The sequence below is a fragment of the Ceratotherium simum genome, chromosome 6 (assembly GCF_057802395.1).
Source record: "Ceratotherium simum simum isolate JZ-2026a chromosome 6, ASM5780239v1, whole genome shotgun sequence".
Lineage (NCBI taxonomy): Eukaryota > Metazoa > Chordata > Mammalia > Perissodactyla > Rhinocerotidae > Ceratotherium > Ceratotherium simum.
The window spans coordinates 10,288,255-10,360,053 of NC_141905.1; positions in this window are offsets into that span (position 1 = coordinate 10,288,255).

Genomic DNA, 71,799 nt, shown 5'->3' on the forward strand with positions numbered 1-71,799 from the left:
TACTCATCCCAAAGCCAATGTATGACTCTCTCCCCTAAGTGGCCCTCCCAGACTGCCCAGCCCTCAAAGACTCTGCATCACTGTGGTCCCTCCGCTCGGGGGGTATGCAACCTGCAGTCAGTGCTGTCCCCAGTGCTCCCGCTCCAGCCCCCAACGCACACAGCAGCCAAGTCTACACAAGATGCTGCGGCTCCTCAACTGACCCTGCCTCCTCTGGCGGAGCTCACACGAAGGTCCGGCACCCGGAGCAGGCAGGCCCAGCGAGACCGGGGCACAGCCTGGGGCAGGCTGGGCCCAGGCCTGGGCTGTCCTGAGCCAGCAGGGGCAGGTGTAGGCAGTGTGGCCAGGAGGTAGCAAGGGGCCCGCAGGACCGAGCAAGCCGGAGCTCCAAATTAGCACTCCAGGCCAGACCTCTCCCCGAACTCCACACTGCCCACCCCACGGCCAGGCCACATTCCCCTGGGGCTGTTGAACTGCCCCCGCCTCCTGCCTGCCCCCACCTGCTCCACCTGCATCCCTTCCTGCCTCCTCGAGCACAACGCCCTCCCTCTGGAGTGGGCCTGCCTCCCCCCCATCTCCTGCATCACATCCCTGCCACCAGCAAGGCCTCTTGCTTTACCTTCAGAGCGCGTCCAAATGGGCCCTTCTCTCCTCCTCCACTGCTACCTCCCTGGTCTGAGCCCCTGGGCCACTGCGCTGGCCCCACTGACCTCTCACCCTTGCCTGCTCTGCTCCTAACACTCGGCCTCCGGTCTGGCCCCTGACCCACAGGTGGCTTCCCCTTCAAAGCCCTGCCCGGCCTTCTCCGGGTGTGTCCCTCTGCTCCCACTGTCACTTATCTCCCTCGCTCCCCTCCAACAGGTCCTCACGCAAGTGTCACACATGGTGAGGCCTCCCTTGACCGCCCTACCCAAGGTACAAACAGCAGCCCCACACCAGTGGTCAGTATGATGGGCACCAAATGTGTCACACTCCTGCTTGCCAGGATTGTCATTACCGGTCCTAGTGAGATTGGGTGGAGCCATGTGACTCATCTGGCTCAAGAGCAGTGAGAAGTGACATGTGGCACTGAGCTGGGGCACTAAAATGCTAGTGCAGGAGGCTCTCTCCCCCGCTGCCATGGGGCCTGTCAGCCTTGAGTGAGGAAGGCGTGGAGCAGGGCCCAGCCAACGGACGACAGACACACACGTGAGTGAAAATTCCAATCTGTTGTTAGAAGCCACTGGATTGGGGGCTGTTTTGTTACTGCAGATAACCTAACCCCTCCTGACTGTGCACCTGGGATATGCTCTATTCCTCTTTCCTGCTTCACTTTTTCTCTTTAGCACTTATCACATAGCCCATATTTCATTTATTCATTGGGCTTTTTCTCCTGTCTCCCTCGCTAGAAGGTGAGCTCTGTGACATGTGCTGTACAAATACATGACATGTATTTGGATCCCTGCCGAATCCACAGGGCTTGCACACAGCAGGTGCTCAATAAATGTGTGCTGAACATGTGAACAAATGAAGGAATAAATAAGTCCTGCTTCTTCAGTGCAGCCAGGGCTGGCTGGCCTGGTTGAGGACTCTTTTGCACCCCCATCTGCCCTGGGCCTGAGGTCCCAGGTCTGTGCTGGTCAGCTACATGCTAAGTGGGCAAGGAACAGCGGCCGCCCCTGAATCACACTGCCAGGCCCATCTCAGAGGGACACATGGAACAAACAGCCATGGGAATGCGACACTGCCTCCCAGCCTCCCCTCCTGCAGAAAGGAAGCTGCCTCTCACCTTGGAGCCCACACTCCTTGTAGCCCCACTCGGAGCTCACTCTCCTCAAATACACAAGCATTTGCAGGCCCACGCAGGCACAATCCTGCCCCCACACACCTCTCCTGCTCTCACTCACACACACACCGTATATAAACACGCCCGCATTCTCACATACTCTCACTCTCGCCCACACATCGCACATACACACATACACACCTCCCACGTGCGGCTGCATCGCAGACCTCCCACTCTCCGGACCTGCCCACCTCCTCCAGGGCACACAGTGGTTCTCGGCCCCTCGAGTCTGGGGAAGGATCCAGGGTCGTCTCGGCTCTTACAAGACTGACTGTGTCAGTTCCAGGGCAGCCACTCTCCCGCCGGCCAGCTGCTGAAGCTGCTGTCTCCTGCTACCGGGCACCGTTCAGCCGGCAGAGGTCCCTATCAGGTCTGCAGGTGCCACTCAGCCATAGACGATCACTGGCGTCGGCAGGCCATGCCAGGAGGGGCAGTGGCAGCCCGGGCAGCCCACCCGTTCTGAGCCCCGGGCGCCGCCCACCTGGCAACAGGTGCCCCAGGGGGGCAGGCAGAGGGAGTGGCTCCCAAGCAAATGTTCCCCCCCGGCCAAGGCCAGAGATGTTCCGGATGGTCGCATTCCTCGCCGGGAGGGCAGCACCCTTTCCCGAGCTCGGCGGCGCAGGAACCCCCGCGCCCCGCGGTCCTGCTGCAACCACGGGGTTGCCCTGCGAGAGCACCTACGTCGCCGCCTCTGCGACCCGCCGCCCCACACCTGCCACGCGCCGCAGCCCTACCTGGGGCTCCAGAAACATCCTGGCTGCCGGCTCCCCGCGCCGTCTCCTGCGCCGCCGGCGTCCCGCAGGCGGCCGCTCCCCTCCGGGCGAGGAAGCTCCCGCCCCCCGGCCCCGCCCGCCCACTTCGCCACGCCCGCCCCCCTCCGCTCGCAGCCTCCGGCGGGGCGGGGCGGGGCCGGGGGCGGGGCCGGGGGCGGGGCCCGGAGCACACGGGGTCTGAGGGGGGGGCCGAGGAACAGCGGGGGACCAGGTGGTGCCAAGAGACAGCGAGGTCCGGCCAGGAACCGGGCCGGGCCTGGGCCGGGGGCGGGGCGGGCGGGGCGGGGGTCTGCCGCAAGGGCCGGGCGCGCTGGCCCGGCTCTGGGTTTGGGGGCGCCAGGAGAACGGGGGCGCGGGCCGTGGTGTCAGTCGGGCGGCGGTGCCGGGGTGTCGGTGCTGCGTGCGCCGGGCGGGCTGTGCCACTAGGAGAAGGGGCGCCGTGTTGGTCGGGGCTCAGCGCGCGACGGGAGCGGTTGTGTTGGTAAGATCCCGCTCACGGAGAGCCCCCTGCGCCCCCGTGTCTCCCCTCGAGCCTCTCTTCCCCCTCTGCGACCTCACCTCATTGTAGGTGTCCACTACAGAGCCACGGCAGGTGCTTGGCCAGCGTTTGGCCTGAATGCTTCCCCTGACGGGGCGCTTACTACATATAGCTCTGGCATCGAGCGTCACACGGAACTCTCTGTCCTTCCTCTTCCTTGAGTGAACACGAGGGACACGGCAGCTGATTTTTTGAGACAACTAATCTGAGACACGGCGTGGGGCGGGCCTGGCACATGGCACAGTGAGGCCTCATTCCGCCCCCAGGAGCCCCAGCACTCAGAAGGAATCCTGTTAGGTGACAGGTCTCCCCCTCCGCCGTGTTCCTGCAGTGGCCCCCAACCCAGGCTCTGAGAATTTAGATGGAAAAGATGGACTGACTGCAGAGCGCCCTCTCTGGGAGATCTGGCACTAGAGGGCCCAGAGGCTGAGTTGGAAGATGGAGCTGGGGGGCATTCTGGAGGTGTTACCACTAGAGGGGCGCAGGGACATTCTCAGCTTGCAGGTTACAGGGAGGAGCAAGGGATGCCCAGAGAGGGGCTGAGACCAGCCCAGCTGAGCTCATGAGCAAGCCCCAGGGCCTGGATGGGCAGAGGTGACCCTGTCAGTGTCCCAGGCTGCTGCTCCCCCACCCCCACCGCCCTGTGCCCAACAGCCTTGTGAGACAACCATCTCTCCTCCCAGCGACCCCTTCTCATTCGCCTGCTCTCTTACCAGTAGCAAGATGGGCCACTAGGCTGTGTCTTGGTGGACAGTCATTTCTGTCTTGAAGAATTAGGGGCTGTGCTGAGTCCATTCACCAGCCTCCCCCAAGAGGATGCCGGAGTTTGGAGACAGGTGTCCTTCTCTTGGACTCTGCCCACCCTCCACCCTCACTTTCACTACTGGACTAGAACCCAGCTCTCACAGCTCTAGTGCCTGCACTATTAACTACGGCCTTCTACAGCTCCTGTGGGTGGGCAGTGGGGGACAGGGGACACCAGGCAGAAATAGCCAGAGCTGCAGGCTCCAGCACATCAGCCCCCCAAGCTTTCACACTGTCTTTCTCCCCCTGCTGCTTCTGCATCTCATCTCAGGCCAGCCAGAGGATGCAAAGCTCACAGTGGCCTCTGCGGGTAACTTGCGGCACCAGGACCAGCCTGGGCCCTTGGGTCCTGGGCCTACCTGGCCACCCCACCCCTTCAAACAGCTCCAGAGCACCAAGATGGGTAAGGCCTGGGGTCTTGCCCTGGAGAGGTACCAGGCATGTACCCCTGCGGTTCTCAGCCCTATCCCACAGCTCTGCAAGACATCTGGGCCCTAAGGTGGCCCCAGTATTTCTCAGGCGGTCACCCGTGCTGGTACCTGCACCCAGAGCAAGCCTTCCCCCTGGCCTCTCTAGACATTACAGCCCAGAGGAGGTGCTGAGCTCTCGTGTAGCCCCACAGTGCCTTCCTATATGGTCACGTTTGCCATGCGTGCTCACCCACAGATTTCACCAGCATCCCCTAGGACCTCAATAAGGTAGATGCTTCCCCAGGAGGAAGGAGGGCCCCTCTGCCCATTGTCTCTGCCCTAGGAACATCCTCACAGATATGGATGGTGCTCTCTCCTTGGCTCACAGGTGTGACTTCAGCATTCACGTGTGTACCTAGACTACATCTACGTCCTTCCTCGTGCCAAGGTGGCAGGGAGATGGGCGTGCCAGGGCTGACCCCTGCCCAGGTGTTCTCCTGCTTGAAGCTGCTGGTGGGGCTGGGCACAGGGAGCCAGGTCCTGCAGGTGGGGCTTGTGGGGACCGACAGAGGAACCCCATTACCTTGCCAGAGTCAGCTTTAGAAAGTGGAGAATAAGCAGGTGTGGTGTGGCCAGTGGACATCTACTGGGAAAGATGAGGCACATAGGAAGAGACACCCCAGATGACAGGGGCTGGATGTGAGGCCAGGAACAGTGCATCCACTGTGACCATTAGAGGACGCTCCAAGGATGGCAGAGCAGGGACGCCTGATTCTGGGATGACAGTGACTCTGGACATCCTCATGAGTGCAGACATGTGGGACAGACAGGAAACTGGGACAAGAGGTGGACCTACTGCCACACGCTCCTAATTAGTGTCCCTGCTTCCACCTGCTCTGCCTCAACGCGGCAGCCTCAGGGGCCCTATTAAAACCTGAGTCAGGTTGTGTCCCTCCTCTGCCCAGAGCCCCCAGTGGAATGAAAGCCAGATCCTAGTGGCCCCCAAACTCTGCTGACCTGACCTCATCTGAGACCTCCCACCCCACTCACCCCCTGCTCACTCTGCGCCAGCCCCCGCAGCAGGCCCTGCCACCCTCCCTCTGCCCATGCTCTTCCCCAGGCATCTGGTGGCTCTCCCCCTTACGTCTTTACTGACATGTCACCTTCTCGCTGACATATTTACAGTGTTACCCTCTGCTCCCACACTTCCTCTCCTACTAAACTTTCCTCCGCACAGTTACTGCAGTCCGACATAGTTTTTCTACTTTCTTATTTATTGGTCTCCTTTCGGGAGAATCTGAGTTCCATGAGGACAGGACCTTTGTTCTGTTCACTGCCGTGCCCCAGTGACTGTGACATGTCCACACATGGGGGCTCTCGACACCTATCTGTTGAATAAATGTGTGTGTGTGTGTGTGTGTGTCTGTGTAGATATGAGCAGATAGAGAGACAGATGTGTATATCCAGCACAGGACTCATGTGCAAAATATATAAAGAACTCATACAAATAAAAAAAGTCAGATGACTCAATTTCTTAAAAAATGGGCAAAAGACTTGAAGAGGTACTTCACAAAAAAGGATATCCGAAAGGGTGATAAACATAAGAAAAAGCATTGAACCTCATTAGTCATCGGGGAAGGGAAACTAAACCACAGTGTGACACTGCCACACACCCACCGGAATGGCTAAAATGAAAAGACAGAAAATGCCACGTGCTGGCGAGGATGTGGCGCAGCGGAAACTCCCAGCGGCTGGTGGTGGGAGTGTGAACTGGTAAAGCCACGTGGGAAGATAGTGCCTATGAAAGCCGAGTAAATGCAGGCCCAGAAATTCCTCCCTGGGTGCCAGAAATGCTTACATACTCACACCAAAAGACACCTCCAGGAGTGTTTACAGCAGCACTATTCACAATGGCTCCAAACGGACCCCCCCAGCCGCCCTCCACAGCGAGCTGTGGTGTATTCACTCAGTGGGGTGCCACTGGGATGGGAATGGACGAAGACGACCACCCACAAGGACCAGTCTCACCACCATCACGTAGAGCAAAGGAAAGCAGGCATGAAAGAACATCTACTCAAGGCCCCATGCACGGCACACTCCAAGGGGGCGCTGCTGGGGCTGGGTGCCCGTTACACATGTATTCACCCCATGAAAAATCACTGCAACACTTAACACCTCATGCATTTTTCTGTATGTACATTACACTTCAAACCAATTTATGTTAAAAAAAATAGTTGAGAGAGAAAAAAATAAGAAATAACATCCCAGGCAGGGCAGGCCAAGCTGTCTGAGCCCCAGGGCCCTTCCAAGTCTGCTGTGGGCCACACCTCTGAGAAGCTGACTTGGGGGAAGGAGCAGTTTAGGGACACTGGGGGTCTCGACCTCCCTCTACTCATCCCCCCAAGACCAAAGACCCTCTGGTGAAAACGCCTGCTCCCTGCTTTAAAAAGGTACAGCCTGCAGGGTTTGGGTTTTGAAGATGAAGGGGGCCTGAGGTGGGCTGACTGACTTTGCAGAACAGAGGACGCAGGAACCCAAGTGCCCCCACAGGGGGTGTTGACAAGGATCACGACAAAGGGCCCACAGAGGCCAAGACCTCAGAAGCTAGGGTTCCTGGGTGAGGGGAGGTCGGGTGGCCAGCAGGCACCGGTGCAAGTCAGTATGGCACCCATGGGACCATGCAGGAGTGGGCACCGAGGGCGAGGGAGCAGACGACGGTCCCGCTCTGCCTCCTGCACTGACTCCCCTCCCCACACTGCCCAGCTGGGCACCCCCCCAACCCCCCCCCCCCGCCGCTTCACCACCAGGGCAGCCGTTGAGGCAGAGCTTCCGCTCTCACCTGAGTGTGATGGGCGAGACGTGCGCCTCTCTGAGTTATCGTTTCCCGGGTAGGGAGCTGAGTTCATGACGCCCAACTCACAGGGTGGTTGGCCAAACACGAAGCAAAATGGATTAAGCACTAGGTGAGCTTTAGAAACGTCACAGTGTCTAGTTCCGGGGGCCTGAGCTGTCCAGAAGCTCCCTGCTGCCCTGGGTGATGGCCCGGGCTGCCTGCACTCGGCGATGGTCTACTGAAGGCCCTTGCTAAGAGTGCTCAACAGGAACCCGTGGGACAGTGTGGCCTGGGGGCCAGTCAGCGCTCTTGGAGGGGTCATTGGTCGCCCTGTGGTGCCCACACCTGAGCACACCTGTGAGCTTCATGGGAGCTGTGCTTGACGCCCGGGAGGGGCGGGAGCCGATTCTCTCAGCTGCTGACCTGTCCCCCAGTGCCAAGGGACCTGGACAGTTGGGCACTACTTGATGTCCACTGGGGAACCCATACAGGCCTCTGCATTTTCCTAACAGTGTCCCATTAATAATTCCTTTTGGAGGATAATATTCTAAGCAAAGGAATCACTAATGGTTTTAGGCACCACCAGAGCAAAAGGTGGAAGGGGCAAAAGGGGAGGGACAGCTGACCCTTCTGATGCCCCCCTCATATCACAGAGGCTACTGCTCTGCCTAAATAAATGGTCCCTCCCCACAGCCGCTGCTTGCCTTTGACTGTGGCCCTCCCCTTCATCCTGATCGATCACAGATCAGGAGAGAGCCACCCGCCTGCCCCATGTGTAACTAACCACATGTGTACAACTGGGTGTGTAACTAACCGTAACTAACCGCACAGACGCTCAGGATGGTGCCACTCACTGCATCCAGGCCCTGTCACCACTCTCCTGTCAACAGGCTGGGAGCCAAGCAGGCGGAGACGGAACCTCAGCTGACCACAGGGTTGTCGCAGTACCTGCAACACGGCTCCCCTCCCCTCAGCCCAGCCCTCTGCATGCCCGCCCCACCCTGCTGGGCACAGGGACCAGTGGGTGGCAGGAGTAGGGAGGGGCAAGGTGGGCTGGGTGGGGCCCCAATGGCAGGGGCGAGCACGGCAATGGGGCTAATGAGAGAGAGGCACACCTGTGAGCCGCCAGCTTGCAGGAGCCCATGGCATGGAGCACCTCGTCCCACTGAGCTGGGCAGAGACTTCAGCCCCTCCCCAAAGACACATGTGGCAGGGCCTGGCAGGGAGCAGCCCTCTCTCCAGTCTGGATGCAGCCCGCACGCCCTGGTCACAGACAGGGCTCCCTCAGGCCCAGTGCTGGGGTGCCAGGGGCCACTTCCCCTCTGTGCCTCAGCACCCACCTTGGGAAAACAGGACGTTTACCTGTAAGGGCCTGTAGAGCCCTGGGCCACTGAAATGCCCCCATGGACCAGAGGCCCCTAAGCACCCACTCACCCTCCCTGTCCACTCTACAGGTGTCCTAGGTCTGCATTCAGAGGGCACAATTCCCCAGGGGGCCTGGCCAGACCCAGAGGGTCCTGGGGGCTGGAGAAGGGCCTGGGTGGCCCTGGTGGGCAAGGCTGGGAGGACACAGAGATCCTGGTGCTCAGGAGGGGGACCCTGCTCCCACAAATGGTGCCAGGAGGTGCTGGACTGTCAGAGAACGTGCTTTTTGGAAAGAGAGCTGGGGGTGTGTCAGGAGAGCAATCCCTCCTTCCTGTGCGTGTGGCCTGGCTTCTGCTGCCTGAGGGGGAGGAAACGCAGGGGGGAGGAGGGTCCTTGCTCCATCCAGGTGAGGCCGCGGAGGGAGGGAGGAATGGAGGCAGGCCTGGGTGTGAGCACCTCTGGGTGCTGTCCTCCCAGGGAAGGGGTGGGGGCCACTTCCTAGCAGTGCCCTTCCTTGGGTGTGCCCCCCAGGGTCCTACTGCCCCTTCATACTGAGTCCCCACCAGTCCTGCCTGGCAGAGGCGGGCAGAGCGTGGACCAGAGTCCACTATCGGAGGAGATCACCAGGCAGAGGTGGAGCAACCTGCCCAGGGCGGTCTGCAGGGGCCTGTGGGCTGACGCCCTGGTGCCCGCTGGTGGGTGGGCCGGCCCACTCTGGCCCAGTGAGGGGGGTGGGAAGTACCACCACGACTGCTGAGGCCACACTCCAGCCTTTTGCACGGCCCCACCCAAAGGCCCCAGAGAGGCCACATTCAGGCTCCTGCTTGCAAAGAAATAAATAAATTTCTCACAAGTGTTGCCCTTTGGGCAACACTCCCCTCGCCAGGCCAACTTCTGAAGTGAGGTTGTCTTCTCATCTGTGTGTGCGACCAGCAGCCAGCATTTATCTTCTGATAGCAGAGAGGAAAGAGAAGGCTCTCCCAGGAGAAGGTGGGAAGAGAAATCCCCGAAGGAAGCCCAGACTTGCCTCTCTGGCAAGTGCCAGAGACTGGAAACTGCAGAGGAAACTGGCTGCTCGCCAAGGTCAGATTCCTGCCAGACTGGAGCAGCAAGGCACCCCCTGCTGGCTGCACCCCAAAAGCTTCCGTTCCTCTGACACAGATGTTTGGCCCTGCCAAAAAGCTGCCCTAACACTGAGGGGCCTGTTTCCATAATCAGCGCTGGTCGTTCTCAGGGAACATTCCCTTTGTGAAGGAGATATGGCCTCCAGGTTTGGAAACCCCTGAGCTGGGAAGCTGACCCTGGAGTGTCACACAGAGGTCAGGTCTGAGGTGAGAATTCTAGGTCCTGCAGAGTCCGAGGGCTTGGGGGACAGAGATCCTGAGGCTGGGCCCTCTGAAGGCCCCTAGCCTCAGGCAGGGCAGTCCTCTGGCCTTGGGGGACAGCAGGACACTCTGTCCAGGAGAGTTTGTCTCTGGACGGTGGTGAAGTAGGAAGTGCACGGGACTCACGGCCAGCTGTCCTGGACTGTAACGTCATAGCAGACGACCCTTGCCGGGTCACAGCTTCTGTGAGCCTCAGTCCCCCACTGGAAAACAGGACTCATGACACTCTTTCTCACAAGATGGTGCTGAGAACCAAACAGGATTTGGGTGGATGCTGGTTCTCATGCAGCTTTTTGGCAGAGGGGGCCGTAAGGCGCCCCCAGGAGGACGGCGAGGGCTGAGGAAAGTATCCAGGATGTGCAGATGGCACAATTGTCCCTGGAACCAAATCAGGGACAACATGAGGGGGGGCACGAGGGTGGAGAGAGGGACCACCTGGACCAGCACCTCCACTTTCTCCATTGTACAGGGAGGGAGACTGAGGCCCCGAGGCCCTTGTTCCCAGGCGCACAGCCATCCAGGAGCTGAGAAGCCAGCTGTCAACATCCGAAGGCCAGAGAGAAGACGAGCGCAGCCGGCCCCGACTGTCTTTCTGCTTCATCGCAGGCCGTCACTCCCTGTAGGTGCCCCCAGCCCAGCTCACTCTCTCCTTCACACCTGCCCCATCCCCCTCGGTCACCATGACGACGAGCACTGAGCAGAGCACCCCATGGTGGAGCTGCTGTCTGGGTTTGCACCAACCCATAAACCGACACAGTTCCAGCCCGACCTCCACACGTCTCACAGGTGAGGAGGCGGAGGCCCAGAGCAGAGCTAGGACCTGCCCAAGGCCACATTCCCTGTGTCCTGGGAATCTTGTGACCTTGGGCCAGTGCTCCCCAAGGGTGCCCTGGTCCCCAGGGCTGCAGGAGAGCAGGATTCTGGGATCAATCTGGGTGAGCACTGGGCTTTCTACCCAGGGCTTCTCAGCGTCTTGTAGAGCCGAGCAGGGCTGGAAATGCTTCAAGTCCTTACTGGGCCTTCGTGAGAATTAGAAAAAAGCACCCCTTGCCTCCGCAGGGCGTGTTGACAAGCAGAAAGTGAGCAGGCCCTCAGCCCAGTTGCCCCCCAGCCTGGAACCCTTGCGTGTGGCAGGTGCCTTCTGGAAGGAGCACCAGACAGAGCATTTCTCGGAGGTGTTTGACCACAGAGCTGCTTTCTCCCAAGCGCTCCAGGACACGCTGCAGTGGCTGAGGAAGGCCCTTCTAATATCCCTCATGTTGGCTGGCCACTCTGGTCTGTCTGCCCACCCATCCCGGTCCAGCTGTGGGTCCACAGCACTGGCCCTGCGCCTGTCTTTGCCCCACCCAAGTCCAGCCTCTGAGTCAGGGCTGCTCTGGAGGAGGCCCCTGCCAGGTAGGAAGCCAGCGTGGAGGCAGCCTTGCTTCCAGGCGCTCCTGGGGCACAAACCCAGCAGCCAGAACTGTAAATGTGCATTTCTCCTCAATCATCCGAGAACCAAAGTCTCCATGTGCACAAATGTGCTCCTTTGGGAGATGTGGTGGCTGCCACAGAGGATTCGTAATATCTGTTCACATGAGGTTTCCGTGAGTCTGTCCATCCGCTTCCACCTCCTGGAGGCCCAGAGGACGTGGGTGTCTCCTGAAGCTCTTCCTGGGGTCATGTCCTGGGCCCACTCTGTGCTGCCTCCGCAGGCCAGGGGTCCATGGCCCGCCCGCCCATCCAGGACTCAGCTGCACAGTGAAGCTGTCACAGACCCAGGAGTGGGAGAAAAGTCGGGAACGCTGGGCTGGGAGGCTTTCTCCAGACAGGGGCTCTCAAATCTGACCAAATCCCGCTGGAACTTGCTAAAAAGGCAATGCCCAGGCCCTGTCCTCAGAGAACCTGCCTCCACAGGTGTGTAGGGACTCGTTGCTCCAGGAGACGGCGTCAGAACTCAGATTGGAGCCAAGGGTCCACAGGAGCCACAGGACCGCGGGTCAGCCTGTGCAGACTCACAGAGGGGACAGTGAGGAGCCACTCAAAGAAAGGATGGCAGGGACACAGGGCAGTGGGACCCAGTGAGGCTCAGGGCAGCTGTGGGGGCTGAGGGACGGAGCTGGAGGTGGGAGGTCTGGGAGGAGGCTGCTGGGCCACCCAGGCAGGCAGGGGCGGGGCAGGTCACTTCCCCCGATGAAGTCAGTCATGATGTAAACCAGGCACCCATAAAGAGCCTGATGAAAGTATCCATGGGAGCCGCGAAGACAGGCGACATAAAAGGAGGGACAGAGGGAGACCTTTCCCCACACAAAACTCTCAGCACCCACCCCGTCACCTGAGCGGAGAACTGCCTTGAGAACAGGCCAGCACAAAGTGGGACAAGGACGAGGCGTGAATGTCCTTGCGCACCCTGCAGAGCCTGCAGCTCAGAGCCCCGGAAAGAGGAGGAGGTGCACGCACATCAAGAGCAGGGAAGGCCTGTCAACAAGGAGCAAATTGCTTCATGGCAACAAAAAGCCCGAGTCATCAATTTTCACCTGTGAAATCTGCAAAAATAACGTTAAACGTAATACAGAGTGTTAGCGCACGTGTCAGGGGAAGGCCAAGGTCAATGGTAGAAAAAGGAGAGGAATGGATGACAGAGATGGGCTCCCACAGGAGAACAGCCCCTCCTTGGCAGCACGCCTGGTTTAAAGCACAGTGCATCTACGTGTGTGCATATGTGCCCTTGTGCATGTGCACGTTTGTGTGTCCCCGTGAGCATCTATGTGCACGTGTGTGTGCTTAGTGCACGAGTGGCATGTGTATTGTGCAAGCACGCATGTCTGCATGTATGTGTGCATGCATTATGTGTGTGAGCATGCATGTGCCTGTGTGCATCCATATGCACGCGTGTCTGTGTGTGCCTATAAAACAGACAAGCACATACACACCGAAAGGTTACCCAGTGGCTGTGCCCCACTGACCTCTTCTCTCTCATGCCCTCTTGTGCTCCTCTTCGTTTATCCTTCTCGAGTGTTTCCCAGATTTTCTCCAATGAACATGAATGGCTCTGTCATCAGCATACCACAATGCATGTTCTTTTTCTAAAACCAGGACTTGAGGCCTCAGTGCTCCTCTCAAGGATGCCTGGTGGGAGGCAGGGCTAGATCAGCAAGGCTACCAGGGGACCCACCGTCAAGGTCCCTCACAGGCTCCTGGAGAAGGGAGACTTGCTCCCGCCAGCCGGAGTGTAACCAAGGCAGGGAGGGTGCCCAGGGCAGGCGGGGTGGCGTGGAGGGTCAGAGAAGCCTGAGGAGCCTCCTGGTTGGGCATCAGGAAAGGCTGCATCAGGCAGCACAGCTGCATGGGTGCAGCACCCTCCAGACACCTGGGTCCTCAAAGGATCAGTCTCTCCACTCTTTGTCATAAAGAACCTGGATGAGTCCCCACGCTGTCACCCACTGGGAATGTGTTCTGGTGTATGTTCTCAGCAGCGCTCATCATTTCTCCTCCTCTCCTGACATCCTGCTAGCTTCTCCCTCCAGCTGGCAGACCAGAGGCTCTGCTTGGTGCCAGGCAGGGAGAAGCTGTGGAAGCTGGTTGGGGGCTGGCAAATGGGCCCTCTGAGCTAGCCTGACAGGCATCCTCCTCTCCACACAGGCTGGTTTTTGTTGTCTTGAGGGCGTGTCCATTGGATTCTTACCTCCAAGGCTTATATTATTACCCACCTCCAAACTGTCCTTCCTCTTCCCCCTCTGCCCCCAATGCCTTTCAGGCCCACCCTGTCACCTCCTCCAGGAAGCCTTCCTGACTCTTGGAGCATCCTCAAGGGCCTTGCCCTTGGACTGCCAGCCCGCTCACGACATGCACTTTACACCCTAGTCCTCCTCCCACCACCTCTCAAGAAGAACGAGTGGCTCCCTGGAGGGCCTTGCTGTGAGGATCGGAGCTCCTGTCTGGGCTCCATGGAATCGAACGTTCTGTGTTAGATTAGTGATGTCTGCTTCAGGTGACGGTGTGAAGGAAGGAGGCACAGGAGGGTCCTGGATCTGCATCCCTCCTCTAGCTCCTAATTGGTGGGTTCTTCAACAATTGGCTGGTAATTTGCACTCCTAACTACACTATTCACTTATTCATTTTTCAAAAGTTAAGGAACATTACTATGTGCCAAGTTCTCAGAGACACAGTCCCTGCTCCGAGAGTTCACTCTCGGGGTGTGGGAGGGGGGAATGGTAAGCAAGTAAACAAATAAACAAAACACAGCTGGTGATGGATGAGAAAGGCGATGGCAGAGAGCCTGTGGGTCAGAGGAGGCCTCCCTGGGGAGGTGAGCTTAGAGTGGGGATTGCCCTGCTGGGTTGGAGCCATCCTGTAAAGTTACCAGGAAGGGCCTGCAAAGGCCGCAAGGCCAGAAGGAGCTCAGTGCATTCATGGCACAGAAAGGCCAATGGGGGGTCTGTAGTGAGAGATGCCTGGACACTTATGGCTGTCCTGGGAATTCTCCAGAAGCTCAGCAGAGTGGCTGAGTTGGGGCTTGGGTGGATGGAGGGGTGGGAGACACATGGTACCTGGGAATCTCTCACACCTGTTATGGAAAGCCTCGCAGGGTTCTGACACGGCCTCCCCCCACCCCCCACCTACCCCCAACCCAAGCCCTGAGAAGTCCCAGCGTGGCTTTAACTCCTTCGGGGCTGACCTAGCAGTAACTATTTCCCAACTGGATGGAAGCATGTCACTATTTTACACCAAGTCTAGCCACGTGAGCAACATAAGGGCTGCGTCCTGGGGCCATCCACCCCCCTGCTGCCCCTCCTCCAGGGAGGAGACCCGGCCCAGCATCTGCCCTCCTCCAGGGGGCATGAGGATCCCCTGCAGTGGAGGGCTGACTTTGCAGATCATGGCTTTTTTTCCATTTTAAAAGGGAGAAAGGGGGCTGAGGCCTTTAGGGTGGGGTGTGAATTAGGGGTGGGAACCCTCACTTCTTCCCCACCTCTCGAAATCCACAGCCACCCAGGGGAGGCCTGGGAATCCATATTCCCTCTTTCTCTTGGAATCAAGGGACCCACTGTCTTCCCATGTCTGTATCATCCCCCACTCCCAGGAAGATGTCCCAAGACCACCCAGGATCCCTGCCTCTCTCCTCCAGACCCCAAGCTAGGGCCTGCCCATCCCCTGAATCCTTCCCTGCACCCATAGGGACTGGCATCTGGACCACTGGCATTTTCTTCTTGGGCAGAGTCCAAATGCACGCAGTATGCTTTTGGAAATGCAAGCATGGCTTGTGTGGACGTTGGTTATCTCAATATTTCAAAAATGCTTCTGAAGAAGAATAAACAGACGCCAGATCCATAAATAGTTCCTCCTGGCACAAGATGAAGGGACTCAGAGCCAGCCCAGTGACTGTGGAATAGGCCCGGCACAGGCCACTGCATGGCACAGGGATCTGTGTTCAGGCAGTGGACTGGCCCTCACTAGACTGGGGGCATAAGCCTTGTTGTGGAGCCCTGAGCAAGCCCTGCCCCTCTGTGGGCCTCAGTTTCCCCAACCAGACTGATAATCTCTAAAGACCCTGCAGCTGGCCACCTCTGATTCTGCAGAGTGAAGTTCTGAGGCTGCTGGGCAGGCAGATCGGATAAACCTGGCAGGGGGGCTGAGATGCTTGGGGGCCAGCCCACACCCACCGCTACCCTCCCCGTGCCGGAGCCTCCCAGAGGACAGCACACCCCCGTTGCGCGCTTGTGGTCTGCATGTAGGAAGGACTCAGCTGTGCTGTTGCTACTGCCCCCTCCACCACCTAATCCTTGGTCATTAGGGCCATGGGTCCCCAGTGGGGGCAGAACATGCCTGGGCCCATGCGGGATGGTGGGGCCTGCCCTCTCGCATCTCCGTACCCCCCACCTCTGGCTCCGAAGGGGCAGCACTCATGGATCCCAGGTGGAATCCCTCTTTCCTGCCTGCTGGATGCCCACAGTGCCCCTACTAGTGTCCACTGCTGCCCCCACTGTTAGGATGGCTGGCCGGGGCCCTCCAAGGGGAGGCGATGGTGCTACCTTCACTTCCTGTGCCCTCTCTGTCCTCAGTTTCCCTGCCTGGGCTGGGAGCTGGGCCAGGTGGAGGCTGAGATCGCCTGCCCTCTGGGCACCCTCAAGTCAGCCAGGTAAGGGGTGGGGGCCGCCCTGAGCATCAATCCTGGAGAGGCCAGAGTTACTGTGAGACCCTGGGCCCTGCGCCCTCCCTGCTCTGTGGGGAGGGCCCAGGAAGCCTGACAGCAGCTGGACAATTGTAAAGTGCTGTGCCCTGTCACAAACATGTCTAGGTCACTTCTCATCTGGTTGTTTCAGGAACAGGGAAAACTCCGGGAGATCTGCTACATCCTGGGGATGCCCAGAGAAGGTGTAGTGGGGCCGGGTCAGTGACTGCCCTGCCCTCTCCTCTCCACAAGGTCACCTGGCTGCTGCCCACAGTTCTCAGAGGAGACTCTGCCAGAGAATGCACATGTTAGATCCCCTGGTGAACATGTGTGTGGTGGGGATGGTCTGGCTTGGGAGGAGGGTGTCCAGACCAGCCTGGCCTGGGAAGGAGGGTGTCAGGACCAGCCCGGCCTGGGGAGGAGGGTGTCAGGACCAGCCTGGCCTGGGGAGGAGGGGGTCAGGACCAGCCTGGCCTGGGGAGGAGGGGGTCAGGACCAGCCTGGCCTGGGGAGGAGGGTGTTAGGATCAGCCTGGCCTGGGGAGGAGGGGGTCAGGACCAGCCTGGCCTGGGAGGAGGGAGTCAGGACCAGCCTGGCCTGGGGAGGAAGGGGTCAGGACCAGCCTGGCCTGGGAGGAGGGGGTCAGGACCAGCCTGGGGAGGGGGGGGAAGTGCGGTTGGGAGCTCAGGACAAGTCTGGCTTGTGGGATTTGGAGCTGCCAGCAAATGAGTAGAGGGACTTCTGTGTCACAGGGCTCTTAGTTTTCCCTTGTCCTTGGCCAGCTCCCAAAATCCTTCCCAAACCCCCCGATGCTCCTGGAGCTCCTCCCAGCTCCTGGTCCCGGGGGCTCCTAGTCTGCTCTCCCACTTCATCCTCCCCTTTGGATGGAGCCCCCAGCCACTGTGTGGGCCAGTCCTTGGAGCTCTCCCGGCTCGTGCTCATACCCCTTGTTCATCTCACTCTCTCTCCCTGCTTCTCTCCTTCAGCCTCTCTCTGTCTCCATTTCCTCTCAGCCTCTGCACTTCTGAAGACCTATAAACACAGCCTCCCGGACCCATGCCCCTCTTTAGCTGCCTTCCAACCTCTTCTCATCCTCATTTCTAGAAAGAGCAGCCTGCATCCGCCACTCTGATTTCTTCTGGTTCTGCACACACTCCCCAGCCCAGGCCTCCTCACCTTCTTTGACCTCTGGAACAGTCTTCCTGGCTCCTCTCTCACTGTCCCCACCTGACCCATCCTGGGGCCCCTGGCTAACCCAGGCCCTCAATTTCAACAAGACATAACTGCTCACGGCCGAGAGTCAACCTGGGCCCAAGCCAGGGAGCACTCGATACCAGGGAGCTCTGTGGCTGCTCCACTCCAGGATGCCCAGCTGGCCTGGGCTCTCCTCCTCCCGAGCTGCTCCTCCACAGGGGCCCCAGCCCCACCAGCTCCACAGGAGTCCTCAGGGACCCCCTCACACGCACAGCCCCCAGCCACCAAGACGTTTCTCTGTGCACACGTGTCCCAGGACTGCCACAAACCGCCCTCTTCATGGGAGAGAACAGAGGCTTGTCCCGCGATCGCTCGGGCAAAGGCACCAGGAGACCCACCCCTTGTACACCATGGGTCCAGTCTAGGCCCAGCGCAGCCCCTCACCGGCAGGGGAGCAGGGGCCCAGCAGGCAGAGGTATGCGGGGTCGGAAGCAGGTTCGTTTGGATTCCACCTTCAGGAAAAGGTTTTAACGGTAGCAGAACATATGGTCTCCTATTCTTGAGTTTCTTAATTTACTTCACTGAATTCAAATATTTTGGATAATTACATTACATTTTTTGACAGTTTACTTATATTTTATTCTAGGTCTTGGGGAGAATCTGGGTCCCTCCCCCGACTTCCTTATTCACTGTCCCATCCCCATTCCTACATACAGTCCTGGAAACGTCCTGCAACCCTGAAAAGGTGCCAGGCCCACTGTGAGGGTCCCGTGGGCTCCCCCAGCCCTCTCTTTCTCTCTCTCAACAGGGAGAAGCTGTTTGTGACACACTGGGAAGCCCTGACAGCCACCTGGGCATCTGAGCAAGAGAGGGGCATTGGGGGACCCTAAAGGAGTGTCCAGAGGGGAGGCTGGTCAGGCTGACGGTGGTGAGCAGTGGGCCTCTGGGACTTGTGCCCTCCTCTCCGGGGAGGGCTGTGGCTGCCTGCCCATGAGTGTCTGCACACAGCCAGAGCCTGTCTTGAGCTGGAGAGAACAATGTTCCAGGCTGGTGGAAAGGGATTAGATGCCAACCAGCCATGAGCTGACCTATGTATGCATGTGCCTATGTGTGCTTCTGTGCAGATGCCTATACGTAGAGCAGACAAACAATCCTGGCAGGGTTCTTTCACAGTCATTCCCAGAATCACAGGCTCTTGAAGGATGCCACTGTCCCCTTTCCTCTTGCTCTAGACAGCTGAGGGCCCCTGGACAGCGCGCCTAGTTCTTGGCCCTCACTATCTAAGTGGCGGCCCAGGGCCAGGGCTGGACAGGGTTGTCCTGAGGATAGCAGGTGAAGTCACAGAGCTGAGACCAGAACGTGTGCCCTTTCCCCTCTGGGGTCCCACCCCTCTCTGGGGGGCACCTGCAGGAGGGAGAGTTGTGGGCATGGCCTGTAGAGAAGTGTTCGTCATTTTCCCAGCCAGAACCAGTGCTCCAGGGAAGGGAGGAGACCAGAGCCCACCCACGCAGGGCCTAATCCACGCAGTCGCACATTTATTTGCCTAGTTCACTTGCTTATTTTACACATTTTAAAATTGAATATGCAATATATGCTCATGAGAAAATACTCAACAGCACAAGAGATTATACAAAGAAAAGTAGGCCCCCTCCCACTCCAGGCTCCAGCTCCTCCCCAGAGACATCAACTATTAACAGTTTCTTGTGTGCAACCTTTCAGAATTTTTCTGTGTTCATGACATTATTTATGTGTGCATACAAGGTTCTTTTTCTGAACTGAAGGGCTCACACTTCACACACTGCTTTTAACTTGCTCTTTCCTCTGGGCAACTCCTCACGCTCTGTAATAGCTGCAGGACATTCTGCTGGGTGGCTGGGCTGTCACATGCGTGATAGGCTCCCTGGCAACAGGCACTCAGGTGTGGTGTGGTAACCACAAACACTGCTCAATGAGCAGCCTTGACCAAGGGTCTTTACTCAAACATGTGACCATATCTGAAGGGTAAACTCCTAAAATTGGATGCGTTGGATCAAAGATTACGTGCATTATAAGTTTAAAGAGACATCACAGAAGTGCTCTCAAAAGAGGATGGCCAGATGTCAGCGAAATGGTACAGTAAGAATCTCCAAAACCCCTTGCCCCATAAAAGCAACAAGAAAGCTAGAAAAAATGATCAGAATCAACTTCTTTAGAACTTTGAAAATTAACCATGGCTTAGAGCAAACCAGGGAGCATTTATTCACAAAAAAAAAAACCTGAATCTCAGTAAGAATCGTAAGCTTTGTGGTGTTTTAACTTGCCCTAGTCCCATCCCCCACTCAATTAGCTCCTAGTGCCTTGAGAAACAAGACCCTACATTTGTCATGAAAACCAATAGCCTGGAAGCCATGGAGGGAACAGAATAGGGCTGAAACTTTCAAAGACTCATTCCCAGAAAATTGTCATTATTTGACCTGTCCGGTAGTTCCGTGGAAGTTCCCATTTGCAAGGATATCTGTATTTGGCCTAAATCAGGCCACCCAGTACAAGAGTCTATTCCCTGGGATTGATTGTCAAAACCAATTACAGACATCTAAATACACAGCTGCCTGGGGCAGAGGATAAACAACAGACTGACCACAAGGCTTAAAAGGAACAGCTCAGTAACAAGATGTCCATAGGGGATTTAAAAAGTTGCAATGTATTCCTGGGAATCCAGAAGGCCATGTGCATGCTCAGGGATGTGCACATGCTTAGCTAAGCCCTGAGAAGGCCCTCAGCTCTCATCTCTGGCTGACTTTGAGGCTCTGTGCAAACAAGAGGTGAAGGCTAAGGCAAAGTTGTCAACTGCTCAGCTGAGAGTTGAAGGTGTGCCCCAACATGCATGCAGAGCTCCTGGGCAGACTGGGAGACATTGTTTTGAGGCATTTAAGGAAATCTCTGTCTAATCATTAAAAGACACCTAAGATAACCAAGCAGAAACTTCAGTGGCCACACACAACAAAAGAATACAGACTTTGCAGAATTAATTCAGAAAAGTCACTAATCAATCAAAGAACAATGACTTCAACAAACATCATCAACAACAACAAACCCTGAAGAGTGAGAATCTGACTTTCAGAGTTGCCACATTAAATTATTTAAAATGCCTAGTTTTCAACAAAAAATTACAAGACATGCAAAACCAACAAGAAAATATGGCCCATACACAAGTAAAAAAGCAATCAATAAGAACTGTCCCCAAGGAAGCCCAGACATTGGACTTCCTAACAAAAACTTTAAATCAGCTATTTTAAATATATTCAAAGAAATTAAGAAAACTATGTCTAAAGAATTAAAGAAAAGTACAAAAACAATGCTTCACCAAATAGAGAATATGAATAAAGGGGTACAAATTATTTTTAAAAAAACAAATAGAAATTCTGGTGTTGAAAACTACAATAACTGAAATAAAAAAATAAACTAGAGGGGTTCAAGAGCAGATCTGAACAGGTACAAGAAAGAATCAATGAAATTGAAGACAGGTCAATTGATATTATCCAGTCTGAGGAACAGAAACTAAAAAGAATGAATAAAAATAAATAGAGCTTCAGACACCATCATGAGTACCAGCACATATCTAATGAGAGTCCCAGAAAGAGAAGAAAGGGGCAGTAAGAATATTCGAACCAATGATGGCTGAAACTTCCCAAATTTGATGAAAAACATTAATCTACACATCTAAGAAGCTCAACAAACTCCAAGCAGATTTTCCATCAGAAATCATGGGGGAGGGCTGGCTCCGTGGCTTGGTGGTTGGGTGCGCACGCTCCGCTGCTGGCGGCCCGGGTTCGGATCCCAGGCGGGCACCGAGGCACCGCTTCTCCAGCCATGCTGAGGCCACATCCCACATGCAGCGGCTAGAAGGATGTGCAGCTGTGACATGCAACTGTCTACTGGGGCTTCGGGAGAAAAAATAAATAAAGTTAAAAAAAATTAAAAAAAAAAGAAATCATGGGGGACAGAAAAGCAGTGGGATAACATATACAAAGTATTGAAAGAAAAAAGATGTCAACCAACAATTTTTTATACAGCAAAACTATCCTTCAAAAATAAAGGAGAAATTGCCCAGATAAATAAAAACAGATAACGCATCACTAGCAGATCTATCCTACAATAACTACTAAAGAGAGTCCTTCAGGCTGAAATGAAAAGCACTAGCCCCAGTAACTCAAATCCACATGAAGAAATAAAGAGTACCAGTAAGGATAACTATATAGGTAAATATAAAAGACAGTAAATATATATTTATTTATATATTATATATATATATTTTTACCTATATATAATAATATAGGTAAATATAAAATACATAAGTGTATTTTATGTTTGTAACTCTTTTTTTCCTCCTATCTGAATTAAAAGACAACTGCATAAAGCAATAATTATAAATATTGATAATTGATAATTACACAACAAAATTTTTTGATAACAAACTCATAAAGGAGAGGGAAGGCAACAGAGGAGCAAAGTTTTTGTATGCTACTAAAATTAAGTTGGTATTAATCTGAACTAGATTGTTATAAGATGTTAATTATAATCTTTCAAGCAACTACTAACGAAATAACTCAAAAATATATAGTAAAAGAAATGAAAAGGGAATTAAAATGGCACTACAAAATATCTATTCAATATAAAAGAAGGCAATAATGGAGGAATAGAACAAAAATGACATAACATATAAACAACAAACAGCAAATCCTATTTTATCTGTAATTACATTGAAGGTAAATGGCTTAAACACTCCAATAAAAAGTCAGAGATTGGGGCTGGCCCCGTGGCTTAGCAGTTAAGTGCGCCCACTCCGCTGCTGGCGGCCCAGGTTCGGATCCCAGGTGTGCACCGACTCACCGCTTGTCGGGCCATGCTGAGGCGGCGTCCCACATACAGCAACTAGCAGGATGTGCAACTATAACATACAACTATCTACCAGGGCTTTGGGGACAAAAAGGGAAAAAAAAAAAAAAAAGGAGGAGGATTGGCAATAGATGTTAGCTCAGGGCTGGTCTTCCTCAGCAAAAAGAGGAGGATTGGCATGGATGTTAGCTCAGGGCTGATCTTCCTCACACAAAAAAAAAAAAGTCAGAGATTGGCAAAATGGATTAAAAAACATGATCCAACTATGTGTTTCTACAAGAGACACACTTTAGATTCAAAGACACAAATAGGTTGAAAGTGAAAGGATGGAAAAAATATTCCATGTACAGTAACCAAAGAGAACTAGAATGGCTATATGACAAAATAAACTTTAATATCAGACAAAACACACTTTTATAAAATTGTTACTAGAGACAAAGGAGGACATTTTATAATGATAAAAGGGTCAATCCGGGGCCGGCCTGGTGGCGCAAGCGGTTAGGTGCGCATGTTCCGCTGTGGCGGCCCGGGGTTCGCCGGTTCGGATCCCGGGTGCGCACCGATGCACCGCTTGTTGAGCCATGCTGTGGCGGCGGCCCATATAAAAAATAGAGGAAGATGGGCATGGATGTTAGCCCAGGGCCAGTCTTCCTCAGCAAAAAAGAGGAGGATCGGCATTGGATGTTAGCTCAGGGCTGGTCCTCCTCACAAAAAAAAAAAAAAAAAAAAAAAAAAAGGGTCAATCCATCAGGAGGATATAAAAATTATAAATATATGCACCTAACAACAGAACCCTAAAATTTAAGAAGCAAAAGCTGATAGATTTGAGGGGGGAAATAGACAATTCAACAAAAATAGTTGGAGACTTCAATATCCCACTTTCAATAATGGATAAAACAACTAGACAGTAGATTAGTAAGGAAACAGAAGACCTGAACAACACTATAAACCAACTAGACCTAACAGACATGTATAAAACACTTAACAACAGCAGAATACATATTCTCCTCAAGTGCACATGGAACGTTCTCCAAGACAGACCACATGGTAGGCTATAAAACAAGTCTTAATAAATTTAAAACAACTGAAACCATACAAGGTATGTTCCATGACCACAATGGAATAGCAGAAGTCAATAACAGAAAGAAATTTGGGAACTCACAAATACATAGAAATTACACAACACACTCCTAAATAACCACAGGGAAATGAACAAATCACAAGGGAAATTTAAAAATGCTTTGAGATAAATGGAAATGAAGACATAACATATCAAAACTTATAAAATGCAGCTAAAACAGTGCTTAGACGGAAATTTACAGCTGTAAACAACTGTACATAAAAAGAAGAAGATAACTTCTATTCAACATTGTACTGGAAGTTCTAACCAGGGTAATTAGGCAAGACATAAGATATAAAAGACACCCATATTAGAAGGAAGAAGTAAAACAATCTCTTCTTACATGATTTTGCATATGGAAAATTCTAAGGGATACACACACACACTATGAGAACTAATAAATAAGTTCAGCAAAGTTGCAGGATATAAGATCAATATGCAAAAATCAGTTGGTCTATATGTCAGTTGTAATCTATACACTAGTAATGAACAATTTGAAAATAAAATTAAGACAGCAATTCCATTCACAATAGCATTAAAAGGATAAAATACTTACGAATAAATTTAACAAAAGAAGTGTAAGACTTGTACGCTGAAAACTACAAAACATATAAGAAATTAATTTAGTCTTAAATAAGTGGAAAGACATCCCATGTTCATGGATTGGAAGACAATATTGTAAAGATGGCAATACTCCCCAAAACGATCTTCAGATTCAATGTGATCCCTATCAAAATTCTAGCTGCTTTTTTGTTTGTTTGTTTTTTGGCAGAAATTGACAAGTTCTTCCTAGAATTCACATGGAAATGCAAGCGACCTAGAACATCTAAAGCAATCTTTAAAAAGAACAAAATTGAAGGACTCACACTTCCCCCATTTCAAAACTTACCACAAAGCTACAGGAATCAAAACTGTGTGATAATGGCACAAGGATAGATGTATAGAGCAAGGGAATAGAATTGAGAGTCCATAAATAAACCCATACATCTATGATCAACTGATTCTCAACGGGATGGCAATGCAATTCAATGGGGGAAAGAATAGTCCTTTCAACAAACGGTGGTGGGACAACTGAATAGCTACGTGCAAAAGAATGAAGTTGAACCCCTACCTCACATCATGTACAAAAATTAACTCCAAATGGATCAAAGACCTAAATGTAAGAGCTAAAACCATAAAACTCTTAGAAGAAAACATAGGTGTAAATCTTTGTAACCTTGGATTAGGCAGTGGTTTCTTAGATATGACACTAAAAGCACAAGCAACCAAATAAAAAAGACATGAATTAGACTTCATCACAATGAACAACTTTTGTGCTTCAAAGGACACTATAAATATATTGAAAAGACAACCTCTACAATGGGAAAAATATTTGTATACCCTATACATAATAAGGGTCTAGTATCTAGAATATATAAAGAACTCATAATTCAATAATAAAAGATAAATAACAGATTAAAAATGGGCAAAGAATCTGAATAGACATTTCTCTAAAGACAATATACAAATAAGCACATAAAGAGTTGCTCAACATCATTAGTTTTAGGGAAATGCAAATCAAAATCATAGTGAGATATCACTTCACACCCACTATGATGGCTATAATAAAAAAGATGGATAATAGCAAGTGTTAATGAAGCTGTTGAGGAGTTGGAACTCTCGTACAATGCTGATGACAACATAAAATTGTGCAGTCACTTTGGAAAACAGTCTGACAGTTCCTTAAGATTTTAAACATAGAGTTACCAGCAATTACAGTCCTAGCTATATAGCCAAGATATTTGAAAGCTTATGCCCACACAAATACTTGTACACAAATGTTCATAGTAGCATTAGTCACATTAGCCACAAATTGTTTCTAACCCAATGTCCATCAACTGATGAATGGATAAACAAAATGTGGTATATCCATACAATGGAACATGACATGACAACAAAAATGAATGAAGTACACGCTACAACATGGATGAACCTTGAGAACATCATGTTAAGTGAAAGGTACTAAACACAAAAGGCCACATATTGTATGATTCCATTTACATGAGGTGTCCAGAACAGGGAAATCCACAGAGTCATAAACTGGATAGTGGTTGCCAAGGGCTGGCAGGTGGGGGAAGGGGAAGCAGCTGCTAATAACTATGAGAGTTTCTTTTTGAGGTAATAAAAATGCACTGGAATTAGCAGTGATGGTTCTACAACCCTGTGAATATACTAAAAACCACTGAATTATTCACTTTGAAAGGGTGAATTTTATGTTATATGAATTACGTATTTTAAGTTAAAAAAGAAGAAAAGAGATGGCCCAAGGTACACTCCCAGGACAGCACCCAGTTCCCCCGACATTCACCACAATCTCACAGGTGAGAAGGATCTCAGTGCAGACTTAATCTGTATTTCTTTAACTATGAGTGAGACCGAGGTAAAAAGGCATTTTTTTCTTGAATTGCCTGTTCTGGGGTTTTCTCCTTTATTCAACTGGCTTGTGGATTTTTTTTCTTATTCATTCATTCAGTGATTCCGTACTGAGCATGTGCCTCACACTGTTGATACAGTTGTAAATACAATCGACAGTCCCGGCCCTCGTGAGGCTTACACGAGAGGGAAGACACAGACACTAAACAAGCGAGCACACACCAGCTGGCAGTAAGTGCCGCAGGGAGAACCAGAGCAGCAGGGAGGACCGGGGGGGGATGGGGGAGGCAGGGGCTTACATGGGGCCATCAGGGAAGGCCCTTCTGATAAGGTGACTTCTCAGCAAGACCTGAATGAAGTAACCTATGTGGATCCGGGGGAACATCAAGTGCAAAGGCCGTGGGGCAGGAGCACACACGGCCTGTTCAAGGAACCAGCCTGTTCCAGGCCAGTGTTGCTGGGGTGGAGTGAGGGTGGAAAGAGGTGAGAATGGGCCAGGATAAGGGCTCATATTCATTTCCTGTGGTTGTTGTACAAACTACCATGAACTGGGTGGCTTAAAACAGCAGAAATGTATTCTCTCACAGTCTGGGAAGCTAGAAGTCTGAAATGAAGGTGTCAGCAGGGCCACGTTGCCTCTGAGGTCCTAGGGAAGAATCCTTCCTTGCGTCTTCCGACCTTCTAGTGGTTGCTGGCAATGCCAGGCATTCCTTGGCTTGTTGATCCATCACTTCAGTCTCTGCCTTTGCCATCACATGGCCTTCTTCCTTCCGTGTCTCTGTCTCTCTCTCCTTATAAGGACACCAGTCATTGGATTTAAGGCCCACCCTCTCCAGTATGACCTCATTTTCACTTGATCACATCTGCCAAGACCCTATTTCTAAATAAGGTCACATCACAGGTTCCAGATGGACATGAATTTGGAGGGAGACTATTCACCCCAGTATGGGGCTCCTCTTCAGACCCTTGGAGTCTATGTCTGTCTGCGGTGTTCCCTGCCTCTTTCATCCATCCACACACTCTCTACGTCCCACTGGAGGGTTTGATGGAGAATGACACAATCTAATTTAAGCCATTCTGGTTGATTTATGGAAAGAAGGGGGCAAGGTTGAAGCGGGAGACCAGTTAGAAGCTCCTGCAAAAATCTACGTCCTCGGGAGGACAGGCTGGACTGGGAGGCAGCAGTGCAGGGGGCAAGAGGTGGCAGGTTCTGGACTTTACTGAGGACGAGATTTGCTCATTGATCAGACGTGGGTTTTGAGAGAGAGATCAAGGATGCCACCACAGCTTTAGGCCTGAGGCAAAAACACAACCTATGGATGTATAAGAGCAATTTATATAGGAAGAAATTCTTCTGACTTCTAGTTCAAGACGGTGAACTGAGCACATGCATTTGCTTTTCACCCTTCCCAAGCTCCATGAAACAAAAGAGCATAGAGGGAAAGTTGTGGAAGAGGGTGAGTCGTTGGTGGACAAGAGTGACTCACACTTCCGGAAAACAGAAGGCAGACAGGGGACGGGTGGATGGACACAGTCATAGAAAAGCCCGAGCAGGAAACCCCACCTTTCAGGGGAGAAATGGGCATGAAGACAAAAGACCACGTGGAGGTCTGCCCGGGAGGGCTCATCCTGCCTCCCAACACAGGACACAGACAGGTCGTCATGGGGCTGGGAGGCAGGGGCAGACCCCACATGGAGAGTTGTCTTCTAAACAGGCTTCCAGTGTGGGGCCCAGTGGGAAGCCCTCCGAGTTCTGGCACTGAGCGGGGGCTGGTGTGGCCCACAGCCAGCCCCCCGCCCCACACTTGCCTTATAGCAAAGTGCTGCCACCTCCCGCCTCACCACACCGTTTCTGCCTGGGATTCCACGCAACGACGAGACATCGTGGCGCACAGTCCAACCCCAAGACAGCAGAGGGAGCACTCAGCCGGGCCCCAGACCCCCTCCTTAAAATGGACAGACAGCCCCAAGTTCAGGAGGCGTAAACAGGCCAGAGAGGAGAATGCACAGCGTGAAAGCAAAAGGCCAAAGGGCCGAGGGAAGAACCAGACGAAACAGATACTTTAAGTAACAAGAGAAATCTTAAATGAAGAAGCAAAGGTCAGAGAGAGACCTGAGAGACTGTATCCACACAATGAGTAGGACACTACTGCTGAGGACCAAGAAGAGCTGCAAAGACCCCTCCCTTGCGCCTGCCCCATATCCAATCCACCACCCACCCCAGCAGCTGTGCCTGCTCTGTATTTATCATGTCCCACCACGTCCCGTCTGTCTGTCGGTCCCCACTGGCATGCCCTAGTCCCTTTCCCCCGGGCAATGGCACTGACCTCCCAGCGGGCCCCTGTTTCACAGCCACACCCCAACCCAGCCCTCCCCCCATCTGCTAACCACTCTGCAGATGGAATCATTCATGTGTGCAGCTTCTGCCTGCCCCAACTTCTTAAAACACTTAAACAGCTTCAAGGAGGACAAAACCTGGTGACTTGGCTGGCAAAGCCCAGACACTCATTGCTGTGGGGTGGCTCTGCTCCCTCCACTACAGGGCCCTGCACAGGCTGTTCCCTCTGCCCAGAATGCACTTCCCGCCTGGCCTCCCCCACCTTCTCTCCGCAGCCCTTCCCTGGGCGCAGCTGTGCTATTCCTGGGACCATCCCAGACTCGCAGCTGCCCTTCCCACCTCCCTTCAAACGGAGCTCGTTCCCTTTGATCTACTTTGCATTATCTTGGGTTTCTTTCACTTGAAGAAGGACTTCACTGCTACAGAGAGTTTGAAACCGCCTGCCACACACCACGTAGCCTCCACTTTGGAAGAGGCACTCAGAGCCAGGGCTGAGCCGCAGGGAGCCCCCCGGCCCCTGTGTGCTGTGCCCTCTGCAGTCTGGCCTGAGTCCCGCCTCCACGTCTTGCTGAGCAAGGGGCCACTGTGTGGGGAAGGAGACTGTGAGCAGTGGGAAGGAAGGACACAGGACGTGAGAACAGGTTACAGAGGCGGATGGAGTTCTGCCTGCTGGGCTGTCAGGCTCCCAGTGTGGGCCCTGCCTTCCTTCAGACGGTTATAGATTTCTGCTGCAAATGAACCTTTAGAATGAGACAGAAGGCACATAACAATTCACTCTCGGTCTCCAGGAACCTGGGCTCAACATTCTCAGTGAGCACCACCGCCCCCAAGGGACTGAGGCCAAGGGCCATGGGCAGGGATCCCTGGGGGGAGGGAGTCGGAGCAGGAGGCCATGTCCTGAGACAGAGGGGGCCTTGTCTGCGTGAGGTGGTGGTAACTGAGGCATTTGGCTCCAGGGTCTGATTGTTCCTTAATCCTTCAGTGAAAGTGCTTCTGCAGATGTTTCAATTTATATGCTTAAAGTTTATTTTTAAAGATTTTATTTTATTTATATTTTTCCCCCCAAAGCCCCAGTAGATAGTTGTATGTCATAGTTGCACATCCTTCTAGTTGCTGTATGTGGGACGCGGCCTCAGCATGGCCGGAGAAGCGGTGCGTCGGTGCGCACCCGGGATCCGAACCCGCGCCGCCAGCAGCGGAGCGTGCGCACTTAACCTCCAAGCCATGGGGCTGGCCCCTAAAGTTTATTTTTAAAGCAGAATTATTCAGTGCCCTCTTCAGGTAAAGTCCCCTGAGGGAGGTGGCACACTGCACGCAGCAGGGCCTGGCAGCCAGCCTGGTGAAGTCCCCAGCTCTGCGTTCCTAACTGAGGGAGCTGGCACAAGCCTTTCACCTCTCTGCAGTGTGTTGTGTCCACCCAGGAGGGCGGGTGCAGCTCCCAGCCCAGCACCTCCTTCCAGCACTGCACACCCAAGACGAGGTCGAGGTCAAACCTATGGAGGGAGACCCCGGAGGGAGGGGTTCCCCACCACAGGACATGCCAAGCAGCCCTGACGATTCTCTGCTGGGGCGATGCAGAGACCCGGCTCCCAGTTCAGCGTGCATCTGTCACCAACCACAAGGAGACGATCATCCGGTGGACTGAGGTCCAGTTTCTGCCTGTTGTCTGGCATAATTCACTCCCCAAAAGTGGCCCCCATGCCCATGAAACAAGACTGCTAAAAATAGATTCCTGGGCTCCACCGCCAGACTGACTAAATCAGAATCTCTAGGGATGCGGCCTGGGAATTTATACTGCCCACCAACTTGAGGGGGATTCTCATGTGTAGGCAGGTTTGAGAACCCCTGGGTATGAGACATGACCCAGCAGGGGAAGGTGGGCCAGATACCCCAGGAAGGTCCCTTCACCCTTGGCTCCTTGTTTACATCAGTCCCTCACCCAGCCCCTAGGTCAGGCCAAAAATGTCAAAGGCACCTGAGGGGGCATCATGGCTCAGCTGTTTTCCCACCTGCCACCTGGCTGAGGGCAGCTTTCTTAGGGCAGGGGAAAGAGAGGGCCAGAGGCTGGGGCAGGGCAGTCCTCAAGGGACTGAGACACCTGATCCTGGGTGGGGTCTTGCTGGCAGGGCTCCTGCAGTCCGCTGAGCATCTGAGGGACGAGAGTGAGGAGGGGCCTCTGCCCCCAGGAGCAGAGTAAGAGCTGGCAGGGCGTGGATTTCATGCAGGGCAGCACACACTGTATTGCAAACCCTGGAGTTCTGGGGGCACCTCTGTGGCTGCAGCACACAGAAGGCAGCGGTCGCCTCTCTGATGGACGCCAGCCCATGAGGAAAGGGCTGGGGAGGCACCAGAAATCCACAAATCCAACGGGAAGGGCTGTGGGAAGAGGTCACTCTGGGGTTGGGGCCTGGCTGCACTTGTTTGTGACCCCATTTCTGAGACTCCCGGCACGCAGAGCAGACCAGCCCATAGCAGCCCCCTGGAGCACTTGGAGAAGTGTCCTGGTGGGCTCAGCGGCAGGTCCCCTCGTCTCTCCAGGGTGGGGTGCAGCTGCAGGCTGCCCTGTCACCATCCTGTGATTTGGGGCTTTACCAGGAGCTCCCCTAGAGGCTCCAACGCTGAAGCAGGAACACACCCACACATGTATGGAAAAGAAAAGAAAAAGCCACAAAGATTGATTTACTGTTCCTCATTTGCAACAGAGCAGGAGGCATTGGCGTGTGTGATGGAGGCGGGCAGCTACGAAAATTGAGATGTCAACCCAGAGCCCACAGCTGTGCCATCTCACCTCCAAAGGTGGCCAGGAAACACAGTACAGTCCTGTTAATTGTGCAAACCTGGAGCAGACTGTGAAATGTGCTCGGTGTGGTGGCTACAGAGCCTCGGTCCCATCAGGACTGCGGGAAATCTGGGTCGTTGTCTCAGCACTCCCAGCTCAGCGACCTTGCTCAGCCCGACAGGCACCTTCGATTCTGCCTCCAACCCAGGCCTGCTCCTCCAGGACAGGACCGTGAGCGCGGACAGGGTGCTGCTGGACGAGCACAGAAGCCGTGCTCTGGCCCAGCTCTGCCTCTGGCAGGGTGGCCTGGACCAGCCCCCCGACCCTCACAGTATGAGTTTCCTCTTGTTATCGTTGGGTTCAGAGGGAGGCGGTGAAGGTGCTGTGCCACGGGAGTCCCCACAACATGCCTGATGGCTGATAATGTGGGAACAGGCAGGTGGGGAGTCCCTGGCTGGGTTGTGTGGCAGCAGCACCCCCAAGGACACACGGGAATGGGACCAAGCTCCCCCCGGCCCTGGCCATGGGGTGTGGCATCAGAGTTCTTGATGAGGACCCAGGGGGCACCTGTCCCCACTGACGCTGGGAAGACCCAGGACGGAGACTTGCCCAGGTCAGGTCCCCAGGAGCAGACGGGGCTTGGGTCCCCTGGTGGGCTGACCAGGGCATCCCTCCCATGCGTGTGCATGGTACTGGCCCCCCAGTGCACACACTCTCTACATCAGGGGACACACCTCCAGGTCAAAAAGTGTCAGCAGATGGGGCAGAGCGCCCAGGACGGAGCAGACCTGACCCGCCCCAGGCCAGACCTGGTGAAGGCAGAGGATTTCGACCATGTGAGCCACAGGCATTGACAGTGGGGTGGGGTGGGAGGCGGGCCTCGAGACAGGCTGGGCTCAACATCCAGCAGCCCTTTCTAGGAGGGGAGGGAGGGAAAAGTACACAGGCTGTGGCTAGAAGGCCACCAGGCAAGGATACTGGGCTACACAGAACATCCATGTGAGGGTGGGGTGGAGTGGGGCAGCTCATGAACACAGACAGACAGATGGACAAGGGGAGGGAGGGAGGCCTCAGTCAGACCCCCTGGCTGGGGTTCAAACCCCGTGTCTGCTATGGTGGCTTGACCTGGGTAAGTCATTGAACTCAGATCCCTCACAGCACACAAAGCGGCCACAGCGCTCTTTCTTTTTGGAAGGTCTGTTCTCCCCTTTCCTGTCCCGAGCTTGGGGGCTTCCAGCAGCACTAAGGGAGGCCTGTTCTGGGCTCAGGCTGCAAGGACCGCCTGGATCTAGTAGATGGCTGAGAGAGCCCCTCTGCAGTGGGCTGGTGGGCTCTGTCTCACCGTGTGCCCAGAATTGCCTACAGGAAGGGCTGGCCAGGACCGTCTGAGGCAGGGACTGGGCCTTTCCTGCCCTGTGGCTGGATTGGGGCTCTCTGGCTGCCAGCACCCTGAGAGCAGCCCTGGGGACCCTCCCCACCCCATCACAGGGTCCCTGCCCTGAGCAGATGCTCCCTCTCACCCTGACTGCTCATCTTCTGAACCCCTGCAGAACTTCCTCAATGTGCAGCCCCACCCAAACTCCCCTCACAGGGTGCAGTCCCCTGCCCTCAAGACCATCCGAGGTCACAAGGAGCTAGACCACAGGAGAGACCACCTTGTCTCCTCAGGTGTCTCTCCCTCAGACAGGCGATCACACAGCCAGTCCAGAGAAAGGCCCACTTTGGGGAGTTGTGGCACGATGTGGGGGCTGGGGCTTGATCCCCGCCATACCAGGGAGGCTGGGCTGCAGGGCAGCCCCAAACGGCTCTGCCCTGGGCTGTGATTGCCCAAGGTCCCTCCGAGAGAGGCTTCCCTGATGCCTCACGGAAAGGACCAGGCTCTCAACAGTGGGTATGGTCCCCAACGATGCCCATACTCTGATACCCGTAACTGAGAATCTGACAAAAGGGACTTCTGGCAAAAGGTCTACATTGCAAAAGAAACGTTGCAGATGTGATTAAATTAAGGATCTTGAGATGGGGAGATTATCCTGGATCATCCAGGTGGGCCAAGTCTCATCATACGAGTCCATAAAATTGGGCAGCCTTCCTGACTACGGTCACAGAAAGAGATGTGACGACAGGGCAGGGTCAGAGAAATGGATCCGACACCCCACTGCTGGCTCTGAGATGCAGGGAGACACGTGCGAGGCCTAGGAGCTGAGAGGCCCCCAGCCGACAGCCAACAGGCAACGGGGACCTCAAGCCTACAGCACGTGGAACGAACGCCTGGATGAACAGCAAACGATCCTCCCCCATGGCCTCCAGAGAGGAAGAGCAGCCAGCACCCTGACCTTAGCCCGCTGAGACCGCGCTGGCCTCTGACCCACAGGACGCTAAGATGATAAGCGTGTGTTATTGAAGCCAAGTTTGTGGAAATTTGTTAGGGTAGCCGCCCTGCGCAGGTCCCTGAGGCCATGTCAACTAGCTCTGCTTCAGAGCACCCTCGGGGGCACCTGGAAAGGGGCCTCATTCACCTCCCGGGCTCCCGGGCACACGCCCATGTGGACACGGGCTCGGGAGACCACCCACGCCCAGCAGCCTGTCCGTGGCTACAGACACACAGCTGACAGCTCTGCCTGCCTGTCCCTGCTGTGCTCAGGAGCGGGGCCCAGATCTGGCACATCTTCCCCACCCTGCGAGGCTGCTGTGAGGACTGAGACACGCGTGCCGGGCCCTGGCATGTGTCAGCACACTTTGGTACCCCGTGAACGTGCATCCCTCCAGAAACGCCTTCTGTGATCCCAGCTGTCCAAGGAGGAAGTGAGCTGGACAGGAGTACCCAATGTGGGACTCCCAGGAGTTGGAGGGGATGCAGAGAGGGCAGGGGGTATGGAAGGAGGTCGCCCTCAGGGCACTCTCAGGTACCCCCACTGTGACAATGGCACCAAGGTAGCTGTGAGGGGCTGTTGATCCTCCGCGTGCAAACAGCCCCTAGCTGCTGCCTCTTTGGCTCTGCTGCGGTGCCCGCTGAGGCCACATTTCCCTGGGCTGCTCCCACAGCAGGGCGCTGGGGCTGTCCCCGCCCCCACGGCACCCCTGCCCAGGGCAGGAGTCCCGTAATAGACGCCTTTCCCTCGGCTCCATGGGCCTGGCCCAGACCTTCTCGGGCTGCAGTCTGTGGTCTGTGGTCTGCTGCTCCTCCTGCGTGGTCTTTCCCCCCCGATCCTCTCCTGCCCAGGGATCACAGCGGCTTTGCCAGCCCGCCCCCTCCGGCTCGCTCCCTCTAAGTCTAGTCTAGTTCCATCAGCATCTGCTCCTCGGCAGGCCTGGAACTGACACCTTCACACCCAGGTCACACCACCGTGACACTGGGTCTCTTGGTCCCTGAGCTGCAGCGGTGGGAGGGATGATGGGGCTGGGAGGTCCAGCAGGCCCCCCGCTCAGCGGTTGCTCTGGTGGGGCCCCTCCATAAGGCTGTGTGTCCTGACCAGAGTGTGTATTGCGAAAGCAAGTCTGGAACCACTGCTGTAGCTCAAGGTCACTGTGGGGTGAGCTTCAAGCAGGGGTTCTCTCTGGAGTCTCCAAAATCGTGGCTAAAGGGAGGGACCAAAAGAGGAAGCCTCTTCATGGCACTCTAGCAATGACACAAGTGACGCTTGGGATGTCCCTGTTGGGGTCTGACCACATAGGACCCCCTGGTATGGCTGGTAGCACTGCCCCATACAGATGGGAGAGTGAGCCTCTGAGTCCCAGGACCACCCCCAGTGCCACTGGAGGCTCCTGCGCCCCACAGCCCCTGCCACAGAGCCCAGCAGGGAAAGCTGGGGACTTTCCTCCTGGGCAGAGGCCACCACATTCCCAGGCATTTGGAGAGGAAACCAGGAGGCACTGGGGTTTCCGGCACCCTCCTGGGAAGTCCCCTCAGCCACCGCCTGGTCACTGCCCGGCAGTCGAGCCCTGCCCAGCCCAGCCCAGCCCAGGCCCTCTGCCAGGAGGGAAGTGCGTGGGGATGCAGGAAAACCCTCCCAATGTCACAGGCCCCTCCCAGGAGCCAACATCCACCCACGCCCTCGCCTCAGCTGACTTTGACATCCTCACTCCCTGGGCTGGACACCTGCTCAGAGTCGCTCCTTCCTGCCCCGCCCACTGCCACCACCTTTGCCCCACTTGCCACTGTGGGCCTGGACCCCAGAGGGGACAGTTGTGCAGGCTAAGGGGGGGACAGCTGACCCAATGCTGATCCAGTCTCAGGGCTGCACCTTTGTCCAGTTTGCCCAAAGGCCCAGGATAGTCTGGGGGGACCTGTTACCTTCATCGTCTCTTAGATTGTAAGCTCCTGGGGGCAGGGGCCACTCCTCGTGGAGATTCCTACATCCTGTAGCCCCACTCATTGGTGCTTAGCATGCCCTTGAGGACTGAATGGCCCTGCGATGGAAATGTCATAGCTTTGTCATTTACTCCTCACAGTAACTCCTGGGAGGAGTGCGATGGGCCCATTTTACAGGAGTGCAAACTGAGGTCAGCAATGTGAAGTAGTCTGTCCAAGGACACAGGACACACGTCAGGGTCAAAGTAGAAACCAAAGCCTAGACTCCCACGTCAGGAGCACCCTGGAGCCGGGTGCTGGGGTGGAGGGGGAGGCCCAGCCTCTGGCTCAGGACCCCGAGGTGGAGGCTTGTGGCCATTCCTGGGAGCGCCATCATCCTTGGCTCCTCTGGGAAGACGGCCCTGGAGGGAGAGCCTTGGCCCATCTGGGGTCTGGTTCCCAGCTCCATCTGCCCGCAGGCACCCTAATCCGGGAGGAAGGTTAGCCTTCAGTGGGCCTGGGGCATCAGTGCAGTCTGGGCTCCTCTCCCACACCCTCCTTTCTCCTCTGGTTGCCAAGCAACACTAAAAGCTATCTCTTGCATGTGAATTAGGGAGGCCCTCCCGGCCTCCCCTCTATCTCTCTCCCCTTCCTCACCACCACCACCACCTCTGTCAGATTGAAAACAGTAGAGACTGTGCACCTGTCCCCTGCCTGGGGGAAGGACTGTGCAGCAGGAGGCCCCCAAGGTGACCCAGAGTGGACCTGACTGCAGGGAGCCCAGGCCCGCTGACTGTCCTGACCATGCAGAGCTGGGCCTGCTGAGCAGTGCTCCCCTACGCTCGGCTGGGGAGGCAGGGACTCACCCACTCCTGGGCCTGGACCCTCAGAGACTGACCTAGGTGGAGCCCACATGGGCCTGGGGCTGGGAGCCCCGGAGGCCCTGTGCCAGGTGGGAGAGCCGAGGAGGGGGCAGGCCAGAGAGTGCCCAGTCCCCCGCGATGTACAGCATCACCTCGCCCCGGAACTCAGTTCACAGGTCACCTCCTTTACAGAGGAGGCACCTGAGAGCCAGAGGGGGCAGCCACCTGTGCACGACAAGAGGTGGCAGAGCTGGGTTCCAACGCAGGGTGACACCCTCACTGCCTGCGTGCTTCCTAAGCTCTCCACCGGAGGGGATCGTGCGGGAAGGTGGCTTCCCCAATTCCTGGCCCCCTGGCTTTGGACATGAAGGAGAGGGAGGAGGGCCCAGGCCTGAGTGGGCGCTCAGGGCTGGGGAATCAGGACCTAGAGGTGCAGGCATCAGGTCAGAACTGTAGCAGGGGCCCGGAGCTCCCAGGCAGGACACTTTGGGGCATTCTGACCAAGGCCTCCACTTGGCATCCCTGGTACCTCCCACCATCCCTGCCCTGAGGAGGCCCCCAAAACCTCCAAAGGCCCACAGGGCCCCTGTTAGCAAGAGGTGACAGGGCTGAGCAGGTCAAGTGACTCAGCTCTTGCAAGGGGTGATGGATGCGACCTAGCCTCACATGAGAAGGAGGGCAAGGGAAGTCCACTGACCAACCCACATGGAGGACTTGGGGAGACAGTCTCTGGGGGACTTGTGAATGGGTCCAGCTGGGCAGTGTGCACTGAGCCCCCTTGCACCCTAGGGAGAGCTGTGGTGGGCTCAGCCTGGCTGTCTGCCTCACAGATGAGGAAACTGAGGCTGGAGGTGCCACACTGCCTGTCCCGGGCCCAGCCAGGCTTTGGGCCTTGGCTCTGGGCTGACCTTGGTGACCTAGAGTGTGGCTCCCACTGTGCTGTGGGAACAGGAAGAGGGAAGGCGTGTCTGGCCACCTTATCTGGCCCAGCAAAGGCAGCCAGAGAAATTGCCCGGGGTGCTGCTTCACAGGCCAGCTCTGTCGGGGTGCTGTGGGCAGACTCAGAAGCCAGACCTGCTGGGCTGGATGGAGGGGGGGTGGCAGGGTGGTCTTGGGGCCTCTGAGCCGCAGTGGCAGCATGACCTTACCAGTGGCAGGTCGACAGAGTTCCTGTCTGCTAAGCTGGGTAAGAGAGAGAAAGCACAATGAAACTCAACAGGCCCGGATGTTTGAGTGGACAACCTCCAGTCTACAGAGAACGTACTGGCACCCCTCAATGTGCTTTCCTGGACCTTCTCATTGCGTCTGAAGGCAGGCCCCTTCCCTCTCCTGCCCCTGGGCCTCCTCCCTGGAGGAGGAACAAGGACAGGCCTCTGCCACCTGCAGTAACCTCCCCACGGGCACCTCCCAACAGGACGCTGAGGGCCCAAGGCCACCAAGGGCCCCCACTGCTCCTGGAGCGAGTTCTCACTTGAGGCCCCACGGCTGGCCCTGCCCTCCACAGCAGCATCCCTTTCTCCTCACAGTCAACAGCGCAGCCCAGAGCCAGCCTGCACTTCCCGGCCAGCCCCTAACCTCTCAGTTTCGTCTGCAAAATGGGGGCGGGAACATGTCTCTCAGGGCTACAACCAGATGAGACGAGTTACTGCACGTGAGATGTTCCCAGGGCCCCGCACGGAGCAAGCCCATGTCAGCACAGGCATCGTCATCGTAATGGCCTCCACCTGCACCCCAGGCGCCCGCCCCACGGAGTGTATCTGGGTGGGCCTCACTGAGCCCCTGCGCCCACAGCCCACATCTGTGCCTCAGGAGTAGGAGGGCAGGCCTGCCGGCACGTCTCTGGGGTCCCCAGGCCACAGGCGGGGCTGAGGGAGGGAGGAAGGGCTGCAGGGCCTGCAGAAGCTTCCTTTCCTTCGTCCTCTGGCTCACAGAAAAGGCCCCAGACTCGCCACCCGTCTGGGCTTGAGTTTCCTCGACTTCAGCTCTGTGGCATTCTGTTCCCCCATGGCGGGGTGGTTCAACTGCGGGGGAGGAAGGTGGAAGTCAGGAGGCAGCAGTCCAGGGTGTGGTGACTGTGGGAGGTGGCGGCCGGGGTGGGGCACAGCTGCAGGGCACGGGGCAGGCAGAGCAGGGACAGAGCCTGTGCCCCGGCTGGAGTCAGGGTGGCCTCAGGGCAGGGCCCAGCCTGGCCAGGCTCAGTAAGGCCTAGGCAGGGGTTGGCCCAGAGACATGGTCCTTGCCAGGGCTTCAGCTCCAGGCCCAGGACCTGAAATGGTGCAGGGCACAGGCTCGCAGGGATCAGGCCTGGGGGGTGGACCAGAGGGCAGGACAAGGCTGGGGGCCCGGGCACAGAGCAAGGGCGACGGCCTCGCGGGGGGCAGGAGGGAACTCCCTCCCCTCCGCTGCGAGGCATTCGCTTGCCATCAGTCAGTGGCTAAGCAAAGGCCCAGAGCGCTGGGGCTGAGGGTGGGCAGGGCAGGGAGGGGGTCAGTTTCCGTGGTGGAGTGGAAACCACTGGAGGGAGCACCACAGGGTACAGGAGGGAGGGGTGAAGGGAAAGGCCTGGTGAGCAGCAGGCTGTGGGCTCCCGGGACAGCGAGCTCCGCTACGTGGGTGAATGAATGAAGTGCATTCTGTAGCATCAAATGTGCCCTCCCCCACCTGGGACGTCCCCTGGGCAATGATGGGTCAGGGGCTCCTGTCCCCGCCCTCCCTGGGCTTGCTCGGCCCACATCTACCCGGGACCCTCAGAAGGTCGAGAGCTTGGAGGCTTAGCGGGGTGGGGCGGGTGAGATGCACCCTCTGAGCCCGCTTACTGGCAGCCTGTCCCTCACTTGCCATTTCTTCCCTCACTTGCCCCTTGCACTTAATGAAGGGCTCCCCGCTGGGCCCCAGGCCTGGTGAAGGAAGGGCAGGAACTGCAGCCTGGGCCCCTCGGGTGGACAGAGTCTCCGGACACACAGTCTCCCCAGTGACCTCCCTGGACCTCTACTCCTCACAAGGACCCCCCACCCCCCAGGTCTGATGCAGCCTCGGCCCTCCATTGGGTGGAAGGAGGGTGGCCAGGCTGTGATCTCTGTGGCCAGACCCCAGAACATGCCCTCCCCGCTGAGGCACAGCCAGCACCACGTGCTCGGGCTGCCTGGCCAGCGGGCAGACAAGACTACCATGCCTGGGGCCGGGTCCCAGCCTCTGCAATACCACTCCCGGGGCCTTGGCCCACAGCTGCCTCTGGGGCTGCCTGGACCAGAGCCTCCTTCACACCATGTCCAGGGGCCAGTCCCTCCTCCCCAGGAGGCTATGGAGATTCTGCTCACTCTGTTCCCTTGCCGAAGCTTCAGAAACCACATGAACACACTACGGTTCCAGCAAATCCCATGATAAAGACATCAATTTAACTTGTTATTGAATGACTAAATATTTCTCCCTGTATCCCTGGGGGAGGGGGAGGAGCAGCAAACCTACAGGTTGTACACTTGCTCCTGGAGCCCACAGCTTGTGTTTCGCCTGATGAGAGGGCCTGGGGGGGTCTGGGGACAGCCAGACAGGGTATGAGTCCTATTTCTGACCCTCACTGCTGTGTGACTTTCGTTAGGTTTCTCAGCCTCTCTGAGCCTACTTTGTGCTCCTGTAGAACTGGAGAAGACCGCTGTCTCAGGGGCTCCGTGAGGATGAAATATCTTGTATGAAAGCATCCCCAAAGTGCGATGCCCTTTCCTCTCATCCCACCCACAGTCAGGGATCCTTTGTCAAATGATCCATTTAAAGAAGGTCTTCATCAGGTACACTCTCTCTAATGCAGTGGCTCCTTGACCCGGATGCTGTTTCACCCCAGGCAGGGAGAGAGATGCCAACAGAAGACGTCCATCAGTCCCCTGAGTGTCCTGGAAATCCTCCCCAGCTCCCGAGCTCCTGAATGCCAGTTACGGGAAGTCTCATTCAGCTGTGCTCTGACTAACCGGGTCCAGGGACACTGAGTGATTGTCTGAGCTGAGCATGTGGCGGGGGGGGCGGGGGGGGACACAGGCAGGGATGCCCTGGGAAGTGAGTGTACCATGTTCTGGCCCTGGGCCAGGCACTAACCTCCCCTAGAGGGTTTTAGGTAAAGCACGGACCACAGGCCCTGAAGGCCATCCCAAGGTGCAGTCAACCCTGCCTGGGGGAGATTTCTGCCCTGTGACTGATGCTGAGAGTCAGCCGAATGTCACCGGGCAGCTCTCCCTAGACCAAAGCAAACAGGATGAAAAGAGCAGCTCCCGTTCTGGGCTGAACTCAGAGGTCCCTGCACTGTGGCGGTGTTGGTGGTCAGACACACACCCAGGCCCCAGAGTGGTGAGCCGCCAGGTCCCAACTCAACTTGACATTCTGGTGGGTCAGCATCTGGGAGCAGGCTTGGCACTCAGTAGGGCTCAGTGGGCTCAGAACTATAGGCTGTGGTCTGGGATGGTTCCAGAACCAAGAGGAAGGGTCTTATTCTTGTCCAGGCCTGAACCCCTGGGCTAGGCCGTTTGGTCTTGAGAAGTGGTTCTCAGACCTTAGCAGGCATCAGAATCCCCTGCAGGGCTTATTAAAACACACTGCAGCCCCTTCCTCCAGAGTTTCTGATTCAGGAGGTCTGGGGCAGGGCCTGAGAACCTGAATTTCTAACCAGGTCCCAGGGGGTGCTGATGCTGCTGGTCCTGGGATCGCACTTTGAGAACAACTAATCTAAAATCACAGCCAGCTGAGGGCCTGGGAAGCCGGAGCAGGGAGGCACAGTGTGCAGAGCCTGGCACCCCTCCCGGCCTGGCCAGAGGCAGCCTCAGGGTAGCCAGAGCCCAGGCCCCACTGGGCAGGGCTAGGAAGCAGGTGGCTCAAGATGAAGGCCACACTGTTGGGAGGGACACCCCAGCCCCCCGAAGGACAGAAGCCCTGGCCTTGCTGGGCCCTTGCCCAGCACTGCCCCACACACTCGGACAGCAGTCCTGCGAGCTTCACAGAACCACTTCCTCCTGCCTCTGGGCCCTTGTCATTGCCCACCATATCCTCAACACTTCACCTCAGGGGAGACTCTCCAGCCTCCAACCAAGCAGAGCCCCCGTTACTGGTCACACACCTCGGAGGCCCCATCACAGTGTAGAAGCGGATGCGCAGCAGGCCAGGCAGCTGCCAGGTCTCCGCCTTTGTGGTCCCGGCACTGCATCGTCGGGAGAGGCAGCCTCTGCCGGCTCACTCAGTCAACAAACGATGGCTGGGAGCCCGGGGTGGGGTACACCACCCAGAAGCAGGCTGCCCAAACACTCGGAACCCTCGGTTCACGCACCACCAAACCCTGGCTGTCAGTGCCCCCCTTACAGCCAGGCGCCGCGCTGGAGCAAGGCTGGGCTGGGAGGGGCCTCTCGGCAAGAGATGGGCAGGAGGGCTCCTCGGTGTGGATTCTGCTTAGTGGGTTCTTCTGGACAATGGAGTCAGAGACCCCCTGCTCACTGCCCATGATTCACGCCAGCATCAACCCACCCGCAGGGTCTTCATCAGACCCCAAAAGCTGGCACAGCAGCACAGGGGCAGAGCTCAGATCCCCAAAAGTCAGCACAGCAGGGCGCTGAACTGAGGTCCTCAGCCCAGGGACCTTCGGGGCTGGCCCCACGCGCAGGCCCCACCCCCACAGGCTCAGCCTTCCCATAAGCCCCACCTTACCACAGGCCCAGGTCTGTGCCCGGAAGGGCTACACTGGACCAGCTCCAGGAGCCCTTCATCACACGTCCTCACCTCCTGAGGCCCTTCAGGGTGAATACCCAGCTCTTGTCTGTACCCCAGATGTGTCCTACCTCCCCCAGTGCTCTGGGTCCAGCGTCTCCTCCAGCTGGGAACTCTGCCATGTCATGAGGGTGCCACTTGTCTGACGTTCCCTAATGTTCTCAACCATGCAAAGGCGCCTCCTTGGTTTCCATATTGTGAGTCCGTTGGGACCTTCAGCTTCCCCTCCCACCCTTTCCTAATGCACAGATGGCTCATATCCATGGATGGAGAGAGGACAAGGCAGCTGGGATGCACTTCTCCCCACGTCCCAGGCAGGCCTCACTCCACGCATGCTCTTCACCATCCTCCCAAATGTGCGGGCATTTCTGTACAAGCTCTAGCATTCTGGGGGAGAGCCTCACCTGCTGTAAGGTCACCCCTCAGCATATGAGGCCTGATGGGAAAACCAGGTTGGGCCCACCACCCCCATGGGTGGGACATCACAACTAGGAAACAGTCAGCGCAGTGACAACCACAGTAAAGAGCAACACAGTTAACAAGGCATGCTGAGTCCTAGCAGAGAGAGAGACACTTCAGTAAATATAGGGTTGTGCCCCCCAAAAATGGTAAAGGCCACGTGATGAAAGGAGTATGGTCAGTGAGGGTGCTGAGTTATGGAGACAAGTACAAACTGCAAAGATGAGAGGGAACCACGTGTTGGCAAAGGAAAGAATTTAACACTCATCCTGCTTTGTTTAATGAAATGATTTCGGGGAAACCGAAAAGCCCTGGTTGATGAGGAAATGTTCTTTATAGAAGGATTCCACAAATGCATTCAGAAGGAACAATTAGAAAGGTACCTTGTTACAACCCCTGATGCGATCTTTGACTCAGACAGGGGTCAGTGCTTGAAACCATCAGAAGGACCCCAAATGGACATCAGGGAAGGAGGGCCCATCGTCCCCAAGTTCTCGCCCACTGCAGCCAGACCTGACACAACAGCCTCCTGTGAAGTACGGGGCAGCACCATGAAGCATTCTTGCCAAAATAACCTGAACCTCTGTAAAATGAAGTCATTTGAGCCCAATTCCAGTGCAGAGAAAATACTAGGCATGGAGGAACTTGTTAAATGACACTGAGGCAGACACGTCTGGAAAATAGGACATTTTACAGACAACTCACTGAGTTTCTGCTACAAGCCGATGGCTTAAAAAAAGGTGGTGGGGGAAGGAGGGGCTGCTTTAAAGAGGCTGAAGAAAAATAAAAACGAAATGCCACATGTAGATTTAATTTGGCTACCAATTTTACAAACCAACTGCAAAAAGGCATTGTCAAGACAATCAAGGAAAACTGAATATGTACTGGGTGTTAGATGATAGCAAGGAATTGCTGTTAATTTTGTCAAGCGTGATAATAACCACGTGGTTTGGTTTGAAAATGGCCGTGTTTGTTTATCTAGGGGCAAACTACCAAGGTCATGGATTTGATTTAAATACTTCTCAAAAAGAAAAAAAAATAAGAGAAAAGGAAAAGAAAGAGGAAGGAAGGGAGGGAGAGAGGGAGAAAGAAAAACGAGTACGTGAAGCAGGCTGGCAAAATCTTAATGGCTGAATCTGGGTAATGGGGATATGGGGGTTCATATTCTATTCTCTCTACCTTTCAGTGCATTTCAAAGTTTCATAATACAAGTTAAATTTAAAACATGGTATCAGTGCATGAACATACAGTCAGAGGAATGAAGCAAACAAGAAAGTCTAGAAATAACCCCAAATACATATGGCAGCTTAGTATATATGATAAGGTGATATTTCAAATCCGTGAAGAAAAGGTAATTATTTAATAAGTGGTGTTGGACAAATGGGTGACCATCTGGAAAAAAATTAAGTTGGAGTCCTACCAGATGAACCAAATATTCACATTTGAAAAATGAAACCATAAGCCTACGAGAACACACGAGAATTTCTTAATAGTTTCAGAGTAGAGAAGGCCTTTCTGTTAGTTTGAACCCCATGAAATTACTGGTAGGCAACCATTTTTGCCGACAGTAACAGTAATTTCACAGAGTTCAAACCTAACAAGTATGTTACAAAACCCCAAAACCATAAAAAAATGATGGTTCTGGCTACATACATTTTTCAAATTCTTCATGGCCAAAATCATAACAAACAAAATGAAAACACAATAAATTGGGGAAAAGATTTGCAACTTCTTATATTCCAAAGTGTCAGTTTCCTTAATATTTAGAGAGCTGCTATGACTTAAGAAAAATACCATCAATCTAACAGAAATACTGTGTTAAGAATTCAAACACCAGTTCACCAAAAAGAGACTACAGGGAGAATCTTATACACATGAAAAGATGCTCAGCCCCATTCATACTAAGAGAAAGGCTCACTAAAATTACAAAGGGATATCGTTTCTCACCTATCAGATTGGAAAGACAAGGGGGAAGAGAAACAGGTGCTCATGTATGTAACCAACAGGAGTATAAACTAGTATGGGTGTGGAGGACAGTTTAGCAAAATCTATCAAAATTACAAATGCACCTCCATTTCACCCTGCAATTCTATTCCTAGGGACTTATCCTACAAATATGCTCACACATGTGCAAAATGATACATGTGCAAGGATGCTCACTCCAGCACTGCTCATAAAAGCAGCATGGACAGAGTCTGAATGGCCCCCTTTCAGCTCCTGGATGAATGAGTTACACCACATCCATCAGTGGAAGACCACGCAGGTGTTAAAGACAGCGAGGCCACTCTATGCACACTGAGATAAGGGCTCCCAGATGCTCTGTGAAGTTAGAGAAGCAAAGAAAGGTGCATGGCCCATGACACGTCACTGCCATGTGCATAACAAGGAATAACACACTGCACACACGTATGGACCAGCAGTGTCTGGAGGATGCTCAGGAGACATGTAACAACAGGGCTTCCACCTCCGAGAGGAGCCAAGAGCTGGCCCGGGAAGGGAGGAGACCCACACTCCACGTGGACCCTTTTTACTCTTTGAATGCTATTAAAATAAATACAGCACCAGGATTTCTAAATTAAGGAGGGGGCAGGGTAGCCCTCTGAGGATGCTGAGCAGGAGTCCCAGGCAAAGGAAGAGCTGGGGGAGAGCGAAAGGGAGGAGGAGGAGAAAGAAGGTGAGGTGCAGCAGGTCACCCAGAGTGGCCTTTCCAGACTCCCCGCCCACCTGGCCGCACACAGGCCATGTCTCTCTCGGCTTCCCAGGGCCCCCCAAACTCAATGCAACTCCATCGATCTTGGCCCCTTCCTCTAAACAGCCCCCCTGGGCTCTCTCCTGCAAGAGGCACAGGGCTCTCCACATTGGGACTGAGAACACAGCTAGTGTGCGTCAGGTGCCCCTCTATCAGAGCCATCCACACGTGGACACGGATGAACCATGGAGGTGGCATGAGACCCCAGTCAAGCCACGAGTCCACTGGCTCAGCCCAGGTGACATGTCATCAGTGGCCCACAGTTGCTGCCTGCCCTGGCCCGTGTCCCCTGGCTTTCTTGGCATTCCTGGCCATGCTGGCATGTGTCCATCTTGTGGCCTGGAACTAGCTGTTCCCTCCACAGGGAGCCCCCCCTCCAGATGTCCCCGAAGCTGCCTTCTTCCGCCCTCCTTCAGGGCCTGGCGCAAGCTCCCCCCGCCCAGTGAGGCCGCCCTAGTCACTCTTACTGAAGGGAAGCCCCGGTGCTCCCTCCTCCTTCCCCCAATCACTTTCTAATTACCTGTTATGTTCATTTTCTATCGCTTTTCAGATTTTGTCTGCAGTCCCAGAGCCTGGACGGGGCCTGGCACGCAGGTTCTCCACCCGCACCTTAGCAGATGGGGTGATGATCGGACACCTCCCCAGGTTCTCTCAGTTCTTCAATGGCTTTGCCCAAGTCCATCTCAGGTGAGGGGTGAGAGTGGGCAGCACCTCAGAGTGTGGGTCCCAAGTGGCTCCAGAGGTCACAGTGATGTAGTGAGGAGGGGCAGGCCTGGGCCCACACCCTGGATAGGACACTTCTTGGCCATCTGGCCTCAGGCAGGGTTCCTAGCCCCTCGGAGCCTTGCAATACACAGGTGACAACTTCCACGCCCACCTTGGGCCCACTTGCGTCTAATCATCCCTCCACTTCACCCCGTAGGCACCTGGGCCGTAACCCTCCTCTGCACCTCAGTCTCCACTTCTGTCCTATTTGGCCTGCAGGCCTGTCCAGCGCCAGTATCCTATGAAGTGACATTCTTCTGCCTGGGCATCCCCCACCTCCCTTGCCCTGGCAGTGAATGACAGAGCGCTGGGCAATGACAGGTTCCAGAGTCCTCTGCGTCCTCCCCATTCTGAAGCAGGCCTGGGACATACACATTTTCATTCTCCAACACCAGCCCTGCTGTCTGTCACATTAGTTGATGTTTACCATTTTTATCCCTGCAATAAAATGTCTGATTGCAGCCAGGGTCCCTCTTCACTGGGTTACCACGGGTGACTCATGGGCCTGGCTCCTGTTGGCCCTGCTGGCCTGGAGAAAAGTGTGCCCCACTCGGGACTGACAGACTCGTAGGGCCACAGCCCACCGTCTTCCCACCATCCAGGCCCTGGCAGACCAGGCAGTCAGTACTTCTGGCCAAGGCACATGGCTGCGGCCTGGTGAGGGCGGAGGGGTACTTGTCAGGAGAGGGCAGCAAGCCGGGGCCAGGATACGAGGGCCTCCAACGTCAGAGCTGTAGAGGCTCAGAGGTTTCAGCTGGTGGTCTGTGGGAGAAAATTTACGACTCTAGATGAAAGCCACAGGTGAGCTCAGAGCTGCTGGGGGTGTGAGGGGGCAGGCGGGTGGGCGTGCATGGGAGCACTCACAGAGAGGCCTGCCTGCCCCTGGGCCACCCAGAGACCCAGGCTCTGGAAACCCTGCTCTAGTCAACCCGTCACTGAAAGATGGGGAAACTGAGGCGTGGTTCAGTTTAATTCAACTCAGCGTCATCTGAGGAGGTGGGTGTAGGGGTGTCTAACCCTGAGGTGGGGGATTTGTGGGTGGGGTGCCCACTGCTGGCACTGAGCCTGCCCTGTCAGGAGGCCTGAGGTGAGGCAGATGCAGGGTGAAGATGGGAGGAGCAAGGCCAGGAATCAGTCATGGCTCTCGTTGCCCCTGCCCCGCCCTCATCCTCATGGCCACCCTGGTGCCCACTGCCCTCAGCTCCACAAGGGGACAGCCCACGAAGCCACCTTCCACACTCTTTCTGATGCCAAGATACACAGTGCATTTCCTGGGGGCAAGGCTGTGGCCACACCAGGTGCCAGGGGGCAGGTCACAGAGGGAGGTCTGGGCTGAGCAGAGTCGGGAGAAGGTGGCCAGAGGAAGTGAGGATGGGCAGGTGTGGGCAAACAGGCCACCGCCCCCACAGCCTCGCTCTGCCTCCACCTCACAGGGCCATGGGTCCTTCAGCGCAAGGGGCCTCGCACCCCCGCCCTGACTTCATTATGTGGTGTGTTTGCGAGGCAGAAGGCTGGACCTGGGCGTCAGGCAGGCCTGGACTCCAATTCTGACTCGGCAACCTCTTAGCCATGTGACCTTGAGTAAAAAAGGAGCGACCCTTTCTGGAACCTCCAATGGATCAGTCTCTGTCCTCCGGGCCCAAGCTCCTGTCCTGAGATGGGGCCCCTGGTCCTCCAGCATCTAGAACCTCAGAGTCTGGTGCAGCATCACATGCCAGTTCCACCAGAACCTTCCATGGAAAACGCTGCTGAGGCTGCTGATGTGTGAAAACCGGAGTGATCCTTCCTAGCATCCCAGGGAAACACTTTGGAGCCTGGCCAGCCATCTCTACTCACCATCAGGCTATGCTCATGCCAGGCCTCTCCCACCACAGTGACAAGCACCCTGCTCTCCCAGGCCAGGTCGGGGGGTGCTTCCAGGAGGACCTTCCGCCCAAGGGTGCTCCAAGGGGCCAGTGGCCGAGGCACTGATACATACAGATTTTACCATAGCCCTGCAGACTTGTATGTGTGCAGTCAGGACTGCACAAATGGGCTGATTTTTAATTTTGTATCTAAAGAAATAAATCCAGCTGGAGAACAGAACTGGTCCCCACTGAAGTTTATAAACTCCTTATGCTGCACTTCAGTGATGTCCAGGCCCCTGGAGAGACCACTGTAACTGTTCCCACGGAGGCAGGGAGCTCCCGAGGGGATTTAGGGCCCTCGGGGACCATTCCTGGGAGGAAAGAGCACCATCTGGAGGACAGAGGAAGAAAGGTTTAAAGTGTGCAAGGGGGAGGCAAGGAGAGCAGGATAAGGAGGGGGTGTGGGGTTGGGGAGAGGGAGAACAGCTTGGTTTGGGCAGGCCAAGTGGGCAGATGGCAGGGAGCCCCAGAGGGGCCGGCAGGTGTGGGTGGGCTGCGGAGCCGGCAGGGCTGCTGGACCGGGAGCTCTCCTGGGCCAGGCCCACAGCCTGTCTTTGTGCCAACCACACCCACACTGACTCTGTCTGCCCACTTGGCTCAGCCTCTCCACACCTGATGGTCTCTCCAGGCCAGAACTGTATGCTGCCACCCCCGAGCCGGGCTGCAAGAAGCCAGGAAAAGCTCACGGGCCTTCTTGCTGCAGGCCATGCCCGAGTGGGGACCCCAGGGAGCTGACCAGACCTGGGCAGGACAGCTTGGGGTGGGTGGTGAGACAGTGGCTGGGGCTGGAGTGCAGGCCAGGGCTCCTCACCCCATGCTGCCCTTGCTGACCTGGGGCCAGGACCCTTTCTCACGTCTGGTGAGCTCTCTCATCCCTGGCCTGCCCAGCCTCCTGCCATCAAGCCCAGGGCTGACAACCGTGACTGTCAGTCAGTCCTCTGGAGAAGCTGACAAAGCCCCTGCAGGCGCCAGCAGAGCACTCAGTCCTGGCGCCCAGCAGTGAGCAGCACGGAGCAGAAGACTCAGACACACGCAGATGCACCCAGGAAGACGAGACATCATGACAAGGAGGCCAGTGCTGTGTGAGCCAGGCCACAGGGCACCACAGGTGAAGCAGGCCAGACCTGAGGTCGCGTCCCCAGCCCACCGATGGGCTAGCTGAGGGGCTGTGGGAAAAGCAGGTGGCCTCTTGCTTGGGAGTGGTAACAGTGGCCCCTGGGGCCATGCTGCTGAGGCCCACCCATTTCTAGGCCGTCCTACCAGCCTGGGGCACCTGTCCCCCAGGGCTGCCAGTGTGCCGCGTCATTCATACCTGCAACCTTCTCCAGAGGCCTGGGTGGGCCAGCTACCAACAGCTGACCAGTACAGGGGGCCAGAGCCAACTCCCTGCCTCACAGCGAGGCAAGCTTGTGGTCCAGTCTATACTCTGGAGTTCCCCACGGGTTAGGCTGAGGTAAGACTTGGCCTGAAACTGCCCCTTGTCCAGCCTCCTCCCCTTTCCTACCCTGCTTGCTCAGCCCCTGACAGATGTCTCTTGAGAGCACACCCTCTACACCCCCTACATCAGAATCTCCATCTCAGGCTCCTCGTCCGGGGAACCTGACCTAAGCCAGCCCTTCAAAGGCGAGGATGAGATAAGTGGACGCAGGCAAAGCGCTCATAGGAGCCCCTGGCACATGGGACACACTAGTTACTGCCATCGAAAGTCCCTGCTGCTCTACAGCCCAGAGGAAGGGCATCTCAACAGCTCCAGAAGGTGGAGAAGCTTCCTGCTGGGAGCCCTGCCCAAGCCAAGACCTGAGGTGTGAGAGTGAGTTCAGGGAAGCACGAGGGACAAAGGGAGGTCATGGTCAAAGGCAGGAAAGGGAGCGAGAGCCAGCTCAGGGCCCGGACACAGGGAGGGGGCAGCAGGAAGGACACAGGAGGAGCAAGGGAACACGAAAAAACACATCACCACTCTCCAAAGTGCCGCTTGGCACAGAGGAGAGACCTGGGTTCAAATTCTGCCTCTGCCCCTCTCTCCAGACCCACAAGGCTCATCAGCAAAATTGGTATAATGATGCCAGCATAAAAAAAGAAGTTTAGGGGCCAGCCCTGTGGTGTAGTGGTTAAGTCTGGCACACACCGCTTCGGCAGCCCAGATTCATGGGTTCAGATCCAGAGCGCAGACCTACACCACTCATCAGCCATGCTGTGGTGACAAGCCACATACAAAATAGAGGAAGACCGGCACAGATGTTAGCTCAGGGCTAATCTCCCTCAAGCAAAAAAAAAAAAAAAAAAGGAAGATTGCCAACAGATGTTAGCTCAGAGCGACTCTTCCTCTAAAAAAAAAAAACATATGGGGCATTAAATGAAGTCATGTATTAGTGAAATGTAGAGCAGAGCCCTTGGGACAGAGGGCTGGTCAGGGACCCCTCCCTGGTGCTTGCATGTGAATGTATACACACACACACACACACGCCCATGCACACACCCAGCATACCAAGGTCCTGAGCACAGACAGGGTGGTCTGAGGGCTCTGGCCTCATTGCACTGCCTGCCATCCTTTCCTCTCTCCACTCTCCACTCTGCAATCCCAGCCTTTCCCCACGTTAGTCCTTCAGTGGAAATCCCTTCCCTCTTCTTCCTCTAACGGTGTCCCCAGTCACCTCACGTAACAACAGCTCTTCAAAGTCTCAACCCATCTCTGGACATGCCTGGCGTCCTCCCCTCCAGGGCTGTGAATGGCTGTGACCCGGGGCTGCACGCTGGTGGCCACCTCAGCCAGAGAGCATGCTTTAAAACCCCTGGTCTCTGCAGGGTCACGAGCAGGGCAGCTCCCCCAGACCCCGCCTGGCCTGACTGCAAGGAGAAGCCGGAGATTCCACACCTCCCCAGGCACCCGTGCAGTCCACGGGGGGCCTGCCTCCCCGCCTCTAACCCCCTTCCAAGGCACCCACTTTCCTGCCCCTCTCCCACCACCCGGGCCAAGGAGGAGGCGCCTGGACTTGGCTTCCCAATGAACGTGGGCTCCCCAGACAGGGTCAGGTGGCAACACATTTGCAGTGCCACTACGGCTGTGTCCCACAAGTATCCCTCACTAAATGTTTATCATTTAATTCCATTATCATCTAATTTCTATTATGATTTCTTTGATCCACTACTTACACGTGTTTTAAATTTTCCAAATATTAGACTTTTTAGAGTTATATTTTGTCATTAATTTCTATCATAACTGCACTGTAGGCAGAAAACACGATCTGAATCAGTGTTTCTTTGATATTTCTTCAGGTGTTTCTACGGCCAGTTTGCAAGCAATTTTCAGGAACGTTCCCATGGCTGACTGCACGGTTCTGCTTGCGCCCCGGAGCTCCTCAGCTGCGCCGTCGCTGGGGGCGTGGTCCGGGCGGTGACGTACGCGTTGTGGGCGGCTCCCACCCAGGCCCCGCCCATACGGGACGCCTACTCTTGGAAGGGGTTCTGGCTGCTCTGGCCTTTCCCAGAGGAACAGCTCGGACCCTGGTCAACCCTGCTCACTGTCAATCCCCCCTCCCAAGTCCTTGAGGACCCTCATTTGCTGACCCAGGCGTGAGAGACCCAGGGCCCAGGTGCTCGCAGGTCACCCACAGCAGCGAGCACTGACAGAGATGCCTTCAGACACGCTCACCGAGCTGGGCTCTCAGGCCAGCGGAGGGAGGGGCGAAGGGCATGGGAGGCCCCTTCCCATAGTTGTCCCGAGAGGGAAGGGCCCTGGCCTGCGATGGGCAGTGTGGACAGGAGGTGGGCTCTCCCTCTCCCAAGGGCAGCCTTGATGTCCTCCTGCTCCTGGCCTCATCCGCCCAACGGGGGCCACCCCTACTAATAACAATAGTAAAATGAGTAATTGACGGCAGCCCTCTGCCAGCTCTGAGTGATTAACTCATGAAAGCTGTGGAGGTTCCCCTAGGAACTCCATGAGCGCCTTCTTTGTGAGCCTCCAACCCTAATTCCCAAGCTGGTCCATGTGCCCAGCCTCCTGCCCTCCTTCCCTCTCCCCCAGCTCTGAGGGCAAAGACCTGGGTTGCAGCAACCAGGTCTTTGCCCTCTCCAGTCAGCCTGGCTAGGCCTGCCGAGCTCCAGGCTCCCACCCACTGTTGCATGTCATCACCTCATTTAATCAAGACCTCAAAGGAGGAACGCAGACAGGGCTTGTTCCGAATTCACAGCCAGAAGAGGCTTGGACACAAAACCAATCTTCAGGGGAGTCCCAGGCAGGAGAAGTCTGAGCCTCTGAGCCTGGGTTTCTACAGTGACAAAATGGGGCTCCTCACTGTGGGAAGTGCCTAGTGCCAGGGCTGGGCACATCCCCCCACATCCCAAGTCCAAGGCCTCCCTGGGCCTGCCCCGGTGACCCAGCTGTGGCTGGGATCCAGGCCACACCCAGATGGAATTGAGGCTTTGTGACATTCACACAGAAAGGTCTGGACACCAGAGGCCCAGAGAGCCCCACAGGCAGAGGGGGTTGGGGAAGGGGTCCATGGGATTGGAGCAGCCTTGATGGTGGGGAAACAGGCTCGGCTAATAAACCTGTCAGAATGCACACCCTCTCCCAGCCCCTTCAGCTTCTGGGTGAGCCAGCCTCCTCCACGGAAGCTACTCTTTGTTAACAGTGTTGCCATGGCAACTGGATCCAGGGAGAACTCTCCAAGGTAGAGTCTGAGGGTGACACTTGGAGAAACGGAAGTGGTGGTGACAACAGGCAGGGGCCTGGCCTCCGGGCCCCACCCCCACTACTCCTCCCTGAACAGGTCCAGGTCCCCATAGACCCCCCCCTTGCTGTCCCAGAGCTTGTGGCTCTGCTCCCCTATCCCCTCCCTAAAGGGAGACAGCAAGGTGGCCCAGGCCAGGTGCCTCCCACACACCTTCTCAGACACGGATCTGCAGCTCTCTGCCCCGCCATGCACAGCAGCTCACAGACTTTCACACACATCTCATGAATGTGTGCTGAGTCCACCAGCACAGCCACCATCTCAGAGCTGGGGGTCCAATTGGGGCCAACAGGCCAGGTGTAGACTTGACGCCAAAGGATCACAGACAGACAATTACACAGGGTCAGCATGCTGCAGAGGCCCAGGGTGCCCTGCACAGCACACCTGTGCAGGAAAGCACCCCCAAGGAAGGCTGGGAGCTGACTAGGTGGGGAGAGGGAATCGTGCATGGGAGAAGTCTCCAAGCATTTGTACAAAGAGAAGCTTAAAAAGGTCCCCTGGCTGTGGTGTGGGGAAGGGACTGCAAAAGAAGGAGACCGCTGCAGTTGTCCAGGCCAGGGGAGGGCAGCTGGACCCATGGCAGGGAGAGGGGGAGTGGGTGGGAGAGAGGTCTAGCGGGGGTGGACCAGACTGGCTGACGACTGGGTCGATGTGAGGGCCCACCTAGCAGGGGCACGAGGGAGACCCTGACTGTCCCACTGCTCAGGTGAGGAGCCTGGGGCAGGCAAGGTTCCGGGGCACAATGACATGGACAGGCTGCCTGTGGTCACCTGGGAGCCATCCAGCAGGCATGGGCTCAAATGCTGACAGAGCCCAGAGGACAGGCTGGGCTGATACGAGTTGGGATGGGACCAGCACTGAGGAAGGAATGGAAGCCGTGGTTGGGGAGGACAGGGTGTGGGTCCAGGTCCTGAGGAACAGGGACACTAGTGCACCAGGAGAGGAGGGGAAGCCTGCAGGAAGGTCTGTGGGGAGGCCAGAGGACATGGAGGCCCAGGGATGGCCTTCAGAGCCCAGGGGACGAAGGCCTGGGAGCAGAGGCAGCGACCTCCTGTAGGGCTGGACGTGTCCTGGGGCCTCTGAAGCCCACCTCCCCAGAGTGAAGGGGGCGCACCAGATTGGAGTGGGCTGGGAGCGAGTGGGAAGTGAGGATGTGGAGTGAGCAAGCAGAGAACATGGCTGCAAAATCAGCCTGCGCAGGGGAGGAGAGAAGGGTGGAAAATAGCCAGAGGGGGAGACAGCTGAGAAAGGTTTGTTGTGTTGAAGCTGGGAGAAGTTGTATGCAAGTCACTTCACCTCTGTGGCCATCACCTGTCAACTAGGGCAGCAACACCCAGGGAGGTGACGCAGGAGCTGGACAAATGGAACAAAGAGCCCCCTGAGTGCCCAACAGCGTGCCCTGGGGCTGGCTCCCTGCACAGGGCGCTCACCATGTGTGTGAAATTGGGTGCTCTCCTAGCCTCAGGCCTCTCCTCCTTGAGCTGGTGCTCACCCCCGGCTCCCTGAACTTGCCCGATGCACAGAGAACCCCACAGCTCGCTCAGAAGGGATATGGGCAGGCTGCGAGCTCCTGCTGCCACCCTGGGCAGCACAGGCCCACAGCCTGTCCCCAGCCCAGTGTAGGCACTCATGGTGGGGTGGGCCGAGAGGCTCTTTTCCCCTTGCTGTGTCCATATCCCAGCACCACTGCACTGACCCTGAGGAGCTTCCCTGCCAAATTAAGTGAGGTGGGGAGAAGCTTCCCCAGGGCAGGACCACTGGGTGTTGCCCTGAATCATGCTCAGAAGCACCTATGTGGTTCTCAGGAAATGCTTTTGCAGATGAGAACATTCAGACACCTGAGGCCATCTGACTGTCCACCCTCAGGCAGGGCCAGGGCCAGGGCCAGGCAGCAGTCACAGCCACCCACCACACCCCCCCGGCCCCCCGCAGGCCTCAGTGTGAATCCTAACACTTTCATACTCTTGGCCAGACACCTCTCACAAGCTCTCCTTACAGGGCCTGAGGCCCTTCCCGGGACGTGAATCCCCAAGCCCTCCCTGTCCCGGGGCTGCTCCTCTGCCCCTCCTGCCCTGTCTGTCCTGCACTCTGAACAGGCCAGGACGTGGCAGGACTTTCCGGCTTCCCCTTCCATGGTTCCTGCCACACCACTGCCAGGCTGATGTCTGCTGACCTTCCCAAACCCTGCTCTGGGGTTAGACTGGGACCTGGTGTCCCCAGTACAGGGACGTTCTGAATGGATCCACAAAAAATGGCCAGCCCACTCTGTGCCAGGCCAGGGCATCCCTTGCATTCACTCTCTGACACACCCACAGCACCAGGCTTTGTGCCCAGAAAGAGGTGAGAGAGGCATGCACTCTGAAAAGAGGGCAGAGTGTCCCTCCCAGAGCCCCATGGGTCAGGGGGCCCTGACAGGTGACCAGTGGGTGTCACAGGCCCTTCCCCCATGACCACAGACCCTTCCCTGCCACTTCAGCAACCCATGACGATGGGCCTCCCTCCCTTCCTCCCTGCCTCCCTCCTCAGATTCTGCCTGGAAGACAGGTTGCTAAGTAAACACTCATCCACAGGAGGGAGGTGGGCAAGTGAGGGCACAGGAACAGAGAGGCAGCCTGGAGTGGGTGGGAGTTACAGGAGGCAGATTTCTGCTCAGCACTTGGAAGCTTTGAGAGAAAAACAGCTAGAGCGGACCAGGGCTCAAGCAGATGGCCTCAGGAGAGAAAGGGGGGTAGGGGGAGTCCCAGCAGGGGCTAGCAGGAGGGCCGGCGGGACTGGGAGCCACAGTGAGTCACAGCCACCTGGACAGGCCCTGATCTGTCTCTCTCCTTCTTCCCCACCATGGTCCTGGGACCCAGCCCTTGTGGGGAGCCCAGGGGGCCCTCTTCTGGGGTGGGGTCATGCAGAGATGCACATCCTACACCAGCCTGCCCCAGGCCCTCCTCCTGAGCGCAGTGGCTGGACCTCAAGGCCCCTGCTCCTAGCCCTGCACCTTCACTTGGCCTATTTAACAAACGTGGCTTGAGAACAGGGTTCTGTGGCTACAAGCCAAAGATCAACCAAAACTATTCCAATCCTGCCCACTCGGCCCATTACTCTGCAGCTGGAGAGACAGGTGTGCTCAGGGGCGCTCAGGCCACACCTGAGCATCCCAGCCTCCAACTGCTCTCTGGAAGACCCAGGGGATAGACTACTGAGTCTGTTCCTTGCCTAGCCAGGTGGAGGTGCCCCCGGTCCCTCCCACTGCCTGTGGGGCCACTTGTGCTGGGGATGCCCCACCCCCCTCAGCCTAAGTCCACCAGCCACTGGCCTCGCTTAGGCCTGCCCAGCACAAATGCTGGTGGTGCCGGTATTTCTCCCTCCTCCTCCTCTGCCTGCGGTTGCTAAGTTACACCAAAAAACCCCTCTGCTCGTGTGAACTGTTCCATTTCCACAATTTGCCAGGTGGAAGGGAGCCATCAGGCTGGCAGTTTGAGGATGTTTCCCAGGGAAAAACAAACTTGCTGGCTGGCTTTCCAGCCCCCATGGCATACCTGGGGCACCTGCTTGTGCTCCCAAACCCGGGAGCCATGTACAAGAGTACACAGCTGCCCTGGGAGGGTGTCAGCATGTGGGTCTGCGCTGCTCACTCCCTTCTCAGGGGCAGGGCCTGCGGGTTCTGCTGCCACCCCCCCAACCCAGGCCCACAACAGCCCAGAGGGCTGCTGGGTCACTATGACCCATGTCCATAAGAATAAAGAAAGGCTGGAGGAGCAGAGAACCCACCCACGTGCCCTGATCCGAGGTCTTCCACTTCCTCCCACTCTGGATCCCCGTCTCCTATTCTGGTCTGGGGTCCTGAGGCTCCAATGCAAAGCGTCCCTGGATATCAGGGGGGGAAATGCCCTTAGAAGTCACTGAAATCATGGTGTCATTCTACAGACGAGGAAACTGAGTCTCTGAGGGGCCTACAGCCTGCCCATGGTTCAGAAGTCAAGACCAGCAGGATCCCGACTCCCTAGTTCTCTGCTCACAACAGGAGATGCTGCTTTGCCCTCTGGGCCTCCTATCTGGGCAGGGAAGGGCCTGGACCCAGGCTAGGCTGGGACACGCAAGACTGTGTTCAGAGAGAGGTGGGAGACTTCTGAGGGGCAAAGTAGACCACTGCCTTTGTGAGGTTTCCCTGCATGCCAAGCTGACTCTATGTCCTGGGCTCCTGGGGCAGGTGGCCATCTGGGCCCTTCCCTTGCTCCAGAGGGTGGGAGAAGAACGACAGTGGTGGGGAGGGTGAACCAGATGGGGCTCACAGCTCTAAGCAGGGGAGGATACCCCAGCCACCACCACATCTCAGCCCCTAAGCAGCTCCCAAGAGGCAGGCGGCCTCCCTGTAAATATCCACCAGTTCCAGCACTCAGAAGCAGCTAGAGATGCAGGGGGCAAGGACCTTCTGCGTGCCCCTCCCTAGGCAGCAGGAGCCCCATCCCCCTCATACACCAGGCCAGAACCAGCTGCACCAGCCCTGGGCCTTGCTGGGAGGACCTGGGGCAAAGAGAGCACGGTCCTTCAAATGACCCTTGACCACGTTGCAGAGAGGGCATCTCACCCTGGCCCTGGCCATTTCTCCTCAAATGCTGAGCTCACGCCCCAATTCCTCTCCAAACAGCAAGGACGTGAGATGCCACCACGGGGCCCACAACGCAGACAAGCAAATGGAAACTTCCAACTGCGCAGCCCCATCTCCTCAGATTTCCCAGCCCCCTCCCCCACGCCAGGCCGGGGGCAGCGGACCTGCCGGCCGGTGCCCACGCCCGCCTGCCGAGTGCGCTCCCGCCACGCCCAGGCGGAGACCGCCCGGTGTCCTGCTGGGGCCGGGGACTAGGGGGTCCTGGCGCTGTCCAGCCCGGGGCAGAGTTCTCCGCAACTCCGCGCTGGGCTCCCGCTTGCCCTCCACGCGCGTCCCCCGACCCGCGCCGGGAGCCCGCGCCAAGGCCCCACGACGGCCGCGCCAGGCGGGACCCCGCGCCCGCGCCCGCCCCGCGTTGCCCGCGCCGGCGACCGGAGGGGACAGCCCGCAGGAGGGAGGGAGGGACCGAGGGACTGAGGATCGGCGGCCGCTGCCTACCTCGGTCCGGGCCAGCGTAGCTCCCGCGCAGCCCTCGCGCCGCAGTCGGGCCCCGAGCAGCGCGCGGCCGGCGCCGGCGGCGGCTCATGCTCGGCGCCCGGGCCCGCCGCCCCCGCCCACCCGCAGCCGCCCCCGCGCTGCGCCAGCTGCGGGCAGAGCAGCTCTCTCCGCAGCCGGCGCCGGGGAGCGCGAGCGAGCGAGCGCGGAGCGGGCACGGAGCGGGCACGGAGTGGGCACGAAGCGAGCACGGATCGGGCAGGCGCGAGAGCGCAGAGAGCGGGCAGGCGCAGGGCGAGGGTGCGGGGCGGGCGCCGGGGGAGGGAGGATGCGGTGAGAGAGAGAGTGTGGGGCGAGGACGCGGGTTGAGGGCGGGCGCGAGGCGGGCGTGTGGAGAACAGAAAATGCCGGACGAGGGTGCAAGGAGAGGTCGAGCGCGAGGCCAGGGCGCAGGGCGAGGGCAGGGTTGGGGGATGAAGAGGGAGGGCGCAGACCAGGCTTTCATTTTAGGAAGAATAAGGTAACCCACAACCCAAAAGGTGATGTGGCCGCTTCATGTAAAAGACCCTCTGGGGACTCCCCGATATCTGCCAAAAGTTTTATCAGTGGCATCTAACAGTGAAAGCGCTTCCGTGGGCAAATCCTGGTTCCTTTGGTTATTCTTTTTAACCATCACAGCCACCCTATAAGGTTGATATTGGTTTTGTTCCCATTGGACAGATGAGTAAACTGACAGTCAGGGAGATGAAGTGACCCTGCAGGATCTCAGAGCTGGTAACTGGCAGAGCAAGGGTCCACAACCACCTTGAGAGGTTCCATAGTCCCCATTTTTCCAAAATCACTAAGAGGAGGATCCAGGTCTTCTGGCTCCTTGTGGATCCTCCTGTCTCTCTGAAGGGACATCCCTGTTCTCTGGTGACAACCCCCTCGGGGGTCAGGAGTGACCCTTGCAGGCAGCCCAGACTGTGAATGTGGATCAGGTCTGGGGCCAGGAAGCCCACAGGGTGGAGGGGTGGGTGGAAGAATGGGGAGGTGCCCATAGCACCCCTTGGTGAGGCTGAGGACCTTTCTTATTTATTCATTCTGGGCATGTTTACTGAGCCCCTACTATATGCCCCTTGCTATTCTGGGTGCTGGGATACAGGTGTGAATGTTCCTGTCTGGTGGAAGTTGCATTCTTGCGGGAAGCAGGCGGTAAATAAAAGCACACGAAACTATTTCATATGTCAGATGGTGCAGATGCTCTGGAGAAAAGCATGGCAGGGAGAGGTGATAGGGAATGCAATTTGTGCTGTTATTTTATTTTGGGTAGTCACAGAAGTCTTTGCTGAGAGGATGACATTTGAGCCAAGGCCTGACTGAGGCAAGCCATGCTGAATCTGAAGAATGAACATTTGAGGCAAAGGGAACAGCAAGTGCAAAGGCCCTGAGATGGGAGTATGCCTTGGGCATGTGCAAAGCAATAATGAAGAGGCCAGAGTGGTGGGAAAATGAGCAAGAGTGTGGTGGAGAGTGAGATGGGGTGTCAGGGTGACCAGAACAGGAAGAGCCTGGTTGGCCGTTGGCCCCTTGTGACTTTGACTCAGAGGGAGCTGCAAAGCTGGTGGAGGGTTTTGCAGAGTAATGTTATGGTCTAACTTTTTTACAAAAACATTTTATTATGGAAAATTTCAAGCATTAACAAAAGTAGGAGCTCAGAAGATATAAAAAGCCCAGTGGCCCAACTTCAACAATTATCAATACATGGCCAATTTTGTTTCACCTATAACCCCACCCACCACTCTGTATATTATTTGTTTGTTTAAGTGAATATTTATAACTTTTTAAAGTAAAATATACATAGATGATAGTATACAAATCATAAATTTGTGCTTGGTTGATTTTCAGTGAGAATATTAATAACCATCTGCACCTTTATTTTCACTGTGGGAAGGTTTTAAATTACAGATTCATTTTCTTCAATAGATATAAGACCATGCAGATGATCGTTTTAAAAATATTTTTCCATTTTGTCTGAATTTTCAGATTTACTAACAAGTTGTTCATAACATCTTTATATTATCCCTCAGATGTCTGTAGAATCTGTAGTGATGTCTCACTTTGCATTCTGATATTGGAATCTTTGTATTTTCTCTTTCTTTTCTTGATCAGTCTTGCTAGAGTTTTGTCAATTTTATAATTTTTTTCAGAGAAACAACCTTTGACTCTGTTGAGTTTTCTCTATTGTGCCTCCTGTTTCATTGATCTCTGCCCTTAGTTTTATTATGTCTGTATTTCTTCTTTTTTTTTTTTTTTTTTTTAGTTTCTTAAGTTGGATGCCAGGCTCATTGGTTTTCAACCTTCTTTTCTTCTATATGCATTTAAAGCTATAAATTTCCTTTTAAGCACTGCTTTACTGTCTCTCACAAGTTTTAAATGTTTTTTTTTTTTCATTATCATTTAGCTCAAGATATTCTTCAATTTCCATTTTGATTTCTCTTTTGGCCCATGAGTTATTTGGAAGGGTATTGCGTAGTTTCCAAATATGAGGGGATTTTCTAGTTATCTTCCTGTTATTGAGTTCCAATTTAATTATACAACAGGCAGAGGATATACTCTGAATAATTTCACTTCTCTGAAATCTGCTCATACATTCTGGATGGCCCAGAATATGTTCATTTTGGTAAATGTCTCATATGCCCTTGAAAAGAATGAATATTCTGTATATATCAGTTAGCCAGGTTGGTCAATCAAGTCCAAATCTATATTGTTACTGAATTGCATCTCGTGTTCTGTAAGTTCCTGAGATGAACTGGAAACAACCCAAAAATCCTTCAATGAGTGAAAGGATAAACAGACAGTGGTACATCCATACAATGGTATACTACTCAGCAACAACATGAATGATTCTCAAAAGCATTATGTTAAGTGAAAGAAGCCAGACTCAAAAGAATCCAAACTGTCTCCCTCTATTTATGTGATATTTATATGACATTCTGGAAAAGGCAAAACTGTAGAGATGGAGAACAGATCAGTGGGCCCCAGGGGTTGGGAGGGTGGGGAGGGTTGACTACAGCATGGGAAAAAGTTTAGGGTCCATGAAAGAGTATCTGTATCTTGATTTGTGGTGTTGGCACATGACTCTATGCATTTGCCAGGACTTAAAGTAACTGTACACCAAAAAGAGTGAATTTTACTTTATGGAAATTTTAAAATAATTCTTAATCTCCAACATAATTAGGGGCTTCTGTGACTACCCTGTCATCTCTTTGTTCAGATATTGCCCACAAGTTTTAGTTTTCCCTCTCCTTTTTGCTGTATCTATTATTATGAGGGGAACCAGGATGATTCATTGCTGCCAATGAATGTAGCATTGCCACTGTTGCCGTGAAGATGAAGAAGAGTCTGTAAGGTGCACAGGGGAAGTAGAGGGAGCAGTTAAAAGATTGTTGCAATCATCAGATGAAAGATGATGGTGGCTTAGACCAGGATAGTCGTGCTCATGGTGATGAGAAGTGTTTGCAAGTGGACATGAACTGCAGATAGAACCAGAAGTGCTTGGGTCAGAGAAAAGGGAGAAGCCTACAGTCCTTTAGCCCCAAGCATTCCTGCTGTCCACCTTACCCACCTTGGGAGCGTGCCCCGAGGTGCTTCTGCACAACAGGACACCGCTAGTACTTTGTTTGAATGTTGCCTTATTTGGCCTGGCTTTAGGGTAGAGGGATTTCTGCAGGTTATGGGAACTAAAACACATATGTTCATAATAATTCAGCCACTCACTGTTCCTCTTGCACTTAGACATTGTCTTGCCTCAGATGTGCTCCCTTCAAGAGCTCCTATCACAATTATTTCACTGGCTTACAGCTTTTTACTCCCATGGAGTCCAGTTCGTTGATTGCACTAGGTCCTCTAGATCTCTGACTACCTGCCCAAACCACGTCTTTCCAGAATGTCAGCTTTCTCCCTCTTGACTTTACTTGCCTCCCCTTTTAGCCTTGTTTCCGTATAATAAGTTCCGATTATTCCCTTGCCAATACCCTAAATTTCCTTGCTCCTTTTACCTTCATGTCTCTCACCTGGCAAAACTCCAGTGACAGATGAATCAGACTCTGCCTTCTCCAGATGTCCCCTCAGGTATCCAAGTGCTGCTCGAGGCAATCACACAGCCCTGCTATCACTCTCAATTCACAACAAGTTCATCAATGGAATTGAGAACTCAACACTACTCAGAGGAGGGATTCCTCTGGTTCTTTCTCTCCTTTTCTTTTCTTTTTTTTGTTTTGTGAGGAAGATTGTCGCTGAGCTAACATCTGTGCCAATCTTCCTCTTTTTGCTGAGGAAGATTGGCCCTGAGCTAACATCTGTGACCATCTTCCTCTACTGTTTATATGGGACACCACCACAGCATGGCTTGATGAGTGGTGCGTAGGTCAGTACCTGGGATCCGAACGCACGAACCCTGAGCTGCCGAAGTGGAGTGCACGAACTTAACCACTACGCCACCAGGCTGATCCTGTTTCTCCCCTTTTCTTAAACTGTAAAATACGTCATACATACAGAAGAGTGTATGAAATTCATATGTACTTTCAAGAATGATCCTGTTGAGAACACCCATGGAACCAGGACTTCAGTTAGGACATAGGGCACTGCCAGGACACGAGAAGCCCCTTTGTGTCCTTCCCCAATTGCTTGCCCCTCATACTCTCTCCCTACCACCTCCTTCCCAGAGGTAACCATTATCCTGATATTTATTCCCCTGCCTCTATTTAAACTTTTACCCGTAGATATGTATGCCTGTTTTTGAACTTTTATGAATGGAATCATACTCCATATTTTCTACTGTCACTTGCTTGCATCATCAATATTATGTTTATAAGATTCACTCATGTTGATGAGTGTAGTTTATTCCTGTTAACTGTTGTTTGGTATTCTGTTATATCTATTTGGTCTACTACTAGTAGACATTTGGGGAGCTGACATATTTCTGCTATTATTCATTCCTTCACTGAACAAATACTTCTTGAGCATCTACTATGTACCTGACACTACTTTAGGCATTGGTATGGAACAATGATCAAAACAGGTAAAATTCCCTTCCTATTCTAGGAGTGGACGACTACAATAACAGAAAAAAATAGATGAATTATATTGTATGTTAAAAAACGAGAAGTAATAATTAGGAACAAAGGCAGGGAAAGAGATGGAAAGGACCAGGGTGGGAGGTGCAAATTCTATGCTATTTCCTGCTGAGCTGACATCTAAGCCAAGACTTGGAGGTGGTGAAGACGGTGTCACATGGCCGTCTGGGGCAAGGTGTTCCAGCAGAGAGCGGAGCCAATGCAGCAGTCTCGAGGCAGGACTAACACAGAAGGGTCTGTGCAGTGCAGTTCTGGCACTAACTACCCAGAGTTAGGCCAAACTTCACAGGTTAAGGACACAGTCCCCACAAGACTGCCATTACTTCAGACACCAGCCACAAGCTCAGGGGTCCCCAGGCCACCCAAGCTTTTGACCACTGGCTACAAGTTTGGAGCTTCCCGTTACCCCCTCAAGTTTGATAATTCACTAGAAGAACTCACAGAACTCAGGGAAGCACTGTACTCATTGTTACAGTCTTAGCGTAACAAAAAGGATTCAAATCAGGACCAGCCAAAAAAGGAGTCTCATAGGGCAAGATCTGGGAGGGCCCCAAATGCAAAGCTTCCATGTCATCTCCCCCCAGAGTCAGGGTGCATCACCCTCCCCATACAAATTCTTGTTACCCAGGGAAGTTCACCCATAGTTTTATTTCTGTGTCCAGGGTTTCATTACACAAGCATGACTGAATCATCCATCACCCATGTGATTCAGTCTCCAGCCCCCTTCCTCTCCCTGGAAGTGGGACTATGTCACGTGATTCAAAGCCCCAACCCTCTAGTCGCATGGTTGGTCTTTCTGATGAGCCCCCATCCTGAGTCACCTCTTTGGCTTGGACTCAAGTGTGGTCTGAGGACCCACTGTGAATAACAAAGACACTCCTGTCACTCAGGAAATTCCAATAATTTCCTCCCAGAAACCCAGGGGACAAAGGCCAGCCAAATTCTTCATTATACAATGTCCTGTGTGGCTAGAGAAGAGTAATCATGGCCAAGAATAAAAGGAGATGAGATTAGAGAGTTACTAGGACTAGATCCCTTTGATTATTTCAGTACCTGTTTCTGGGTGCCTAGGTGCAAGAGCTCTCTCAGGTGTAAGCTGGAAGTGCAAATGGTGGGTCACAGGAAATGCATGTGTTCAACTCTATTGGGAAATATCCATTGTTGTCTAAAGTGGTTATACCAATATACGCTCCTACCAACAGTGTATAGAGTTCCCGTTGTGGTAGGCAGAATAATAGCCTCCAAAAAAGTCCATGTCCTAATCCCTGGAATCTGTGAATATGTTTCCTTACGTGATAAAAGGGACTTTGCAGACTTTTAGTTAAGGACCTTGACATGGGGAGATAGGGGAGGAAGCAATGTAATCACAAGGGCCCTTATAAGAGGGAGACGGGAGGGTCAGAGTCATAGGAGATGTGCTGACAGAAGCAGAGGTCAGAAAGAGTGAGAGGGAGATTTGAAGATGCTACATTACTGGCTTTGAAGATGGAGGAAGGGACCACAAACCAAGGAATGTAGGCAGCTTATAGAAGCTGGAAAAGTCAAGGAAAAAGATTCTCTCCCAAAGCCTGCGGAAGGAACCAACCCTGCTGACACCTTGAATTTATCCCAGTGAGACTGATCTTTGCCTTTGGACCTCCAGAACTGTCAGATAGTAAATTTGTGTTGTTTTAAGCCACATTATGTGGTAATTTGTTACAGCAGTAAGAGGACACTAATACGTAATCCACGCCAATACTTCATTAAGTGTTGACTTCTCAATTTTTGCCAATCTGTTGGTTGTATAGTGTTGTCTCATTGTAGATTTAATTTTCATTTTCCTGATGATGAATGATATCAAACATCTTTTCAGATATCTATTGGTCATTTGGGTTTACTCTTTAGTAAAATGTCTATTCAAAGTTTTTGCTCTGTTTTCTATTGATTATTCTTTTTCTTATTGATTTAGAAGCTTTCTATATATTCTAGGTAGCACTAGTGCAACAAGAGTTAAATGTATTACAAATTGGGAAATGTCCAATTGTTTGGACAATCGTCTCTTTATTCGTGGCTTATATTGTCACTCCCTTTGTGTTGTCTTTTGATAGAGAGAATGTCTTAATTTGTATAATAGAGTCTAATTTATGGCTCTCTTCCTTTATGGTCTGAGTTTTTTAATCTACTCCTTTCTAAATTCTCCAAACATTCCCAACAATTTCAAATCCTCCAGGCCTTTCACAAACCCCAGCCTTCTATTTCCCTCCCTGTCAGATGATGACTCTCCCTCTTTTACCTCATAGGAAAATCCGAAACCATCATCAGGAACTGTCTCAACCCTTATCCCCAAATTTACGCATTTGCCTGCATCCTTCCCTCCTAGTAAAATGGAAGACACAACCCTTTCTTTCACAGGTCACTCTCTGTCCTCTGCCCTGGAAGGCATCCCCTCCTAGCTCCTCTTTAATATTGTGCATTCAAGTATACCCTCTCTCATGTCTCTCTTTAATGTCTTCCATTTAAACATCTAACCTTTCTCATTTTCAAAAAATAAGACCTCCCTATCCCTCTTAGGTCCCTTCCTGCCTTCTCTTCCCATTCAGAGCCAGGCTTCTTAGCAGAATTAATCATTTCCCTCCAATCTGCCTGAACCTCTGTGGTATAATAAGAAATATATATTTGGTCTTTGTCCTCAGTTCCTGACATAGAGCTCCTAAATACCTTGGAATTTCCTGAGAGGAGTGTCTTTTTTTCTAATAAGATGACTCTTGGAAGGCCCCTAGATAGCTTCAGGTTGGGGGCTCATTGAGAGAAAAACCAAACCTTGATTAGAAGCCTGGGACTTATAGCCCCATCCCCCAACTTCCAGGTAGGGGAGAGAGGCTGGAGATTGAATTAATAACCGATCAGGCCTACATGATGAAACCTCCATAAAAACCCCTAAACAATGGGGTTTAGAGAGTTTCCAGGTTGGCAAACACATTGAGATGCTGGGAGGGTGGTGCACCTGGAGAAGACATGTCCTCCCATCATACCTTGCCCTATATGCATCTCTTCCATTTGGCTGTTCCTGAGCTGTACTCTCTATAATAAACCAGTAATAGTAAGTAAACTGTTTTCCTGAGTTCTGTGAGCTGTTCTAGCAAATTATCAAGCCTGAGGTGGGGAGGGGGTAGGTCATGGGAATCCCTGATTTGTAGCCAAGTTACACAGTAGTATAGGTAACCTGGGAACCTGATATTTTTGATTGATGCTAACACCTTGTGGTTAGTGTCAGAATTGAATTGAATTGTAGGACACCCAGTTGGTGTCTGGAGAGTTGGAGAATTTGTCGGTGTGAGGGGAAAAAAACCTCACACATTTGGTGTCAGAAGTGTTGTGAATAAAAGGAGCTTAACCCCAAACACTAGATTGAAACCATTCTGCTGAGGTTGCCCAAGACCTGTTTTCCTTGATGCAGCCAACGTTACCTTTCAAACACTCAAATCTGACCATGTCTCTCCCTTCCTTGAGAGCCAACACTAATTTTCCATCACATTTAGGATCAAGAAAAAGTTCCATTAATGTCAACAATTTGGAACACTTGGCCTTTGGTCAAAGAAAAATGTGTAACATAATGAATTTCAATAACTTTCAGTAATTTGCATGTGGTAAGCAGCAAACCTCTCTGTGGTACAGGGAACTTTCATGGTCATGCTCCATCTCCTCACAGAGTACATTAAGATTCAAGTATTTAGGTTTCTAGTCTGACATGTAAGGAGCTTAGAAGTCACCACTCTGTCCTAACAAGTAAAAAGCTGAACAAACTGAAAAATCAACAACTCTTCCTAGATTCCTCAGAGAGGTGAAGTCACGGGGCAACTGTTGTCCCCCAAATCGGAGAGACAGACAGGCATATACAAAGAATCACAACTCAATGAAGCAGAAACCTCCACAGGAACCAGTGCCAGGGCAGGAAAATCTAAACTATAATTGGTAAACTGCTGGAGGCTCGGTGTGGACAGGTCTGAGAGTAAAATACTCGGTGTGTGTGGGGGAGTGGCAATCATCAGGAAGGACCCCATACTTTTGTGAGTTTTACCTCCAAGACGTCTATCAGGTCTTCAAAGTGAATATCAAAAAAAAAAAAAATCCCCTCATGCTTCTGGCTTAGACAGGAGAAAAGGAACTATTTTGAAATACACTAGACCATTCTGTTCTTAACAAGGCCTGCCCTCAGGAGAAACTATTTGATCAGAGCCTAACCTTCCTGGGAAAAGGGAACTACCCAGCTCCAGCCCCCTCTAGCCATCCTGTCCCACCTAAAGGGGGAAAACAACTGAGAAGCACTGGTGAAGTTCACAACCCAGGGGTACAGGTTCATCCAAAGACTGAGACCTAATCAGAGGACCATAGAATGCTTCCACTACCTCCACACCTCACCACCACATTATTAAAGGCCTATTTACCAGAGTTCCTTTCACTGAATACATCATGTCCAGATTTCAACAAAAAGTTACAGGGGATACTAAAAGGCAAAAAACACAGTTTGAAGAGACTGAACAAGTATCAGAATGAGAATCAGATAGAGTAGGGGTGTTGGAATTATCAGACTGGTAATTTAAAACAACTATGATTAATATGCTAAGGATGCTCATGGAAAAAGTAGACAACATGCAAGAACAGGTGGATAATGTAAGCAGATAGATGGAAAGTATAAGAAAGAATAAAAAATAAATGCTAGATATTAAAAACACTATAACATAAGTGAAGAATGCTTTTGGTGGGCCAATTAGTAGACTGGACATGGCTGAGGAAAGAATCTCTGAGCTTGAGGATATGACAATAGAAACTTCCAAAACAGAAAAACAAAGAGAAAAAAAAAAAACTCAAAAAACAGAATATCCAAAACTCTTGAGACAACTACAAAAGGTGTAACATATGTATAATGGGGAATATTAGAAGGAAAAGGAAGAGAGAAAGAAACAGTAGCAATATTTGAAGCAATAATGATGGAATTTCCCCAAATTAATGTCAAACACCAAACGACACATCTGGGAAGATCAGAGAAGACCAAGCAGAATAGAATCAAAAAAATAAAAATGAAAATAAACTATACCTAGGCATACCATATTCCAACTTCTGAAAATTAAAGATAAATAAAAAATCTTGTCAGAAGCCAGAAGAAAAAGAATATCTCACATATAGAGGAGCAAAGATAAGCATTACACCTGACTTCTCCTCAGAGACCATGCAAGAAGAGGATGAAGTGAAATATTTAAAGTATTGAGAGAAAAAAACAAACAACCTAGAATTCTATACCTATGAAATTATCCTTCAAAAGTGAGGGAGAAAAAAAAACTTTCTCAGACAAACAAAAACTGAGAAAATTTGTTGCCAGTAGACCTGCCTCATAAAAAATGTTAAAAGAAATTCCTCAGAAAGAAGGATAATGATATAGGTCAGAAACTCTGATCTATGTAAAGAAAGGAAGAGCATTGGAGAATGAATAAGTGAAGGTAAAATAAAAACTTCTAGTTTTCTTATTCTTAATTGATCTAACAGATAACAGTTTGTTCAAAATTATAATAGCAACAATGTATCTAATTTATATATATACATATATATGCTTATGTATGCTTATATATCAGTGAAAGGAATGACAGCAATGATACAAGGGATGGGAAGGAGGAATTAGCAATATTTTGTTACTATAAGGTACTTTCACTACTCATGAATCCGTATAATGTTATTTGAAAGTGGTCTTAGTTTAGTTGTTAATGTATAGTGCAAATTCTAGGACAACTACTAAAAAAGTAAAAATAGAAGTATAACTAATATGGTAAGATAGGAGAGAAAATAGAATCATATAAAATACTCAATTAAAACTATAAAAGTCAGAAAAAAGTGTGGAAGACAAAAAGAGGAACAAAAAACTAGGGTAACAAATAGAAAACAGTAACAAATATGGTAGATATTAATCCAACTATATCAATAATCACTTTAAATGTCAATTATTTAAATACACCAATTAAAAAACAGATTGTCAGAATGGATCAAAACATAAGAACTGGGGCTGGCCCAGTGGCGTAGCAGTTAAGTGCGCACGCTCCACTTCGGCAGCCCAAGGGTTCACAGGTTCGGATCCCAGGCACGCACCGACGCACCGTTTGTCAAGCCATGATGTGGCAGCATCCCATATAAAGTAGAGGAAGATGGGGACAGATGTTAGCCCAGGGCCAATCTTCCTCAGCAAAAAAAAGAGGAGGATTGGCATTGGATGTTAGCTCACAAAAAAAAATACAAAGCCCAACTATATGTTGTCTACATGAAACCCACTTTAAATATAGACATATATAGATTAAAAGTAATGGGATGGAGAAAGATATACCACGCTAATACTAATCAAAAGAAAGTGGGGGTAGCTATATTAACTTCAGACAACAGACTTCAGAGCAAGGAAAGTTATCAGTGATAAAGAGGGGCATTACATAATGATAAAAGGGTCAATTCTCCAAGAAGACACAACAATCTTCAAAATGTATGGGCCTAACAACACAGCATCAAAATATGTGAGGCAAAAACTGATAGAACTTCAAGGAGAAATAGATGAAACAACTATCAAAGTTGGAGACTTCAACTCTCCTCTGTCAGAAATGGACAGATCCAGCAGACAGAAGATCATAAGGACATAGTTGAACTCAACAGCACCATCCATCAACTGGGTGTAATTGATGTCTATCAACTACTCATCCAACAACAGCATAATACACATTCTTCTCAAGCTCACATGGAACATTCACCAAGATAGACCACATTCTGGGCCATAAAACACACATTAACAAATTTAAAAGAATATAAACATAAAGTCTACTCTCAAACAGCAATGGAATTAAACTAGAAATCAATAATAGAAAGATAGCTAGAAAATCCCAAAATACTTGGAGATTAAACAACACACTTCTAAATAAGAAATGGATCAAAGAATAAATCTCAAGAGAAGTTAAAAAGTATTTTCAACTAAATGAAAATGAAAATACAACTTATCAAAATTTGTGGGATGCAGCAAAAGCAATACTTAAAGGGAAATTTATAGCATTGAATGCATATATTAGAAATGAAGAAAGACCTAAAATCAATCATCTAAGCTTCCCCCTTTGGAAACTAGAAAAAGAAAATTAAATCCAAAGTAAGTATAAGAAAAGAAGTAATAAAAATTAGAGCAGAAATCATTAAAATTGAAAACAGGAAATCAATGGATAAAAATCAATGAAACCAGGGGGCCGGCCCATTGGTGTAGTGATTAAGTGCGCACGCTCCGCCTTGGCAGCCTGTGGTTCGCAGGTTCAGATTCCGGGCATGCACCAATGAATGCACCACTTGTCAAGCCATGCTGTGGTGGCGTCCCATATAAAATAGAGGAAGATGGGCACGGATGTTAGCCCAGGGCCAATCTTTCTCAGCAAAAAGAGGGGGATTGGCATCGGATGTTAGCTCAGGGCTAATCTTCCTCACACACACACACACACAAATCAATGAAACCAGTAATACTATTTAGCTATAAAAAAAAACGAATGAGGAGTAACGTCAGCATCACGGCGGAGTGAGCTTTCCCCTGAACTCTTCCCCCACAAGATACAACAAAAGCAACAGCCACAGACCAACAACGGAATCCCAGACACTGAAAACCTAGAGCGGAGGGATCCACACTGCCGCACATCTGAGAGCGGAACGTGCTGGGCCCCCGGAGGAAGTGGGGAGAGGTAAGGAGAACTCCGCTCCCTCCCCATCAGATCAGCGATCCCGGTCTGCGCGGCTCCCAGAGAGGGGGGAGGGGCGGCCCTCGGCGGGGAAACCGTGGCTCTTCGGACTCTCTCAGCCAGTGGGAAACTCCCGCACAGAGGACTCAGAGGAGCCACAGGGCTAGCATCAACATCTGAGCACCCCAGAGAGCGGACAAAGAGGGGCAAACGAGAAGCCCCCCACGTCAGGGACCCAGAGGGCAAAAGAGAGAACTCCCCCCTCCCCGCAACCCGGAGTCTGCAGCTCGACCAGACCAGACCTAGCGATCCGAGGCAGTCCTGATCAAACGACTGGACCCGTGGATCACAGCGGGGAAAAAAAAAAAACAAAACTGCGGATCGCAGCAGAAAAACCGGGGCAGAGCGCAGGGGGCTTAGACTACACAGCCCTTTACCACCAGACAGTGGCGACAGGTGGAAATTGCAACCAGAGACTTCCAGGATGAGGAAAAACAAAACCAACACAGGAACCACAATGCAAAAATATATGAAATCACCAGACCAGAAACAAAATGACAAGCACCCAGAAATCAACCCCGAAGACACAGAAATCCATAAACTAAATGACAGAGATTTCAAAATAGCTATCATAAAAACACTCAATGAAATACAAGACAACACAGACAAACAATTCAATGAGATTAGGAGTTTCTTCACAAAAGAGATTGAAATCATAAAGAAAAACCAATCAGTGCTGATGGAGATGAAGAACACAATGGAGGAGATAAAGCAGAATCTGGAATCTTTAAAGAACAGAGCTGACAATATGGAGGAAAGAATTAGTACTTTAGAGGATAGGAATACAGATATACTCCAGATGGAAGAAGAGAGAGAACTAAGACTAAAAAGAAATGAAGAAAGACTCCGAGAAATATCTGACTCTATTAGAAAATGTAACATAAGAATTATAGGTATTCCTGAGGGAGAGGAGAGAGAAAGAGGAACAGAGAGCCTATTCAAGGAAATAATAGCTGAAAATTTCCCAAATCTGGGCAAGGAGCAGGAAATACCAGTAAGCGAAGCCAACAGGACACCTATATACATTAACAGACAAAGGCCTTCACCACGACACCTAGTGGTAAGGCTAGCCAGGGTCAAAGACAAAGAAACAATATTAAGGGCAGCTAGACAAAAACAAAAAATAACGTACAAAGGAACTCCCATCAGGCTCTCAGCGGATTTCTCAACAGAAACTTTTCAGGCTAGAAGAGACTGGAATGATATATTCAAAATACTGGAAGACAAAAACTTTCAGCCAAGAATACTCTATTCAGCAAAAATATCCTTCAAATATGATGGAGAAATAGTAACTCTCCCAGATAAACAAAAGCTAAGGGAGTTCATGGCCACGAGACCCCCACTACAAGAAATACTCAAGAAGGCCCTCAGGTCTGAAAAAAAGAAGAGAAAGGGAACACAAAGCTTGGAGGAAGGAGGAAAGTAGGTAGACAAAATCAGAGAAATAGTAGATCTTTACCGGAATAGGTTAGAAACCACTTAAATACTAAACTCAAAGATCAAAGGAAGAAAT